A 72,089-nucleotide genomic window follows, 5' to 3' on the forward strand; every position below is an offset into this window, starting at 1 on the left:
AAGCAGATTTAATGTTGAGAATTGATGTATAGATTTTTTTATTAGTTTTCAAATTTTGAAGTATATAATGTTCATAACAGATGATAAGCATATGTGATTCAATTTATTTTTCCTTATTCAACTTTTTTTGTTTTCTGTGTATAAGTATATGTGATGTTATATGAACTTTATGTGCTTCTATAATTTTTACTTGTATAATCACATGTGATTTTTTTCAATAATTTTTTTCTATAATAGATAAGTACTAACTATTAATAAAAGATCTTAATCACATGTTATTTTATAATAACATATATTTTTATATACATAATCACATGTGATTTTCTTATGAGAATAAAATTTTTTGTAATCACATATTATTTTTATAATGTAAACATATTTAATAATATATGATTTTTCTTTTTGTGTATACATATATTACAGATGATAATCACATTACAATAGTTTATTTCATACATATAATCATATGTGATTGAAGTATAAACCATATAGTGATCATATGTGATTTTGGTATGTAAATAAGATTTAATAGATGGTTTATATACATAATCACATATGTTTGATACACTTTTCATAACATGTGCAAATTCATATGTTTATTCTAGCATATATGATTTCTCAATTTGAACATATTTGAATCATATGTGATTTGTTTTTTAATGTGATCAGATTTAAATCAAATATTATTTTGTTTTAATATTGTAATCACATGTGATTGTTGAAATCATATGTTATTTCTAGCATAAATGATTATGAATATAATCACACATGATTTTCCAAATCATGTTTTATTTGTTTTTTAATGTGAACAAATTCAAATGATATGTGATTTTGTTTCATATGTTAATTCTAGCATAAATAATTATGAATTTAATCACATATGATTTTCAAAATCATATATGATTATACCCACATATCATAAAAATATACATTTGTTTTGTAAAGTAATAAAAGACCCACATATCTGTTGGATATAGAGTCTAAGTCCATAACTATATTTGGTATGTACTTGACCCGACCCGGCATGGTCCATTTGGGTTGCCCTTCACCCGAACAATTTATGGATAATCTTTTGAGAATAGTATAAGTTATAATTTATTAATATATTATAATTACTAATATATTAATATAAGATCATGTTATTTAATTAGTATTGATCTATAATTAATCTAGGATTAATTTAGAGATAAAAAGTATTACTAATTAAATATGGGTTCTTATATTTATATTGTGTGGGCTAATGCTTATTTGGAATGGGCTAGGCTTGCATGGAAAGTCCATGGATACTCCATGGAGCTTTAACCCATGGATCTCATGGAAATGAAGAGACATGGGTATTAGGGTTTACATGGATGTAACCCTAATCCACCACACTATATAAAGGAGGCTTTGGTTCTTGAAATCACACTAGTTGAGGTGAGTAAAGCAAGAGGGCCAATTTCAAGATAGTTGTGACTATTCTCTAAAAGTTCCAAGTTTGTGGTGATTTGTGATTTCCATTTGAGGCATCCACACTATTGTTGCTAGGCTCTAAAACTCCAAGCAATCAACTACAACTACAAGGTAAGTAATTCTACTAGCTTTATTTGATTCAAGTTCCCCATGCTATGCTAGAAAGGATATGAACCTTGGAAAAATAATTATTTCATATATCTTAGACAAACATAGATCAATCCAAGGTTTCTTAGGGTTGCATGTACACTTAGGAAGTGTTAGAATGCTCAAAACCCATCAGTGGTATTAGAGCCTACGCTTGTTTGTTTGATACTTGATGCAAAATATTGGAAAAAAGTCAAAATCTTGTTGTCTGCCTGATGAACTCGTCGAGTCCATGGGGAGACTCGTCGAGTTCATGTGTATCTTCATCCTACTCGTTGAGTAGGTTCGTGCACTCGACGAGTAGGAGCCTCAGAATGCAGATTTTCGACTTTTGCTGCTGGAAATGGACTAGAAACATTACCCTAAACTGTTTTGGTGTCATAAAACTTGTTTTAGATGGTGTAATGTTTATGCTAATCCATTTACAATGGCTAATATCAATTTTTCATGATTATATGTGTTCATATGGTCTTGAAACTTGGATATGGATATTCATGTTCTTGATCTTATGAATTTAGATGATCATAGGAATTACTTGTAACCTACTTGGTAGTTTAATTATTGATCATAAAGTGTTTTAATGGAGTCCATAACTTGTCCTCAAGTTATGGAAAACCAAGAGTCACACTTGAATTAAAACCATTAAAAGAACACAAGAGTTAGAAAAATGAAAAGTCTTCATTTTAATACTCAATTAACTTCATAAGTTATAAGAAATGAAAAGTTTTGAGAGTTTACAAAACTTGCCCTCAAGTTTTGGAACAAGTAAAGTCATATTAAAAACTTTAGTTCCAACCCTTATAATTTTAAAAGTTAAAATTCAACCCTTATACTTATAATATTATAAGTTAATAATATATATATATATATATATATATATATATATATATATATATATATATATATATGTATGTATGTATAAGATCAAAGTCGTCTTACCACTAGTACGCCTCATTCACGAAGCTAGTCTATAAGGTGGGTATAAGGTTGTTGCCTATAAAATGGCAACTTAATGGGTGTCCACTCTCACCCACCGCTTGCTTGACTGGTGGAAGGTCGTTAGTCGAATAGGTAGGACAAGGACTTATAAATTCTCATTAAAAGTATAATGATAATACTAAAGTAACTAAACTTTATTGAATTCCCAATCTTAATTATTTTAGGAAAATGTGAATAAGGTACTAATCCATGAAATTACACTTTACACTTTGTTTAAGTCGTTAGTGGAGCGTGTGTGGTTAACCAGCACACTAACTTGAACTTAACAAGGTAGGTAAAGGGTGACTTAATGTTTATCATAGTATCGATGGAGCGTGTGTGGTTAACCGACACATCGATTGAGGGGTAATACATTAAGGGTACCAAGTAATTTGCATGGTTACTTCACACCTTGTTTTGTGATCCTCGGCATCCCAGTCACAAAACTTGAAGGGCACACTCGAGATTGAAACATGCCATTGAAGAAAGTTCAATGAATCTCAAAGAATCTAGGAGTTTCTAAACCAATTAAAACCTAATTAAAATTTCGTTTTTCATGGTGGAAATTGGTGAATCGTCATTCACCTACCTTCAAATATCTTATAGCTTAGATTATGACATCCCTCTTCTAAGTTATAAAATATTGTGTTAGGTCCTAGCCTTAATACTACATTTGGGTGTTTTATTAAGGACTATCTCTAAATCTAATCTAATCTATTCCCTCTTCCTTTCAGATGTCTTCCAATAACAATGCTTCTGGCTCTAACCCTGCTAGCTCTTTCTCTCTCATGAATCTTTGTGGGAGAGTCGTCTTCGATGGATCCAACTTTATTGATTGGATCAGGAACATCAGGATGGTCACTCGGTATGAGAACAAAGAATATGTTCTCGACAAGGAGCTAAAGGTACCCGAGCCAACTGCTACTCCTGAAGAGCTTGCTGAATATGAGGTACATGAAAGGGATGCTACAAAAGTAGCATGCATCATGATGGCCACTATGACAGCCGAGCTCCAAAAGTCCTATGAGGACTATTATCCTTTTGAGATGCACCAGGATTTGATGGACCGTTACCATCAAAGTGCTCTTCAAGAGCAATATGAAATAATCTCCTCCATGATAACAACCCGAATGAAGGATGGTGAACCCATCACGGGCCACATGTAGAAAATGCAAAGGTATGCGGACCGGTTACTGAAGCTGAATGTGAACTTCCCCGAGGAGTTAGCAATAGACATCATTTTGCACTCCTTACCATCGTGTTATGATCAATTCTGTATGAAATATCACATGAACAAGGAAGAAGTCACCCTCAGTAAACTTCAGGGACTCTTGAAGACCGCGGAAAGTGGTCTAAAGGGTAAGTCAATTGTTACTACTCCTACTCTTACTCCAACTGCGGCCAATGTCTTGGCAATTGGGCATGGCAAAGGGAAGAAGAGAAAGAACCTTTCTAAGGGTACCAAGGGTAAGACCCTTGAAGGCTCCTCTTCAAGCAAAACCAAGAAAGGTTTTGTCACTCCTTCTGCTAACCCTAATGAGGCTGAATGCTTCTATTGTCATGAAAAGTCGCACTAGAAGCGAAACTGACCAAAGTACTAGCAAGATGTGAAGGATGGGAAAGTAAAACCCAACCATGTAGGTATATACACTATATTGTCTAAAAACTCACCTCATTCTAAGTCTTGGGTCCTTGACACAGGTTGTGGTATTCACATATGTTGTGATTTGCAGGGACTAAGAGGAAGTGAGAATGTGTAGCAGGGAAAGATAAACTTGATCATGGGAAAAAGGAATGCTTCATCTGTCACCAAGATATGAGTTTATTCCTTAGTGCTAAATAGTGGGTTTACAATAGATTCGAATAAGTGTTATTACTCTCCAGAAATGGCAAGAAATGTTATTTCCTTTCATGCATTGTATAAACAAGGTTTTACCTTTTATTTTGATAATAATAATGGTAGTATGGATGCTTTCTTTAATAATGTTCATTATTTTAAAGCATTACCTTGTGATGGCGTGTATGAAACTGTATCTGTTGTAGATAATCTAGGAAATAATGTATTGTATATTGACTCTTCCACTAACTTAGATAAAGAATCTTTATGGCATCGTCATCTTGGACATGTAAGTAAGAAACGCATAGGCCAACTCCAAAAGGATGGAGTCTTGGAGTCATTTGACCTAAAATGAAATGATATTTGTGAATCTTGTTTGCTTGGTAAAATGACAAAGTCACCTTTTACTGGCACTTGTGCTAGGGGTGAAGGTTTGTTGGACCTCATACACACGAATGTGTGTGGACCCTTTAGAACCGCCACAAGAGATGCTAATAAGTTCTAGGTGACTTTCACTGATGATTTTAGTAGATATGGATATGTCTACTTAATCAAGCATAAGTCAGAAACCTTTGAGAAATTCAAAGAGTTTAAGCAAGAAGTGGAGAATCAGTTGGGCAGGAACATTAAGATGCTTCGATCCGATCGTGGTGGTGAATATCTTAGTACTGAGTTCCTTGACTATCTTAAGGAATGTGGGATTATCTCACAATTGACACCTCCTAGGACACCACAGTTGAATGATGTAGCTGAGAGGCGCAATCGGACCTTGTTGGACATGGTTCGTTCCATGATGAGTTGAGCTTCGCTACCAATCTCATTTTGGGGGTATGCCTGTCACACCCCAAAACCAAGAACGGCGGAAACGTTCTGGGGCGGAGGACGTCATGTAAAGTATCACAACACATTAAAAGTAAATAAGCAACCAACATCATCCATTGCATTAAATATATAATTTTAATACAAGCGTGTTCAATACAGTTATAGACACCAAAAGTATAACGTAAATCAAAATAATAAGATGAGACTTGGATGCGCTCCATCTTCTCAAAAGCTGGCCTCGGTACCTGTCTACTGATGACCTGAGAATACAAGTTATTTTGAAAGAGTTTATCAGCATTAAGCTGGTGAGTTCATAAGTATTTTAGTGTCGATGTTTGTTATCAAAAACGTTTGAACATGTCTCAAGTGTAAGTTTGTAAAATGTATGTAAATGTTTGTAAGTGTTTGTAAAAGTTTGAATCTCTCAGAAAAACCTATATTTTCTATTAAAGTAGCCTTCTACCAAGGCTTAACTGTTTTGTATGCTCGTTTGTTGTAAAAGTGTGTAATTTCCCAAGTGTAACTATCATTTAACAAAATATAGTTTGTACATTAATGTTTAAGTGAAATAATCACTAAATATATGTAATGGGTAAATTATTGTAGTACTGTAGTGTTGTATTATAGGAACTACTGCTGTACTAACTACCTTAAACCGGATTTATATTAAGGTATCATGTGACTAATTGCACCATACTATCGACTGGTAACAACGACATACGAATGGTCGTAATAACATAATGACGTTTGGCACCCGCAGACCTGCAGGTCCGGCTGTAGCTAGCTGCAAGGTGTAGGATAGTCAATCCAGTATAAATCTATGTTATTAAGCATATAACAAGTATTATAAAACAACTAGAGAAGTGTACTCACGATTTGGGATGAAAACCCGAAGATCCGTCAGAGAGAAAATGGCTTTTCTCTAGTTGGAAATGTGAATAATGAATGAATTTGGTTCAGAAATCTATTTATAGTCCTAAGATATTTTGGACAGAAAATATTTTTATTCCTAAAATGATTTCTAATATAACAGAGTGTTGGAATAATAGTGTTGCACAAAACCATAGTGCATCCACTCTCCTGATATTTATTGAAGTGTAAACCCTGGATTACTCCAACTTATACGAAAAGTCTAAAAATTGACTATGACTGTTATAACTTCTATTGAAGTGATATTGTTTGTACAGAATGGAAATTTTGGGTTGTCACATCATCCCCCCGTTAGAAGGAATTTCGTCCCAAAATTAGAATTTAAGCAATTAAGGAGTTACAAATAACTAAGCAAAAAGATGAGGGTATTTCAGCTTCATCTGATCTTCGTGTTCCCAAGTGAATTCCGGTCCTCGCTTGGCGTTCCAGCGGACCTTCATGATCGGGATACGGCTTTGCTTCGTCTGCTTGACCTCACGGTCCATGATCTCTACTGGTTCTTCCACGAAGTTGAGGCTCTCGTTGATCTCGATCTCGTCGAGTGGGATTACAAGAGTCTCGTCGGACAGACACTTTTTCAAGTTAGATACGTGGAATGTAGAATGTACGTTACGAAGTGCGTCGGGTAGGTCGAGTTTGTAAGCTACGGGGCCGACTCTTGCAAGAATCTCGAAAGGCTCTATGTACCTCGGATTAAGCTTCCCACGCTTTCCGAAGCGTATCAAGCCCTTCCAGGGTGAGACTTTGAGAAGGACTCAGTCTCCCACCTGAAATTCCAAAGGTTTTCTTCGCTTATCAGCGTAGCTCTTCTGTCGGTCTCTAGAGGCTTTCAATCGTTCACGAATCTGAACGATTTTCTCTGTCGTTTCCCGAATGATCTCTGGATCGGTGAGAGTACTATCGGAAGCTTGCCCCTGGCTAATTGGGTATCACCCACCTCAGCCCAGCACAGAGGGGATCTGCACTTTCGGCCGTAGAGGGCTTCAAATGGAGCAACCTTGATGCTCGTGTGATAACTGTTATTATAGGAAAACTCGACAAGGGGTAAATGAGTATCCCATGCCTTTCCAAAGTCAATCACACAGGCTCTCAACATATCTTCCAGTGTTTGGATGGTCCTCTCACTTTGTCCGTCGGTCTGTGGATGGTAGGCTGTGCTCATGTCCAGCCTTGTTCCTAGGGAATGTTGTAGTGATTACCAGAATCTTGAGGTGAACCTACTATCTCTATCAGAGATAATGGACATAGGTACACCATGTAGCCGTACGATTTCCCTAATGTATGTCCTCGTAAGCTTCTCCATCTTGTTAGTTTCTTTGATAGGTAGGAAGTGTGCAGACTTGGTCAATCTATCGACGATGACCCATATGGTATCAAGTCCACCCGTTGTCTTGGGCAACTTGGTTATGAAATCCATAGTGATCCGCTCCCACTTCCATTCTGGGATCTCTGGTTGTTGTAGTAGACCGGAGGGCTTCTGGTACTCGACCTTAACCTTTGCGCAAGTAAGGCATTTACTTACGAAGGTAGCAATATCTGCTTTCATATTAGGCCACCAGTAAAGCTTTTTAAGATCCAGATACATCTTATCTGAACCTGGGTGGACGGAATACTGAGTGTTGTGCGCCTCGGTCATGACCAAGTCCCGGAAACCACTGTGTTTTGGTGTCCAGATCCGGTTCATGAAATATAAGGCTCCGCCACCCTTGACTTCTAGGTTTTTATCCATTCCTCTAAGGGATTCACTCGTCACATTTTCAGGTTTCATGGCTTCAAGTTGGGCCGCCTGAATTTGTTTAGACAAGTGTGAATGGATGGTTATTGACAATGACTTGACACTGCGACCAGAATATTCCTTCCGACTTAGGGCGTCTGCTACTACGTTGGCTTTACTCGGATGATAACGAATATCGCATTCGTAGTCACTGAGTAGCTCGACCCACCGTCGTTGTCTCATGTTGAGCTCCTTCTGATCGAAAATGTGTTGTAAACTCTTGTGGTCGGTAAAGATAGTGCTTTTCGTTCCGTACAAGTAATGTCTCCAGATCTTTAGGGAAAACACAACTGCTCCTAGTTCAAGATCGTGGGTCGTGTAGTTAACTTCGTGAGTTTTCAGTTGTCTCGAGGCGTAGGCGATGACCTTACCTCGCTGCATCAGAACACATCCGAGCCCTTGATTCGATGCATCGCAATAGACTACGAAGTCTTCTATTCCTTCGGGGAGGGATAGTATTGGTGCGGTGCACAAGGCTCGCTTGAGCGTTTGGAACGCTCTCTCCTGTCTCTCTTCCCAGTCAAAGGTCACGCCTTTCTGGGTCAGTGTTGTCAGAGGTTTCGCTATTCGGGAGAAGTTCTGTATGAACGTGCGGTAGTAGCCAGCGAGGCCTTTCAATTGACGGATTTCTGTCGGCGTCTTCGGTGCTGACCAGTTCTCAGTGGCTTTAATTTTGGATGGGTCCATGTGGATTCCCTCTTCGCTTACCACGTGCCCTAAGAATTCGACTCTTCGGATCCAAAATTCACATTTCGAGAACTTCGCATAGAGTTTTTCCATTCGTTAAGTCCCTAGAACTTGTCACAGGTGATCGCCATGCTCTTCCTTACTTTGAGAGTAGATCAGGATGTCGTCAATGAAAACGATAACGAACTGATCTAAGTAAGGTTGGCATACTCTATTCATCAGGTCCATGAAGACTGCGGGCGCATTGGTCAATCTTAATGGCATCACCACGAACTCGTAGTGTCCGTAACGAGTTCGGAAGGCTGTCTTCGGCACATCCTCTTCTAGTACTCGTAACTGGTGATATCCGGATCTCAGATCAATTTTGGAAAAATAGTTCGCCCCTTGCAGTTGGTCAAATAGATCGTCTATGCGAGGCAGAGGGTAACGATTCTTGACCGTCAGTTTGTTGAGTTCTCTGTAGTCGATACACATACGGAATGATCCGTCTTTCTTCTTAACGAACAAGACCGGTGCTCCCCAAGGTGAGAAACTTGGTCTTATAAAGCCCATGCTGAGCAGTTCGTTAAGTTGACCAGAGAGTTCCTGCATCTCAGCTGGTGCCAAACGGTAGGGCGAATTGGCTACTGGAGTAGCTCCTGGGACTAAGTCGATTATGAACTCGACCTGTCGTTGCGGAGGTAATCCAGGTAGCTCTTCTGGGAAAATGTCGGGGAAGTCGCTCACTACTGGGATGTTCTTTAGTTCTTTCGTTTCGAGGCTCGTATCGACGACGTGAGCAAGGAATGCATGGTATTCTTTACGTAGATACTTTTGTGCTTAAATACTTGATATTATACGAAGACTCGCACTAGGTTTGTCGCCATAGACGATAAGAGTTTCGTTAGACGGAAGGTTTAGACGGACTGCTTTCTCGTAGCACATGATGTCGGCGCGATGAAGACTTAACCAATCCATGCCAATGATAACGTCGAAGCTTTTTATTGAGACCGGCATAAGGTCGATTGGGAATGAATGGTTATCTAGAGTTAGGGTACAGCCTAAGTATATGCTATTCGTACTTTCTGTTTTTCCATTAGCCATTTCTACTGTGAATTGTTCTTTGAGTGCGTGTGGTGGTTGTTTAAGCATGCGAGCAAATTTATGGTTTACGAAGCTTCGCTCCGCTCCACTATTGAACATAATGCATGCATAGGAGTTATCCCCCCCATAAAGTATTTACAACATTTAAAAGTATTTCAAAGGTTAATTAAAGGGGTATGAACTCACTTGTGGTGAGTGGATTGGATTGAAGTGTCGGATACCGTGCTAGGTGGCAAACGGAGACTTATTCACACGCACGAGCCTAGTTATCATATAATGAGCATATATATAACTAATTAGCCAAATAATAACTAATGAAATTTAGTTGGGACACTCAGGAACATGTAAACACTTTGTATAAGTGTTATAGGTCCTAATGGTTGCATCTAAGTTGTTGTGGGACAAGGCTAAAGGGGTTTAATGTACCAAAGGGCCTTGTATAAGTGTTTACTCCTCAATAAACCCCACACAAGGAGTTTACGGTCATAAACCCTTGAGTTTACGGCCGTGAACTCCAATCTTGGTGGTATTTGATGTTTTGAAGTGCTATTTGATTTCTAGAATAAGCCTTGCTTGGTTGTTTAATCCTTTGGGTAGTTTAGGGCATAGAAATACTCCTTTGAGGAGTTTACGGCCCCAAGGCCAAATCCCTTAGAGTTTACGGCCGTAAACTCTCATGGGATGGGTGTTTTTATTCTTTCAAGTCCCAAGCACAAGTAGGATAACTTCTAGGCATTTGTTTAAGGCTAATGAGGACCCTAGGCACACTTTGGTGCCCTTGTTTGGAGTTTACGGCCTATGAGTATTCCTTGGCCATAAACTCACTTTCAGAGGTGTTCTTGATGTTTTAAAGTCCACAAATTAGCTAGAAGTAAATGAGGGTTAATGTCTAAAGCCTTAGCAGTGATTAGGGCACATTTGGCCCTTAAATTCGGAGTTCACGGTCCAAGAAGTTCTTGGGCCGTGAACACCCTAAGCTAGGTGTTTTTGATTGTTTTCTAGTCTCAAATATACATACATATAATCCTTAGCTAGTTACTTAACAAGGAAATGGGACTAGATAGCCTTTAAGCTTCATTTTGGAGTTTACTCCCCAAGAACGTTCTTGGGCGGTAAACTCCCGAATCTCACTTATTCGACATGTAATCTATGTTATTAAGCATATAACAAGTATTATAAAACAACTAGAGAAGTGTACTCACGATTTGGGATGAAAACCCGAAGATCCGTCAGAGAGAAAATGGCTTTTCTCTAGTTGGAAATGTGAATAATGAATGAATTTGGTTCAGAAATCTATTTATAGTCCTGAGATATTTTGGACAGAAAATATTTTTATTCCTGAAATGATTTCTAATATAACAGAGTGTTGGAATAATAGTGTTGCACAAAACCATAGTGCATCCACTCTCCTGATATTTACTGAAGTGTAAACCTTGGATTACTCCAACTTATACGAAAAGTTTGAAAATTGACTATGACTGTTATAACTTCTATTGAAGTGATATAGTTTGTACATAATGGAAATTTCGGGTTGTCACAATGCCTTAGAGACTGCCGCCCATATCCTTAATCTAGTCCCTACAAAGAAGGTTGCCAAAACACCTCACGAGATGTGGACTGGAAAAGTTCCCAATCTATACCACATCAAGATTTGGGGTTGTGAGGCTTTCGTGAGACGCGAGACTCACGATAAGCTCGAACTTCGGAGCGAAAGGTGTATTTTCATCGGCTATCCACAAAAATCCTTTGGCAACATCTTCTATAGACCTAGTGATAATGTGGTCTTTGTAGCAAGAAGAGGATTCTTTCAAGAGAGAGAATTCATGAGTCAAGGAGACAGTGGGAGGCAAATTGACCTTGAGGAACTTCAAGAGTCAAGTGATGAAGGAACCTCAAACCCTAGCCCTCAACCTGAGGAAGAAACTCCTGTTGAGCCGACTGAAGAATCTGTACCTCTGAGGCGTTCCACCAGAGTTAGGAATGCACCTGAGCATTATTATGGTTTCCATATTACTACAGAACGTGAGACACTTATCAGTGATAACACACTGGTAAATCTAGATGAGCCTAACAGCTACACGGAAGCCATGGCAGGCCCTGAGGCTGCTAAATGGAAAGAGGCTATGGATAGCGAGATACAGTCCATGTATGACAATCAAGTTTGGAACTTGGTTGACAATGTACCTGATCGTAAGATAGTCGGGCGCAAATGGATCTTCAAGATGAAGACCGACATGGATGGTAATGTACACACTTATAAGGCACGACTGGTTGGAAAGGGTTATTCTCAAACTCCGGGAGTTGATTATGATGAGACCTTTTCACCAGTGGCCAAGATTAAATCTATTAGGGTTCTGTTAGCCATTGTTGCATTTCATAACTATGAAATATTGCAAATGGATGTCAAAACCGCTTTCCTAAATGGAAAGTTGGCTGAAGATGTTTACATGGTTCAGCAAGAGGGTTTTGTAAGTACAGAGTACCCCAATAGAGTGTGTAAGCTCGAGAAATCCATTTATGGATTGAAACAGGCACCTTACAGATGGAATCTTTGCTTTGATGAGAAATTCAAAGAATTTGGCTTTTCAAGGAGTGAAGATGAATCTTGTGTCTATATCAAGGCTAGTGGGAGCATAGTCAGTTTCTTGGTACTGTATGTGGATGACATACTACTCATAGGAAATGACATCCCAATCCTACATGAAGTAAAGTCCTGGCTTGGGAAGTGTTTCGCTATGAAGGACCTTGGTGAAGCTGCCTATATCCTAGGGATAAGGATTTTGAGAAACAGGAGTAAAAGACTAATTGGACTTAGTCAAAGCACCTATGTGAACAAAGTGTTGAAAAGATTCAACATGCATAACTCCAAGAAAGGTGAGTTACCCATCCAGAGTAACGCCAGATTGAGTAAGACACAAAGCCCTAGTACAGAGGCTGAGATAGCATAAATGAGTTGACTACCTTATGCTTCAGCTGTAGGATCAATCATGTATGCTATGACGTGTACTCGACCTGATGTAGCATTTGCTTTGAGCATGGTTAGCAGGTATCAGGGGAACCCTGGCAAGGCACACTGGACTGCGGTAAAGAATATCCTCAAGTACCTGCGAAGGACTAAGGACTGGGTCCTTACCCTTGGTGGGAGTGATGACTTGAGAGTTGTAGGGTACAGTGATGCTAGCTTTCAGACTGACAGGGATAATTTCCGCTCTTAGTCGGGCTGGGTCTTTACCCTAAACGGAGGGGCAATTACTTGGAAAAGTTCCAAGCAGGAGACAGTGGTTGATTCCACTTGTGAATCAGAGTATATAGCAGCAAGCGAGGCTGCAAAGGAGGCTATATGGCTAAAGAACTTCATCGGAGACCTTGGATTTGTACCAGCTATAAAGGAGTCAATGGAGATTTTTTGTGACAGCAATAGTGCGGTTGCCTTAGCCAAGGAACCAAGAGATCATGGGAGATCCAGACACATTAACAGAAAATATCACTTCATTAGACATCGAATAGAAGAAGGAATCCTCGTGGCAAAGAGGGTATCATCAGATGAGAACCCAGCAGATCCCCTCACAAAGGGATTGACTCGGGCTAAGCATCTCCAGCATGCTCGGAGCATAGGGTTGAAGGATGATATTAGTTTTAGTAGTTAGATAATCTCGAAATTTGTAAAATGTAATTGACATTTGATGATAAATAAAAGTTGTTATTTATGAGTAAAGTGTTGCTATCACTTGTGAATCGTTTACTATATTTCTTTTGCATGTTTTGAATTCCAGAATAATTATGTTTGGTATATCATATTATTCGAATCTCCACAGTTGGTCATACGTCGGAAGTAGGTATGAATCAAGACTGTCATGATTGGTTGCAGAGGTCTAAGGTGTTGGACATGGATACAACAATCACGAGTGCTCATAAGTTCTGAGCATTGGACTCAACCCACGCTCACTAGAATCACTTCATGGAATTTATCTCGAGTGATCGTGAGACGGTAATATCATATAAGCCTTCAAACCTAGAGATATGATTTGTTACTTATGAGTTAGTTATGCATTGATTGTACGAAAACGCATTGGTAACTCGATGTTATAAAACGTGCTTTTGTGTATAATTCAATGAGTGGTAGAACAAACATATGAGTCAAAGTTTATCTGTTCCTTCTTGGATTACAAGCGATATTTGGGCCCCTCGATGATTTTTTTTAACCTATGTACCAGGCCCGGTCAGAACTAAATTGATGTGTTCAGTTAAGTTCTATGTCAAACAAATCGGAAATCGGGAAACAACTGCTGGACAATAAGTAAGACCACATTCCATGTATTTGTCCGCCTGATATCTAGAACAGAGGATTATATGATCACTTATCTAAAATGGCGCGTTCTAGTTCAACAGAGTTTAAAGAGCTACGATTGTTGATCGGTTCCTGAAGTCATACTTGCAACTATAGTTATTAGACTTATCCAAGTGGGAGACTGTTGGATATAGTGTCTAAGTCCATAACTATATTTGGTATGTACTTGACCTGACCCGGCATGGTCCATTTGGGTTACACTTCACCCGAACAATTTATGGATAATCTTTTGAGAATAGTATAAGTTATGATTTATTAATATATTATAAGTTCTAATATATTAATATAAGATCATGTTATTTAATTAGTATTGATCTATAACTAATCTAGGATTAATTTAGAGATCAAAAGTATTACTAATTAAATATGGGCTCTTATATTTATATAGTGTGGGCTAATGCTTATTTGGAATGGGCTAGGCTTGCATGGAAAGTCCATGGATACTCCATGGAGCTTTAACCCATGGATCTCATGGAAATGAAAAGACATGGGTATTAGGGTTTACATGGATGTAACCCTAATCCACCACACTATATAAAGGAGGCTTTGGTTCTTGAAATCACACTAGTTGAGGTGAGTAAAGCAAGAGGGCCGATTTCAAGATAGTTGTGACTATTCTCTCAAAGGTCCAAGTTTGTGGTGATTTGTGATTTCCATTTGAGGCATCCACACTATTGGTGCTAGGCTCTAAAACTCCAAGAAATCAACTACAACTACAAGGTAAGTAATTCTACTAGATTTATTTGATTCAAGTTCCCCATGCCATGCTAGATAGGATATGAACCTTGGAAAAATAATTATTTGCATGTATCTTAGACAAACATAGATCCAAGGTTTACTAGGGTTGCATGTACACTTAGGAAGTGTTAGAATGCTCAAAACCCATCAATATCCACCATATCATATATATTTTCAAAGATTCACATCCATCATCTCCACATATCCACATATCTAATTAAAAACTGAACATTGTCGTACTAAAACAACAAACATTGATGTACTTAAAAACTAAACATTGTCTTAATCAAGCAAAAAACAAATTATCCATATCAACATCATATCATCAAAGTAACATTCACCACTTCCTTTTCATTCTTGTATTCACATCCACCATTTCAGCTTCAATCCTCAACATCTATCTTCCTTTCTTCATACACACCTTCAATTATCAACATTCATCTTCAAGTTAGCAACCTCAATCTTTCATGGATTTGTGGACAATCATCTTTTGAATCATTTTTTATTTTATCTTCGCCTTGTTTGTTATATGCATGTACTAACACTATGATATCATGCTTCATGAGGTTAATTTCAGAAAGCATGATTATATAATCATATCTTGTTCTTATCAAATCTAACATTGCATCTTGTGATCCTTCTTTCATAAAACCAATTTTATAAGACCTATCCATTTGACCCATGTATGTTTCCATATATCTCAATACAAACACCCCACAATCTATTTTGTTAATTTTTGTTTTGCATGTGAGATCCAACAAATTTGGCTTTGGATTTGGGTCTTCCAACGCATGTGATCTTGGTTGTTATATTTCTTGTAAATAATTTGATTTTGAATAACTTACCAGATCAACATCTTTCAAAAAATAATTTCATCTCCATTGAACCAGTCTACAAAGTAGTTTTTTAAATAGATTGTATCTATTCTCATCTTTCTCCTTTCTTTCTCATTTGCCTCCTTTGCCTCCTTTTCCATTTGTTCTTTTAGTTTTTTGTCAATCTTTTTCTTTTTGTCATCTTTTTTGGTTTAGGATTTGGCTCATCCTCAATATACTTTTTCTAAATGTTAAATCAAGTGTGATTTTAGTGTATAATCATATATGAATTTAAATAGATAATATTAATTTAGTGTTATAATCATATATGTTTTACTTACGATTATTTGGACAGACAGGAATACTCTGTATGGAGAATTTTTAATGTCTCGATCCTTCTCGTTGTAGTTCAGTAATTCAGACCACGAGTCTATGACATCTAGAAATAAATATTCTCTGAGAAACAAACTTTCAAATACATATCGGAAAACCACTCTGTTGTTTATTGTGAATAACACATGATCACTGTAAATATAAAAACAATTTTGTTATTTCATATTATTATATACAAAAGTATAATCACATGTGATTTGATAAATGTTGAACAAGTACATTTTACATAACTTTTTAATCATGTGTATTTTGTTTTGTAATCACATGTGATTAATCAATGTTTAGCATCTATGTTAATGTCATTATTATATTCATATCTTTAATCACATGTGATTAACCACTTTTTAAACAAGTATGTTAATGTTTATTTTTGTAAATGCTAATCAAATATTAATAACTTACTATACACTTCCTTGCAAATTTAACAACCATTCACCAAACATTTCTTCTTCTGTTGTTAATTTTGTTTTCAAGCAAATGGCTCTGTTTTTATATGGAGACCTCCTTACTTTGGTTGGCTTCTTCTTTCTTTATTGTCGAGGTTATTGAGTTACATTTTGCTTTTCTATAACCTCAGGAAAAGGCTCTTTATTTTTTTTTAAATCACAATTTTTATCTTCGGCTGGCTCTCTCTTTTTGGATCTGGCACATCTTTCACCACAACTTCTTTTTAACCTTTATCTTTTTCTTCTTCACCAGTAATCTGCAATTGATATATGATTATAACTGTTAGAAAAATATTAGAATCATAATTTTAAAAGACTTATAATTACTGTTAATCACATATGATTGTAAGTTTAAGTTTTAATCATATGTTATTGTATGTTTAAGAAATAATAAAATCATATGTGATTACCTTCATAAAGATATGATATTGTACAAATAGAAATAACCAAAGGGCTTCTAGCCCAACGGTATCCGGTGTTGTCCTCCCTCCTTGATGTTGAGGGTTCAAGTCCCGTCGTGGACATAGGTGGATTTACGATGCAGTTTAGGAGTATGTTAGATTTGTCGTTTAAAAAAAACAAATAGATAATATATATATATATATATATATATATATATATATATATATATATATATATATATATATATATATATATATATATATACCTCTGTGAAGTATATGGGTGTCAATTGGCTTATGTTGAGATTATAGTTATACATGTTTTAAGTTTTTAACAAATTCTATTAATCATATATGATTTTATAATCATATGTGATTTAAGAATCTGACATTTAAATCACATGTGATTATAGCTACTCATGTTAGAACATATGTTATAAATAAATAAAAATCATATGTGATTTTAAAGATATTTAAATAGAATAAAAGATATTAAACGTACCACCAAATAAGCACATGGTCCATTAAAATTGTTTGTTGGATTGGATGGATCAAAAGACTGTTTGTTTTTAACCAAAAAGTCTATCAAATAAGAACACCAGTCATCTTCATCTTTAATATCCCCCCAAAACCTCTGTCATCTTCATCTTTAATATCCCCCCAAAACCTATCTGTCTCATACAATCTTTTTGTACTTCATTGAAGCCTTGTATAGTTGATAGTAAAGCTCCAGGTGTACATCTATCATCAAATATATCAATCAATGAATTTAATTCATATGCTATAATAAGAATTAATGAAGTTATGATACATGTTTGATAATTTAATCACATTGTGTTAACTAAAAAAGACATTGAATATGTTTTGAATAATCACAAATGATTGGTTTTTGAATCATATATGATTTAATAAATTTTTGTATACTCACATGTGATTGATTTTTTCGTATATAAAAGATATTAATCACATGGTGATTGATTTTTGAATCATATACGATTTAATAAATTATCTTTTTTGTATAATCACATGTGATTGATTTTTTCATATATAAAAGATATTAATCACATGTGATTTAATAAAGTTATTATGAAATCACATATGATTTAATAAAATTAATTTTTGGTATAAAGTTGTTAATCACAAAGTTATACTTGTTTATATTGTATTAAAATGCTTCTTTACTATCTTCTTCTTTCTTCTCTTTATCTCGTTTGTTTAAGAATTCGAATCTTCTTCATTTTCATCAACTAGTTGATCTTTTGTTTTTGAATCTATGACTTTTCTCTTCCTTGACTCGTTTTTTTTTTCAGGTAGTACGACAACTGTTATGCAAATAATAATAATATATTAATACATTTATAATTTACCAACAAGTTTTAATAATGAAGTAATAATTAATAATTAATAATTATGTAATTTTAAATACATATTATAATCATATGTGATTGAATTATACATTTTGTTGTGTTTTAACTTAGACCTTCGTTCTGTTGTGTCTTCTTCATTTGCTTTTTTCCTTTTCCTTTAGAGAGACAAATGATAAAAAAAAGAATAAATTATTATGAATATATATTTAATCATATGTGATTGAACATATTGTTATTAATATATGTAAATCACATGTGATTGAATTATACCTCTCTCATTCTTTTCCTCGGTCTTCCTCTGTTTTTCTGATGCTGCACTCTCCTTTTTTCCCCCTTTTTTATCTTTTTGTATAGGATTTTTTGAGATAGAAAAATACATATATAATCAAAAAATCACAAAGTCAATTTTAATCACATGTGATTAAATATCTTTTGTGTACATATAATGTTCATAACAGATAATAATCACATGTGATTGAACATGTGTTGTTACATAAGAGGTACTAATCACATGTGATTAATAACAAAGTGTTGTTTTTTTTGTTTTATAATCATTTGTGATTGAAATATAGATTTTTCAACTTTCTTTCGTGGTGATTTTCTTGTCGTTTTTGTTTCGGTAGGTTGTTTCTGTGAAGGATTTTCTTTGTCTTTTACTAAAAAATATAAATACATATATAATTAGAAAATTATATTTGATTATACACATAAAATATATGAATCAAAACAAATTATTTAATTATTGAAGTATTGAAGTATTACTTACTATTTTTAGTTGATCATCTAGTTGTTGCTTTGGTAAACTTTTTAGTTGAAGTTTCTTTGTGCATTGACTCTTTTTTATTGGTTTCTAAGATGTACGAATACATGTATTATAAGAAAATCACATATGATTAATCCAAGTCATGAGAAATAATAATAAATTTCTTATATACATTGTAATCATATTTGATTCAATCATTGTTGTATGTATAAAATATGTTAATCACATATCGTTCAATCCTTTTGGAGATTATAACATCAACAAATCATATATGATTGAACAAATTCATTATAAGTTCAAATTCATCAACAAATCATATATGATTTAATACAGTCATTGCCATGTAAGATTGTTCATAACAGATTGTAATCATATGCGATTTAATATGTTTTAATATATATGTAAGATGATAATCACATGTGATTAAACCATAATATGCTTTTTTATGACAATAATAACATGTGATTAATGAATAAAACTTGTTTTTCTAATCATATGTGATTTTAATCATATATTATTAAAATTATTATGAGTATAAAAGGTGTAAATGACATATGAATTCAATCAAATGAATTCGAGATTGAACACAGTCATTATAAATAAAAATTCATAGTTCATAATTGAATATAAATCACATATGATTTCTATCATATGTTACTAATACAGATATTATCAGAAAAACATATATGAGTAAACATCAAAAAATCATATATGATTAAAGACTGTCAAATATATTAATATAACAAAATATTAATCATATGAGATTTAGAATATAATATTACTTGGCTCTTTAAAAAAAAGAATATAATATTACTTGTATCGAGTGTTTTTTATCACTTTTTTTTTCTTTTGTATGTTTTTTCATATGTTTTTAGTTTTTCTGCATGTATAAAGCGAGATTATTATCGTCGTAATAAATAAATAAACAATATAAACAGTTATTAATAAAAAACAGAGCATAACAATAAAAAAAACCTAGATAACAAATAAAATCCACTATTATTCAACTTTATTAGGTCAATAGTTAGTAGATAATCACAAATGATCAATCGATATCGCCATAATCAATAGATAACACTCGTAAATAAAAGATAGAGTATAAAATTCAAAAAAAAACCTACATAAAACACTCGATAACATTTAAAATCAAGTGTTATTAACTAAAATCTTTTAGTAACTTATTATATTTTGAAAACAGATAACGAAATTTCAATACTAGTGTAAAGTTCATTTTCCGATTGTTGTAATTTCAAAACAAAATTAAGGAATGTGTCGATTTTTACCTTGATCTAAAGCATTTCTTCTCGAGAAATCAGTCGTTGACGACATTTTTTATTTTATCAAGCTTTTGTTGTTCGATTTTGATGATCATTGGCGAAGATTTAGGGTTTTCTTTCCAGAAAAGTAGTTATACGACGAAGGATTCAGTTTCGTTTTGCATTTACAATATTGTCCCCGTGTTTTTAAAATTTTATTTGCTTTGCATCTAGTTTTTGAATTAATTACAAAATTGCCACACTGTTAAATTAAAAGGTAATTTTGTTCTCGAATGTTCTTGATTGAACGTTCCCTTATATATATATATATATATATATATATATATATATATATATATATATATATATATATATATATATATATATATATATATATATATATATATATATATATATATCAGAAAATACATAAAATCCACACCTCGCTAGTAATTTGAAAACTTGCGATTCTGATCTTGATTTACGGATGGATGTTTTATAAACCCTATGGTAGCCACATTCACGATATCATTGACGTATGCATATGTTACCAAAAAAACATGATATCTTACAAAATGATCTAAAATGCTATTACGAACACTTACCATACCTAGAAGAAATGATCTAAAATGCTATTATCAACACTTACCATACCTAGAAGGAGTAAGGATTACTTAATTGCATTAATGTCATTTATGGGCGAGTCGCAAAAAACTATGAGTATGTTGGTGCGAAAGTGAGACTTCAAACGATTTACGCGGGAAAGCATGGATTAATGTCGAAGAGGACCGTTTGTCTCCGATCACGAGTTGTGAGGTATGGTTCAAATGCTGAAAATCAAGAAACTAGCAAAGATATATGCTCGGATGGACCCTCTTCTCATAATGCCCAAAAAATTGAAATTCCATACTACCAACATGATCATTGATCATTTTATAATAAAAGATTGATCGTGAGATGCATAGGGTTTAAAAAAAGAGTTTTTTAGTGAGCAAGTCATTGTTGTATACGGAATATCAACCGAGTACCAAAATGGCATAAAAATGCCATAAATGAGCTTAATATGGATTTGTTTTGTTGCATTTCCCCTCCTTCAGCAGTGCTGATTTGTACGGTACAAACTAATCATGCGTAATAGAAACATATGCCAACCGCTGGCTTGCTCTTTATCTGTAACCAGAATCTTGATCGGAGTGATCTGACCAAAACTTCTTCCTTCTCTTCTACGCCAAATAATAACTTCGATCGCCATCGCCATCGCCGTCGCCGTCCAACTGTTATCATCACCACCCAACCTGCTAATTTCTTCCTCTTACGCTACCAATCAAACCCTCTTTTTCTCTCTCTCGGTTGAAATTTATTAGAACCCTTTCTTAGTCGTTTCTATCACATTTCCCCCACCCTGTTTATATACTCATCTGGTGCGAATCAGTAACATCGGATTTAAGGTACTCATATGTTAGTATTCGCGCGTGTATGTATGTGTGTGTATTGAACTAGTTCTTATCCCCACCCCCCTTCTTCCCCCATTGATGTTTTTTAGTTATTATACCAAGTGTATATGTTTTGCCCAAACTATAGTACTGCCAGTTGACCGACTATAATGAGGACATTGTTTTCCTAAGGGTTAAAAGGTGATTGGATTTATATTTTTGAGCTTTGTGGATTAAGGATCTTCGGCTTAATCTATATATTGTGGCGCTACAACTTTTTAGTTTTTATTCCTGGTTTTTTTGTAGTCGATTTCGTAGTCATCTGTTAATTTCATATCTGTTTCTTGTTAGCATTTGACATTAACCTTTTGATCTGAGTAAGAAATTTGGAAGAAGGTGCAGTTGGTTGTGTTATGATGTTCGTCGGCATAGTTATTCAATAACGGCATCTGTGAACCAGATCGCACGATGAGATGCTTATTTCCGTTTGTTGCATTGACGTTTCTCACTATTTAAATCCCATCGACGAAATCATTTAAAGATTCAAGTCATCTTCTTTAGGGTATGCAGGATCATACCCTAGCCCCAAGGGCGTAGCACAGTTGGTTCCATTGTAGGAAGGATTACAAGAGAGCTTAATTGAAATATAGAATCTTCATATGATCTTCCAAGCATTAAGATTTGTAGAATGCGCCTCTTGTCCTTAGTCCTTAGTTATGACTTAATGGTTCCTTTATTAAGTTGTTCATTCTGCATTAAGTCAAAAAGAAACACCCAATATAGCTAGCTTACTGGATTAACTCATGTCCCCATTAAGTCAAAAAGAAACAACATCTTAGTTGAGGTATTACATGGATTTGGGCAATTCGATAAAAAATTTGGATTTTGTTTTTGTTAATGTAATCATTTTATTTCAAAGTAAAACACATATCATATGAAATCATCATGTTCAGGAGGTGTAGTGTGTGATGGAGACAAGATCTATCTTGTAACTAAAGAAAAGTGGGTCAAGTGAAGATGGCAGTTTCTAAGAAGACAGCTTTGGCATTCAAGTCCTACCAGAACCATGCTCAGGTCTTGGTTAAAACCTACCTTTTAGCAGATGCATTTATGCCCTACACCTCTGTCCTAGGTGGCATATTTGCTACTAAAATGGTACGTTTAATCTCTCCCTTTTTTCACATTTCTTTTTGCGACTTAACATGGAAAAGAAGACAATAAATGTTTAATCTTTCCCTTTTTTCCTTTGTTTGTTCATTATAGCAACTTACTTTTGTTTCCTTTTTTGTGTAATTTCAATCTTTTTCTTATCAAGACATTCTACTTTGAAAAATCATCTTGGCAGAATTGGTTTCTATAATTCGGTTGATTTTTCAAAGTAGAATGTTGTAATATTAGGAAGAATTGCTGTAATAAGCACAGATCAAGTTTGCTATATCTTGCATTTAACCGAAATAATTACTATATGTTTATTTTTCCTTCAAGTTATGGGTTGTTGTCTAAGCCTTGAGAAGATTATTATGTACAGGTTTATGATCTTACACAGTTGATAAGCACTTTTTACTTCAGAACCTATGCCGGCCTTACAAAAATTCAGCGGATTGAATGGAACAACAGGTAAAATGCAAATGACGTGAATGCCCTTTTTGTTCCCTTCTTTTGATTCTTATGTCTTTTGGTTGATAATTATTTGTTCCACTTCCAGGGGTATGTCGTCTGTTCATGCCATCTTCATTACAGCAATGTCTTTGTACTTTGTGTTCTGGTCAGATCTTTACTCTGATCAGTATACTGTGGGTCCTGTTACTTTCAGGAGCTCACCACTCTCCACATTTGCATTAGGGGTAAGTCTTAATAATTTCAATAGTTGTATAGAAATATCTTTTTGTTGATTGTAAATTTATATAATTAAATATTATGTTGAGGGTATTGGTATTTCAATGAAAATAGGATAATGGAATTGAATTCTTTGTAGATTTTTTTATAGAGCAAGATCCAGTAAAAGGGGTATATCTTTAGTTACATATTCAAACAAATTTTAAAATTAAAAATTCAAGGGCATGAATATTTCAATTATGATTTTTTTTTTCACAGGTTTCAGTCGGCTACTTCCTATCAGACCTTGGAATGATCATTTGGCTATATCCTTCTTTGGGTGGATTAGAATATGTAAGTTGATGATGAAGGATGAATAAAACATTATATGTTATTTCCTTTTCTGTTTGCATCAAATCTGTGATCTTTCTTCTCCAAATGGAAACAAAAACCACCTCCAATTCGAACAAATATCTCTATCATTTACCAAAAGCTTTCAGTCTAGATTCCTTTTATGTTATTGATTCTAAATTTTAATGGTGGAATGAATTTAGGTTGTTCATCACACACTTTCAGCAATTGCAGTAGGATATGCCATGTTTACAGGAGAAGGGCAGCTTTACACATTCATGGTCCTTATATCTGAGTTAACAACACCGGAGATCAACTTGAGATGGTATGTATATATGGTTCTTTTTACGTATATACCCCTCATGCTAATTTAATCTTTTAATGGTGTTAGGTACCTAGATACAGCTGGTTTAAAGAAGTCGAATGCATATCTGATTAATGGTGTCGTCATATTCTTTGCCTGGATGGTGAGCAAAGCTTTTCGCATTAAAATGCCTTTTTTGAAACTAAAATTACTTATTTTCCAAATTGTGTTTTGGCCTCAAGATTCACTTTTTTTTTGGTGACTTTTGAAAGGGCATTTCAACCATATATGACTAACAGTCAATTATTGATGCAGGTGGCGAGAATTTTGCTGTTTGTCTATATGTTTTACCATGTGTATTTGCACTACCATCAGGTAAATTTGTAGCATCCTACTTTTTATTATTCAACCACGTGAAAGTTGCACATCCTTTTGGATGTGTAGTAGTAGTAGTATTTAATGATGGCATGTAATTGCTAATTTTGATGTAAATGATAGGATTAAATGCAAGAAATAGCAACTTATACTACCATATATTTGTTTATTCTAGCAAGATCATCCAAAATACAAGGCAATTTTCACTTGGATAGACTCGAAAAAAGTGGATATACATATACAATACTGTAATAGAAAAGATAACAGAGTTTCCCATAACAAAAGTATAGCTTTTTAACTGAAACCATATCCTTTTTTTTTCTGAATTGTGAAAAGATTGAGAAAGGATCTAGATGCATCAAATAGGGTTTCTTTTGAAGGGTTAAACACAAGAAATAGCAACGTTATATAACATCTTAATTTTGTCTCTTCCTGTTATGTGACTGTATCTGGGTAGATTTTTCAAAGTACAGGGTCAAAATAAGGAAAATGTTGAAAGTACAGTGTTATATAATCTGATAGATTTTTCCAAGTACAATTGAAAGTACACTGCGGTGATGGAAAAAAGAAAGTAGAATCCTATAACAACAAAATAAAAGTAGCAAAAAGTTTTCTTGAAACTATATATATTTTTTTTATGAAGGGATCTTAAGGTAACCAATTGGGTTTCTTTAAAGGGTTAATTGCATCTTGAGTAAATTACTGAAATCGTCCCTATGGTTTGGTCAAAATTGCACGTTTGGTCCCTAACTTTTTTTTTGCACTCGGATCGTCGTCCCTATGGTTTGGTCAAAATTGCACGTTTGGTCCCTAACTTTATGTATGTAAGGGACAAAAAACGCAACAAAATCAAACCACAAGGACGATCCGAGTGCAAAAAAAAAGTTAGGGACCAAACGTGCAATTTTGACCAAACCATAGGGACGACGATCCGAGTGCAAAAAAAAAGTTAGGGACCAAACGTGCAATTTTGACCAAACCATAGGGACGATTTCAGTAATTTACTTTGCATCTTACTTTGAAAAACCAATCCAATGGTAACAATGTCATCCAACTGTCACTACTAAACTATTACTGTGTAGGTTTTTCAAAATATAATGTCCTGATAAGAAAAAAGTTGAGAGTAGATTTATTTTTTTTCAAAATACCACTTGCCTTGATAAGAAAAAAAAAACACAAATAAGTGAACTTGATGTGAGTGATGATGATTGATGAGTATGGTGGCAGGTGATTGAGATGCATCCAATCGGGTTTCTTTTGGTGTTTACGGTTCCATCGGTGCTTGGAGCCATGAACTTGATGTGGTTCGGGAAGATTATAAAGGGGATGATGAAGACTTTGGCAAAGAGGCAGTAATTTTCAAATTATCATGTCAACTTGATTGCTGTATAAAAAAAATGCTAGAAGGAGAGAGAGTGAGAGAAATAGCAAGGTAGTGTGTTGTAAATCATCTGGTTAAAAATGTTGCTGCGTTTCTTTCAAGTTTTTGGTAACGAACACAAATTGCAAAAGGAGGAGGAGGAGGAGGAGGAGGGTGTGTGGATATCTTAATCTGTTTCGATATACTTTTGATATTTTGATTTAACATACATTATATTTATCATAGGGCTAAATGCAACAAACAACAACCTACTCTTACTCTTACTCTTATTTATTTATTGTTTATTACAACATTTTGCAGTATTGTATCTTCATTTTTTTTTTGTTATATTTTGAAGAATTTCATGTTATTAGTCATATAAAAATGTTTTATTTTATTTTTATGAAATCATGGTTTGATGAGTTGAGTTTGAGAACCTCCAACAGATCAATATACGCAGGACAAATGTCTTCCAACGGACGTCTATTTCTTATTATGCTAAGGGGAGTGGTAACACTCTTAGCATTTCGCCACATAGCTTTTGAGTGTCATTTCATTTTTTTCCATTTAATATCTAATCTTAACATTTGGTAGGGAGTGGTAACACTCATAGCATTCTTTTGCATTGCGTATACGAAAGCCAGGATTATTGGTGGCACTATGTGCCACCATATAGAACTCTCCATGTGTAGTGTTTGCCAAACACAATACAATTATGGCCTATTTATTTGTAGTAATTATGCTATATCTATTTTGTCAAATAAGTAATGGTATGAATGTGTTGTGTGTATGACACATAGGTCAATGATGCATAGTAGCATCAAATGTGTTTTAAAGGTATGTGTCTTTTGTAATAATGCAGTAATATATATATATATATATATATATATATATATATATATATATATATATATATATATATATATATATATATATATATAAGGATTGTTGATCCCTTGAAATAAAAGAGAACGAAAATCTTTGAAATTAGTTTTACTCTTAAATGTCTGTTGAAGTTCCTAACTTGTGAATAGCAGATCACATGCTCTAAAATTTTTATCCAAATAATACCATCCAAGAATTCGACAAGTAGACAAATATCATATAATTCGAAGATCACGATTTGGTACCCTCTTATGTATCATATAATCCGAAGATCGCGATTCGGTACCCTCTTATTTATCATTTTTAATACTTTATAATTTTTATTTTTTATTATTATTTTGAAACTACATTATTATTTTGAAAAGTTATTGTATTTTGAATGCCATTATGGGACACCATATAGAATCGCCCTGTAGTGTTGTAGTGGTTGTTAGGTGAGGAAATGCAACAATTGGTATGCCAGTGGATCTTTTAAACCCCAATTCCAGTTTTAGGGGAATTGTAAATGACTAATCGATCCATAAAAAACCGAAACAAACAGAAAGTGAGAATCATTAAGAAGACATGGGTTATCGACATGTGGGTTATCCTCCGGATTTCAAATAATTGTATATCAAAAATATAATTATTTTTTAATAATAATAATAATAATAATAATAATAATAATAATAAACTACTACAATAATAAAAAAAATGTTTTTATATGTATGAATAACTTAGGGCCATTTTACCCTTATATTTGTAAGGCATTACTTTTCTTACTTTTATTTTTTTTTATTAATTTTTTATTTAGCTTTTACCAATTAATTTCTTATAATTATCAATCTTATCAATTTCTTTCTTAATTTACTTAACATTTATTTATTATTTATTATTAATAAATCATTGTTTTGAACTAAAACAAAACACGTCGACTTCAAGCCCCACCACCTAAACTGTCTCTGTACTTTTAAATTTTCTCACCTTTAAAATATAGAAACCATAAACCATAAAAATCATATGCCGACTGATGTGACCTGGCTTCCGACCACCTAGAGGTTGTGGGCAGTGATCGTTTGAGAGAAACCTATGAAGTCACAGAGAGAGAAAATCGCCAGCCACTCTCCGGGAGGAGGTCCCGAAAAAACGCTCCAACAGTTAAGTTAATAAGGTGTTTGAGAGTAAGGATTGATAATCGGGAGAGATAGCTTACCCATCAAGGCAGGGCGATAGTCCTTTTATATTGAGGATCTTCTTCAATCCGTACGAGGGACAAGAACTACGATCCCGACAAGATCCGTCGTCCTTATTGGTGAATCGTGTTCCTTGTTGTGTCAGGCCTAATGATTGGTCCAGGCAATAATGCTTTGGATGTGTTCCTTGTTGCCTGGAGCCGTTATCCTTGGAGTGTAGTGGAGGCCGACATTTGGCGAGGGTGAGCCTTCTGCGCGGTCGTCCTGCTAGAGCACCCGACAGCTGGGAGTGTCTTACGGTTGGGACGGTCGATTCGGACCTGGCTGGGCCCTACAGAGGACTCCTTGCCGAAGGCTTCCTTATTTCTGCCCCGCTCTAAGGGGCGTGTCATCAAGTCCCCCAGTCCAGTAGTCATAGCGTATGCTAGCTAGCTATTTTGTTATGGACTTAACTGCTGGTACACATGTCGCGCCTTTATGTGGTCGTCGCTTCATTTTCGACGATGTGACTGTTCGACATGCGTGGTGGTTACGTCAGCTATGTCAGGGATCTTCCTAAATCCCGATTTTCCCTCTATAACTTGCAGGGAAGACTTCCTTGATTTTTCTATCTTTTTCTTTCGTTTCTTTTTTCTTCTTCTCTTCTTTTCCAGCATCTCCTTTATGGTTTCTTCCATGAGTATGATCCCCAGTTCTTCTGAGTTCGCCACTCTTTAGGTGGCTTACGGGCTTACTCCGGCCGACGGTGTAGAGTTTCCGGTCGCTGGATTTGTGATCATTTCACCGCCTCTCGGGAAGGTAGGCGTTTACCTGAAGACTTTTGATGCCGGACTCCGACTTCCTTTAACCGATTTCCAAGAAGAAATGCTTCATCACAACGGTTGCAACGTTCAGATGCCGACTCCTGGTGTTGTTCATAAAATGGTGGCTTTTGAGATGATATGTCGGACTAACAGGATCATCACCGATTTCTTCGTTTTCGAGTTCTTTTTCCGATTTGCAGCCACCAATGATAAGTACACTTTTTTTGCTCGTCGTGGGGATCACAACCTTGTCCTAGACAGCAACCATCGAAGAATTGGCAAGATAGATAGGTATGGGTCAACAGGGAACTGCTTGGCTGGGAGTACCATCAGGAAAATGCTTTTTCCAATGTTACCCCTAAGCTGTTTCCCCATAACCAGGCGACCGTCGATCTCTTGCGCACTCGTCAAGTTGACATTGATGTGTTGTCGGAGGTGTTGCTCGTCGAAGTCAGAATGAGTCCTAGCCCGGGGGAAATGCCGGTCTTCTACACCGTCTCTAATGGTGAGTTATTCTTATTTCCCCTTTTCCTCCTTCCTTCCCCCCCCCCCCCCTTTTTGGAGAAGGAAAAAACGTCTCATGTTTGTTTATTTGTTTTGCAGGTACCGAATGCTCTGTTTCCATGGACTCTGTCTTGTGAAATCGGTACCAGGGGAAGTTAGAGCACCGGGTAGTACCTCTCCATGAGGTTCTACCTCCTCCTGGTTGCTTGGGTGTCCCTGTTGTGATGCCCCTGCACCAGTGGGGAATTCTACTACGACGGGTAGCCAGCCGGCGCCGGATGTTGTCTTGTCTCCTACCCCAGTACCTCACCCGTCGAGCGAGCCTTCAACAGATGATGTGGTAGACAGTAAGGATGTAGTCATTACCAGCATCCGCCGTGTTGCTGAGAAGCAGAAAGCTGCTCAAGCGATGAGTGAGTCGGTGTCCAAGGGTAGTTCTGGCCAGATTAGCAGGCATGTGGTGCAACGCCGTGGACTTATGCGTCTACTATCTTCCGCGCCACCTCATCATGGAGATGTGTTGATAATACTCGATGATGACGTTCAACAGTCTGAGGGTATTGAAGGGACGCCTCAGCAACCCATTGTTCCTGTTCCAATTGCTTTGAGTCCTTGTGTTAGTCCTCAATCTTCAAGAGATAGTGTTGAGTGGTTGCATCATGAGTCTTTTTATGCAAAGGCTTTCCATGGTGCTTTTTTCTTTGTTCCTGGCTGGAAGCTTCGAGCAGATGCTCGTTTGTCCGTTCGCTCCGCTGCTTTGGAGTTTACCCATCATGCCCTTCCTCTTGCCACTGTTGACGATATGGATGCAATGAACAATGCTACCCTTGCCCACAATCTGGCTTATGCTACCACGTAGGCCATGTCACAACTAGGAATTTTGATGCCTTGTAAACATTGAACAATGATAACAAATGTGAACCAACAATGTGAAAGCATGTAGGATGCTTATTCAGTAACAACAAAATTTCAATCAAACACTTCATGCAAGCACTGCAAATAGTCAACAAAGAATTGGAAACCCTAGAAATCCCGGTTTAAGTCCATTCTGGACTAGGATTTCCTTATTGGGCCCAATGGGCCAATAAGCTTCCAATTTGACTATCTTGTGCTTAGAACTCTTAAATGGGCTCTATTTGGACCCACTTCCATATATTTTAAATATTTTGGGCCATATTGGGCCTAGAATAAAATAAAATACCTAAATGGACCTTATTGGGCCATAACTAACCTAATTTAGCCCTAATAGGTCATAAAAATCATATTCTTATTTATTTGGGCCAAAAATCACCTAACTTAACCACAAATGGGCTAAATCATTAAAAGCCCAAAAATCTTCTCTTTCCCTCTCTAATTTTGGCCCAAGCCCACAAAGAAAGAAAGACTTGACTTTGTGGTGCCAACTCACTTTTATTTAGTGGATTTCCATGCATGCTCTCATACTTCCATGAAACAATCCCATCACCCTTCTCTCTTCTTCTCCCTTTCTTCCTCTCGGTCGAACCCAAAACAAACACACACACTTCACTCAAAATTCTCTCAAGAAACTCTCTCCATTTCTCTCCAAATTTTCGAGATCTAAGAGGCTTTCAAAGAGATTCTTCCACAAAAATATCATCCAAGGTAAGTTGATGTTTGATCCATGCTTTAACTCACTTCTTTTCATCAAAAATCATCTCTTAATCCATTCAAATTCATGATCTTGCATCTTAAAGCACACTAAGTTCGAGATCCATCCAAGAAACTTGCTAGGACCGAAAATAGCACCAAACTTCTCCCAATCTTCTTCAAAACCGAAACCACAACTCAAGGTGAGCTTCATACCCCTTTCTTTTTGGTTTTTATGAGTTTTATGGGGGAGAATACAAGAAAATGTGTAGATCTATGTGTATGTGTATGCTACGTGTGATTTGATGCATGTATGTGTGTGATTTCATGTGTTTTGTGATGAATATGTTACCAAAAAGGGTGTAAACCCGAGATCTATGACATGAGAAAGGAACAAACATAATCTAAGCTATTTTACACTAAACAAGTCAAGAATAATAGCTTATAAGGTCATGATGAACATATTCTAACATAAAACCCATTTTTAGGCTTAAATTGTCAAAAATACAAAACTTGGGATACAAACCGACAAGTCACGGTTTCTTGAAGATCAAAAGGGTCAAAATAGTTTGTACAATCATTTTTCTGAATATTAGAATTTTCAAGGGACTTAAAATGTAAATTTTTAGCTTAATGGGCTAATTTTGGGCTTTTCGGCCCAATAGCCTCAAAATGCGAAAAATGATAAATTTTAGGGGCTGAAATGAAACTTTCTGTAAAACAGGGGTAATTAGCATGACAAAATCATTTTATGAGTTAAAAATGCTTTTCACTATCAAAAAGGACCAAAAATGTAAAGTTTTTTGATTTTGGGCCAAAACTGTAAAAGTTGTGAAAAATGGGGCACTAACCGAGAAACACTATTTTGGAAGGGCTGAAGCTGTCAAAAAATTAAATTTTGGGTTAAAATTGTGTTTTCATCAAATAAAAATTTCAACAGTATCAAGAAAAGGTTTTAAGGACTAAAAATGAAATTCTTTTATATAAAAGGACCAAAAGTGTTATTTTTATAAAAGAAGGGTAGTGAAAAGGTCAAATTCCACTTTTAAACAAATTAATTCATTAATACAAAATACAAGATCCACGACTACTGACGAAATGGAAAACAAATACACTCTCAACAACAAATATCGTTACAAACGAAGTGATTCGGTCTTGAATCAATACAAAACAACAAGCGTTAAACCAAACCATCTAAATAAATACGCGATAACTACGATGAGCAAACTTACAAACTTTGGGCTTGGAAGTTTCAAATCATGCTTGTTGGGCCTTGCTAGCCCATTAACATGATCTTTGGATCAAAGGGAATATGTTTATGTGCTATTGGGCCTCTTATGACCCGATTTCATGTAAAAGGACTTTCAATGGCTCTAATGTGCTATTGGGCCCTAGTGGCCCATTAGTATTGCTATTGAGGTCAAGAAATCAAATGCGAGTTGGGCCAACGTGCCTTTCGCATTCCCGACAGCCTAAATAACTCACGGAATATAACGGGACTTCGTACTCCACTTTTCCTCGTTTGTTAGGCTTACGAGTAATCAAGGTAAACAGATTCAGGATGTTAATCAAAAGTAATCATGGTTGTTGGATTAAGTGAGTAGTAACAGGCGATGCCTTTAAGGATCGTTCGAAACCTGTAGTTATAAACTAGTCATTTCAAATGCATGATTATAACGACTCACAAACCCTAATTAATCCAAAGCCACCCGAGTAATCAAAAATCATTCGTCGTGACAGTATAACAAATTGAGAATTCACTGTGTTTTATGTAATGGGAAAACATCGGGCTTTCCTGAGAAGTTCAACATTTTCACTTGCACGATCATTACAAAAGTTCAACAATTATACATGTTTTGAAAATCAACAAGCATATATTTACAGAAGTTCACACTTTTTTTAGCATTGATCTTTTCAGAAAATATCGGATTTTCTGGGTTCTACAAACTACACCAAATCATTTTATCACAACATTGCTTATGAACTCACCAACATTTCATATGTTGACGTTTTTCAAAATTAACTTGTATTCTCAGGTAACAGGTAAACCGAAGAATAAGTACCAAGTAATGTCTGGATGTTTTGCTTATGATATCTATCAGATAGTTTATGTTATGAAATTGTAATGTTTAAAAACAATGTACTGGATGTAAACAATATCAGTTGTATTATTTCAATGCATGGTGATGATTTATGTTATGATTCATGTATATTCATTGTGATGGTATTCAATTTAAGTCACAAGAGCCCTCGGACGTTTCCGCCGTCTGGTTCGGGGGTGTGACAGGTTGGTATCAAAGCTCTGTTTATAATGAACTAGCATATCTAACCACACATTGATATGCAACTATAAACCAAAAAGAGGGGCTAACGCAACTCTGAACAAAACAAGCAAAACATAACAATAAAACATCCTTGCTTGTGTAAATTAGGAAAAAGAACATAGTACCGAACCAAACAAGAAAATGCTAGCATCTCGGTTAAGCCAGGACTGTTCATAGTCGTATCAAGGAGTGGATATAGCCTGATCAACTACATTTCCTCCAAGGTACAACCATCACATGTCCCGAGGAAATCGTGATGGCTATGGAACCTAAAAACATACCCCTTTATCACCAAGAAGAGAACATCAGCTCGATCTATACAATAATTGTAGCGTCCTAGGAGTAATGATAGTTTATTCGTATACCTCCTCTAAGTCGCTATGGAAGGGGAGCAGCAGGGCATTCAGTTTCATCAAGTCCTAGTAGCCCACGGGAGGGTCAAGGATGAGCCTGAGGTAGATCAAGGAAGGGCACACAACATATATAGACATAAAAGTTCCTCCAGTCAGTTCAGTACCTTTGAGTAGCAAAGGCATACTTTCGCTTATACATGTACACCATTAGTAACTATTATAGGTATAGTTAGGAGATATTACTTACCGTTCCAAGTTCAAGGAATCACACAAGAGTCAGTTCATTCATGAGTACATTTAAATAAATACGCTTACATGAGTACGTTTACATAGATACACTTACATGAGTATGTTTACATGAATACTTCTACATGGATACTTTTACGTAGATACTATATGATGAGTTACTATTACATATTATATGTGTAGATACTATTATATAATTCTCCTTCTTATCTTTATTTTTGTAACACTCTAAAAATTCCAACCAATTTAAACTTTTCAAAAAAACCCAGTTTCATTAAGTTATTACAGAAAGGTTTTCAATACAATTATTATCAGAGTTTTCCCAGAACCATATCATAAAAACATAATCATGAGGAGCGGTACGATCACGCCTTCGCCTTGCCACTGTCTCCTAAAGTACCTAAAACATTTAAACCACAACTGTAAGCCCGAAAGCTTAGTGAGATACCCCCAAAATACCAACCACATATACCATACACATAACATGTCATATCATAACAGAACACATAACAACCATGCACTTCAGGTCTACTGTGTGACTGGTCCGCCGTACCGGGCCTTCAGTCCACCTGGTCCACCCTCCGAGTCTAGCCATATACATCGAGTCTACAGTGTGATTGGTCTGCCCGCACCGGGCCTTCAATCCACCTAGTCCACTCTCTGAGTCTACAGTATGAATGGTCCGCCCGCACTGGGCCTTCAGTCGGCCTGGTCCAATCTCCGAGCCTCAGCACGTCTGGTCCGCCCTCTTGGGGCCTATAGCCTATCCGGACCGCTCGCTGGGCCTTCGGGATAACCGGTCTGCCCTAGGTATGTTGGCCTACAGCACAAAGCAGGACCCGCCTCAACCCTACTCCAGTCAAACAACCATGTGCACATAAACATCCAGTCATATAACAATTCATATCCAATCAAACCGATCTAGCAGATCACATAACATCATCCTAACCAGGACACCGACCTAACCGGTCACTAGCATAGCATCATCCTATACACCAGGATACCGACCTTAACCAGGTCTCTAACATATACCATCCTAACTACCAGGATGCAAACATAGCAAAGCAATAAAATAACAACGATACCTGGATTACAATCCGATAAAGGGCCCGCCTTGGTGCCGTAGACCCTGTCAATATAGTGAGGATAACTCACCTCGCAACTACCGACTGAACAGATAAGACCGAGCTGCTCCGACCACTGACACGAACTCCGCCACTGATAATACCAAAAGACTGAACTCAATAACCACCAATAATTACCAAATTACCCCTGAAAGGTCAACGGGTCAACTCTTGGTCAAAGTCAAAGTCAACTCTCATGCCTGACTCTACTCGCCGAGTCACCCCACTGACTCGTCGAGTTCCCTTGCTCTGAAAACCCCCAAATCACGACTCAACTCGCCGAGTCACCCCAAGACTCGCCGAGTTCCACAACTCTGAGTCCCCTCGTACTCAACTCACCTAGTCATCCCTTGACTCACCGATTCACGACTCAACTAGAAGAGGTTAGGACCTCACGACCAGACTCGCCGAGTCCGAGAACAGACTCGCCGAGTCCAAGGCCATCTTCAACCAACTCGCCGAGTTCCTGCCCATCTTCATTCAACTCGCCGAGTACACCCTTGTGACTCGCCGAGTAACCCTAGGTCTTAATCCATACAGAGGCTTTCCAGGCCATGAAGATGATCCAAACAATAGATCTACCCTTCTACAAACCATCCATCACGTCAAGTGGCAAAGTTTACGTGAATCCAACAAGATCTAAGCATATAACACTCTAGGGTTAGGGTTTGGGACAAGATGGCTTCACCAATCACTCAAGAACAAGGACTTTTATGCACTCTAGATTTTCTCCATTCCAGATCTGAGGTAGCAACCTCAGATCCAACCTCCAAACTCAAGATATCACAAGATATGCTTTCCAAAAACTCCAAAATGATGAATCTAGATGAATAACAGCCCAAGCAACGAAATAATACCTCAAAAGAAAGCTCCAACAGAAGAGTAATCCAAATCCTTGCAAAGCCCCTTGCTCCAAGCCTCTTAGCCTTCAAAGATCTCTTCCACAAACACTCCTTCAAGGCCCCAATGCTCTCTAATTCACTCACAAACCAATGTTAGGGTTTCTAGACTTCAAGGAAGAGTAAAGAGGCCGGGGAGAGGGCATTATGTCCTTTATATAGGGCTCATCCCCCGGAATTAGGGGTTTCTCCACACAGCACCAACTCGCCGAGTCCAGCCACCGACTCGCCGAGTTGGCCACTTGACACGCGACCAGAATCGCGACCCTACTCGCCGAGTCCAACCATGGACTCGCCGAGTTGACCATTCACAATTTCACTTTGAACCCTGAACTTGCACTCCTGAACTCGGGATGTTACAATTTTGTGATTCATTCACATAATCGATGAGATAGATTGGACTTAATATCCTAGTACCAAAGGATACTTTGCGGGACTAACCATTCCTAAAACCTTGTTAGCTACATAGGTAAATGCACATCTACGAATGTCTACGGTTGATACCATTATAGGTATACTTTAAGGGACTAACTATTCCTACACCCAGCTGTTAGCTACAAAGGTAAATGTACATCTACGGATGTCTACAGTTAACACTGTTAGTTATCCTAGTACAAAAGGATAATACTTAAGTTATTTATATTATTACCTTTATCTTGTGAGTCATTCACATAACCGATGAGGTGAATTATATTTGTGTATCCTAGATTCCAAAGGATACAATTTCTTATATTAATAATAATAGCCGTACAGTTAGGTCTCGGTAGAAGGCTACTTCCAAAACAGTCGGGTCTTGGTAGAAGACTACTTTCAAAACAGTCGGGTCTTGGTAGAAGGCTACTTTCAAAACAATCGGGTCCTGGTAGAAGGCTACTTTCAAAACAGTTAGGTCTTGGTAGAAGGCTACTTTCAAAACAGTCGGGTCTTGGTAGAAGGCTACTTTCAAAACAATTAGGTCTCGGTAGAAGGCTACTTTCAAAACAGTTAGGTCTTGGTAGAAGGCTACTTCCAAAACAGTCGGGTCTTGGTAGAAGGCTACTTTCAAAACAGTCGAGTCTTGGTAGAAGGCTACTTTCAAAATAGTTAGGTCTTGGTAGAAGATTTCATCTATACAAATAGGAATCATAGGGATTTCTAGGGTTTTCAAACGCTTTCAATTACTTACAAACATCTTCATACTTATACGAACTTTCTTTCAAAACGATTTCAAGTCTTTCATTACAAATTTTACAAATCAAAGACATATTAATACTTATGAATTCACCAGCTTTTTGGCTGATACTCGCTTTCAAAATAACTTGTATTCTCAGGTCGCAAATAGACAGGTACGACGATCAGGTTTTGTGAAGACGGAGAAATCAAGACTCCTCTTTTATTTTGATTGTTCATTATGTTGTCTTATACTATGAAAGAACACTCTTGTAATTAAAATTATACTATTAATGCAATGGATGATGTTGTTGCTTGTTTACTACTTTACATTATTGTGATACATTACATGACGTCCTCCGCCCCAGAACGTTTCCGCCGTTCTCGGTTTTGGGGTGTGACAGATTGGTATCAGAGCATTGTTTATAGTGAAGTAAGTATATCTAACCATAAAGGATATACAAACTATAAATGCTATGGTGTCACAGATTGGTATCAGAGCATTGTTTATAGTAAAGTAAGTATATCTAACCATAAAGGATATACAAACTATAAATGCTATGGTGTCACACCCCCAAATCGAGAACGGTGGAAACGTTCTGGGGCGGAGGACGTCATGTACAGTATCATAACAGTTGCATAATAGTAAAACAAGCAACAACATCCATTGTATTTTAAATATAGTTAATACATGTGTGTTCTGTGTATTGTTTATAAGACACCAAAAATGTATAGCAAAATAAAAGAAGAGTCTTGAATAAGCTCCGTCTTCTCAAAAACCTGGGCAAGTGTACCTGTCTATTGGTTCCCTGAGAATACAAGTTATTTTGAAAAGAGAGTACCAACATTTAAGTTGGTGAGTGCATAAACATTTAGTATTTGATGTTTGTATTTGTTCCATGAAAATGATAGTATGTTCCCCAGAAAATCCCATATTTTCTCTATTTAAATGAAAAGCAGTCTTAGGCCTTAAGACCAAAATGTTTGTATGTTATTGTACTCTGAAATAGTGTTAGTGTGTGTTTTCCATAAATGTATGTTTTCTTTGATAGAAAATAGTGTAATACACTTGTATGAACTCCATAGTGTAATAGTTTTGGAAAATAATGATAGGTAGCCTTATTACTTAAAATGAAACCACTGAAGTAATGTTTGTTTTGTAAACTGAATTGTTTAGTTAATGCTTAATGTGAATGAGATTATAACCATGCTTAATTGACTAGTATTCTACACGACGTTCTTCAGGCATCGAAAAATTATGACATTTGTCACCCGTAGACTTGTCGGTCCCAACTATAGCTAACAGCCAAGGAGCGAGATTGTCAGTCCCGTATAGATCTATACACAAATTCACGCTCTTCCTCCAGAAGACTCTAGTTATAAAACATGACTTAGCAAGGATCGTACTAAGTACCATGAAGTAGTATCTCACATTCTAGTATTAACTCGTTTACGTATAGTATGTATATGTCTTCTTGTTCTTGTAAATGAATAGTGTACTTGCAATGAAAAGTAATTTGTACTTATGTAATTGATACATGTAATGTATTATTGAGTTATATAATAGTGTGAATGGATCTCAAAAGTATACCTATTATAGTTTACAAATGTTATGTTTGTACTGAAATGATTGACCATGTTATTGAAATAAGTTTAATACTCATATATATATATATATATATATATATATATATATATATATACACACACACACACACACACACACTTGGCATGTATAATTAAGGTTTAACTGACAGTTGGGATGGTGATCCTACCCTAAGCCCACAACCAAACAAGGAACATGAGTCAAGGTAAAAGCAATAGTCCTAAGTCTCTTAAATTCTAATTATACATAAAGATATATATATATATATATATATATATATATATATATATATATATATATGAATATGAATATGGTTTGATAAAAACAACAATTTAAGAGTTTGAAAACAGTTTAATTAATTTCTTAAAATTTGGTTTGTAATCGCATGTGAGTGTTAACACAATTACAATGTGTTCTACTTGTATTCTCCCCCTAAAAGCATTTAAAAATGGTAAAAACATAGGGGTATGGACTCACCTTATATGAGTGTTCGAGTGAAGATACAGTGAAATAGAGTAAATTTCACAAGTTAAATCCTGTAACAAAACCGTGTCCTATAGCATTTCACGCAATATATATGTATATAATTAGCGAATATAGTGATAAACATGTTATGTAATAGCCTAAGATGTAAGAATCACTTACAAAATGGAAGGATAGAGGTGAACCGTGAAGCTGTTAGGAGTTTTCGGCCACCCAAGGGTTTTCGGTCACTTGATGATCAAGTGGTGTTCTTTGTGTTCTTGGTGAAACCAAGAGGATCAAGGTGTTTTAAGTTGGTTTTAAGGAGACAGAATGATGATTGTTTGATGGTATGCACTTGAAGAACTCGGTATGATCCTATGAAGATTCAAGTGATCTTTAGATGATAGTTGAGAGAGAATGGTAGGTTTTCGGTTGTGTTCTTGAGAGAAAAAGAGTGAGTTTTCGGCTAGATGGTGTGATAATGAGGTATTGATTTCGATCCCCATGTATATATGGCCGAAAACATGATGGGACACCTTCGTTGGAAATGACAAAACACTTAGGATCTCGTGCTAATGGATAAAATTTAGGGGTTCTTGGTCAGGAACTCTACCCGAGAAGTAGTTTTCAGCCGAGAATAGTTTGTTGTCCGAAGAGTTTACGGCAGAAAGTGGTTTGTGGTCCGAGATAGTGATCATGCGAGGGTTTTCGGCCGAAAAGAGTTTTCGGTCCGAAGGTCTTATGTTGTGAGGTTCTCGGTTGGAGTGATTTTACTTATAAATTTTTCAACACTTTAATATAAAGGTTTATGCAAATTAAGATTATTAATTTAACTTAAATAAATTAACAAAACAACAAGTTTGACTTTTATTAGATATGTTTGACCTCTGTTGACTTTGGTTGACTTTTACAAGATTGAAAAATAACGGGTTGTCACAAAAGATAGCTTACCCATCAAGGCAGGGAGATAGTCATTTTATACTGAGGATCTTCTTCGATCCGTGCGAGGGATAGGGACTGCGATCCCGACAAGATCCGTCGTCCTTATTGGTGAAACGTGTTCGTCATTGTGTCAGGCCCAACGATTGGTCTAGGTGATAATGCTCTAGATATGCTCCTTGTCGCCTGGAGCCGTTATCCTTGGACTGTAGTGGAGGATGACATTTGGTGAGCCTTCTGCGCGGTCGTCCTGCTGGAGTGCCCGACAGATGGGAGCGTCTAGCAGTTGGGGGGGGGGGGGTCGAGTCGGACCTGGATGGGCCCTGCAGAGGACTCCTTACTGAAGGCTTCCTTATTTCTGGCCCGCTTTAAGGGCCGTGTCATCACCGACAATATACATCGTCGGTCTTCATATCCTCTGTTTTCTACCCCTACTTCCGTCATGATATATTTTGCATCTTATATTATGCTTTTGAAATTATGTCATAGGATATATCCATTACACTATCATACAAAAAATGGTATCACCTCAACGATACATCATCACAATTTCCCCACTACTTATATGGTAGGTACTCACCACTCTACTCTACTATGAGAGAGAGAGAGAGAGAGAGAGAGATTTTTTGCATGATAAGTCATGGGTGAGGCTACGCTTGACCACGTCACATCACCGCTATATCATCTGTATATCTTGTATACCTCACATCTGAAATATCTGTTACAACAACTTTGAAATCAAACTCAAATCTTCATTGCTGAGCGCGAACATAAAGGTCCAATGATCTATCCAACTGATTTCAGCAGCTGGTTTTACAACCCTATAATGAACAAATTATAGTTTATTTGACTAGAACTACAAGAAAAAAAAATTGAATAATTTATGTAATCTGAGCCATAGTTAAGGACTAGTTTTGTAACATTTTCCTGTTTAACTCGGCTATAACTTTCTGAATCTTATCCCTTTCCTCTCTAAAGTGCAGAAATGACCACCACAGTCCCCTTCTCTCTTCTGTCTCCTACACCCATCAAATGCTCCTCCTCCGTGTCCTCCTCCCCACCACCACCACCATCCCACCACCACCACCGCACCATCAATATAGCATCTTCATCCTTTTCCAAATCCAGTAACCATCACCTGTTGAAACACAAAGAACAACTCAACTTAAGCAGAAGAGAAGCCATTGGGTTTGGGCTATGTCTCAAGTTTCTGGATGCCGTTGTATCGCCTCAACCGGCCTCCGCTGCACCAGAATCGACCACTGCTACACCATGCGAGTTCACGGTGGCTGATTCCGGCCTTGCCTTTTGCGATAAACTTGTGGGATATGGCCCTCAGCCTGAAAAAGGTCAACTCATCAAGGTCGAATCAACTCCTTTCCCCAATCTATCGATCCTGTAAAACCAAATCAAGCTAATTGATACCACCACTGCTACTGAAACAGGCACATTATGTAGGCAAACTTGAAAACGGAAAGGTGTTCGACAGCAGCTACAATCGAGGGAAACCTCTTACGTTTCGTATCGGCGTTGGTGAGGTAACAAAACCCACAACTTATATGCTTTAATTTGGTTCCGAGATCCTCAAAAACTCTAGATTTGAAAATTGAAATAGGTGATTAAGGGATGGGATCAAGGAATTCTAGGCGGCGATGGAGTTCCTCCTATGCTTGCTGGTATGAAAATCACTTAAATTCATAAAATCTCATACAATTGATCGATTGAATGAATGAATGTTGATTGATCAAATATTCAAAATAGGAGGAAAACGGACGTTGAAGCTTCCCTCACAACTTGGATATGGCATGCGAGGAGCTGGTTGTAAAGGAGGTAAACACACTTACCCACACACACACACCAACAAAATGATAATCAAAAGGGGGCTATACTCTCATTTTATTTATTTGTGTAATTTTGTTTCCTACATATATACTTATTTTTTAATCTCTTATGTTATTTAAAAACTTTTTGCAATTTAAAAATCTAGCAAATTGTAGCACATAGACTTATTATACTTTGAATATTCTAATTTTGTTTTGTATTATAACATTGTATTTTTAAACTTTTTTTTTTTATAAAGACATTATACTTTGAAATTACTAAATTTTTATATTGGACTGTCAACTCTTTTTCTTGTTAGCTATTGGAGAAATCTAATTGTTTTGTATTCGAATGATATTATACTATAAATGAACATAGTTTTTAAAATACAATGATGCAATAATAGAAGAAATGAAAAGAAGATGTTATAATAAACAAATAAATGAAAGTAGGTTGTTATTTCTTCCATATAATTCTAACCAAAGCAGTGAAACTTAGCATGTTCCAAATGGTGCATTTGCAGGTTCTTGCATCATTCCACCGGATTCAGTTCTCTTGTTTGACGTCGAGTTTATTGGCAAGGCATAATTTTTAGTTTTTTGCCAGTTTCATGTAACACTTTATATTTTTGCCATTATAGCCCATAAAGATCACAATATTGTTATCATTTATCAATGTAGCCATTTTCAGCTGCAAGAGTCAAGTTTTCTTCTCTCTTACTATGTTACTATGTCTGTAAAGATTAAGATGTAAATCAAGTACACAAGAAGTTATTGTATGTATGTATGTATGGATGGATATAAATATAATTTGTTCATATAATACGAAAAATCAGTTAATACAAAGTACCAACGTTTTGAAGGTTCAATCCTACGAGATGTCTCTCTGGATCACACTGAAAATCTCAACTCTACTAACAAAATGCATCCTATAACACATACTAAAAAAACCGAATCACAGCACAATCTATAAACTTTAACAATTGGAAATGGAAATTGTGGGTTTTATATTTAAGTTTTGACTTGTCACAACAGTCGGCTGAGTGATTTGATGACCAATTTCAAGTTTTTCCTGGTAGCTTCATCACCCGTGAATCCCAAAATGTCGGAGCTTATACTCTGAAAATGCCAAAATGTTATCAAGAATTACAAGTCAAGAAACTTGTAACCAAAAGAAAAAAAAAAATTTAAATACATACCTCAATGTTCTTCAAAGTAAATACAAGGGTATATATGGACTTTTGAATCAACTCTGTGTTCTCTGGAGTCATAATTGCCGAATGCGCTCTTCTGCAAAATCAAAAAAGGAAAATCTCAATGTTAACTGAAAAAAAAATTATTCTTTCAGCAACACCTCAGAGCATAATGTGAGATGTATATATATATATATATATATATATATATATATATATATATATATATATATATATATATATATATATATATATATATATATATATATATATATATGATGAAGTAAGTGCAGTGCCTCAAATCCTGTGATGCTTGAGTGAGACTTTTGGTTAAACTTTCGACTTCCTGCAGCAAACCACTTTCACGAACCTCCGCCAGCATAGGTTGAACATCCTCTGCCATGGCCTGGATCTGTGGTGCAAACATTACAATACAAAAACAAACATTATAACCAAACTTTTTGAAAAAATTAACCACCATTTGCTCATTAAAATGTTCAAGATTTCAAAGTTGATATAACTAAGTAGCCTACTCGATCAAGATTTCACATCTAAAGGGCTTAAATATCTTTTATACTTTTTACTGATCTAACCAATTTTCTTTCCAAGGGGAAAAATAGTTTTTAAAATCTTATAACTGCATCTTTAAAGTGGAACGCATTTGCAGCAACTTGAAGAACCAAAATCAGATAATCTAGTTGTTTCGACACTAAATAAATAATCATAAACATTTTTTTGCCAAACACTTGAAACAGGATCACTTTCGATGCAAATCCAAACACACAACCTGACATGACACATGTGGGCCCTAAACAAGATGTTTGCCAATTAGATTTAGTGATAGGATCTAATACTCCCCCTCCAGTGTTCTTGACTTGGCACAAACTTCAAACAAGATGTTTGCCTACTGAATATTGATTAAAAGGATTTTGTGAATTTCAATGCAGTTCATATCATTACTCATTTGAAACCAAAAAAAAAAAAATGGATTTGAATTCCAGTTCCCACAAAATTCAGCAAACCAACGCCAAAATGAGCAAACACTTAAATCAAACTTAAGATCATCTTTAGAATCAGGAGGAATTGGAATGTGAGATTCCATTTCATAAGGCATTTGGCTGGCAAATGAATTTCCATTCCCTTTTCATCAGGATCAAAAAGACCAAAGTCTCCTTACAAACTACAATGCCAACCAAACCCCTTACAGATTTTTCAATTCCTTCAAATTCCAATTTCCATTCTTTTATAAGTATTCAATCAGAAAATGGGAACAAGGTTACCAAATGAAATCAAACCTTCAAAAGCAATGGTCTTGCTTCTTCGATAACAGCAGCAGCTCTTTCAGCCAATGCATAAGTGTTAGCAACACCGATTTGTTCTACTTCCCTTCCAAGACGTGTAAAAATCCCAACTAATGCATCCAAGCTTACACCTTGGTCTCCTTTTAACTTTTGTCTGTCACACAAGATCAAGCCTTCTTTAGCACAATCTGGGTCCAGAGGCCCAAAAGAAGGTGTCGGAATTGGATCTCGAGGAGTAATATCAATCATGGTTTCCATCAAAAGCCCCGACTGATTCACCTCAATCAACGAATTTCTAGGTATAATTGTTTTATCATCCTCAACCTATAATTACACAATCAACAATCAATCAATAAACCTCAAAATCTTTCACTAGAAGATCAAGGGACAATGCAACTAACCTCTACGACGGCTTCGATACTTTTCAAAGAAGGATTAACACGGATAACGTTACCAACAGTAACCCCTCTGATCCGAACTTGAGTACCAGTTGAAATCCCACAAGCCTGAGAAAATTCGAATACAGCTAGATACTTTTTGAACCTGGACTTCAACTGGAAAGCTCTTAACCAAATTAAACTAAGTGCAAGTAACACAGTGCCGGACACCAAGAACAACCCAACTCCGCCTTCCCAAATGCTTCGCCTACCGAACCCAAAATCGCTGAGAGGGCGCAACGTTTGTTTCCAGATGTTCCGAGGAACGTCTAGGACAACTGCAAGTGGGTTCTTCTTATTGCTTTCTAAAGACGATGACGATGAGGGTTGTTGGCTGTTTTCTGTATCGTGAGATGCGGCTTTTACAGTAAGTAAACGCCGTTTTGGGGGTGTTGAAGGGAATGTATTTAGGGCAATTAAACGGGATTTGGGGGAGACCCATTGTGCAGCTAGCATCGTAGTAGGGCAAATTGGAATGTTTGCTATAGAATTGCCGACCATCTTTTTGTAATGATCAATGAAACGGGGGAGAATGGATGTAGAAAAAAGGGAGTAGGAGGAGATAGAAGAGGAAGTACTAAGCAAATGGTATTTCGGGATACTCTTTTCTTTTGCTCTTCCCCATCATGTCGCTACTAACATCTCAACAAACAATATTTCAATTATACCACGCCTACTTATCACAAAAGGCAATACTTCCCATTTACTTGATAAAAAGTGTTATTTAAACTCCTATTGTAAAAGAGACTTGTCTTCGAGGCTACAAATCACGAAATGTGTTGGGTGCCTCATATCAATAAGAGTAGTTTGTCGATCGACTAACACTGATGGTATCTTTCTTTCTAATAATAGGATCGTATTTGGTTAAATTAGGAGTTGGTCATGTTAAGCCAAAGATGGAAATCTTTGAACAAGATGTTGGCTAATGTTAACTTGTTCATTTTAGTACAAAAACATGGAAAACGATGTGGACTTTTGCCCCTTTTGATAACTTGAGCATCAAGGCTATTTGCCCCACTTTTGCAACATCTCCTCAAGAGTAGGTATATGATTATACGGTAATGGTTGCAACATTTTGTCAATAGATCCTCAAAGTAGCTATGTGATTATATGGTTCTGAGTTTGACAAATAATAACTTTTCAAACTAATTAGTTTTGAAAAGAGTTGAATTTTAGGATCACGACAATCCAGACATTGACATTATGTGTCTTTCGTTGACGTTTGTTTTCTAATATTGTATGCTTGCAACCTTAGAGGCTCTCGAGGATATAGAATATCACTCGTGATAAAATTATCAAGGATGTAGAATATCACTCATAGTAAATTTTCCACACTAATATGTGTAGAAAGAGGTTGTATACAAATATTTCCAAATTTAAATATAATTCTTATTAATAAACTTTTTACGATAAATATATGTATGATGGTTGCAAAACAAACCTAGGGTCTGAAAGGACAACTCAAAGGTCAAGAACATGCCATATTCAAGATCTAACATTTTGGGACCCAAAAGCTCCATAAAACAACCAACACTACATTTATGAGATGGAGGGATAAAGTTGCAAGCTTTTTATCTTTGAAAGGTTGCCAATGAAGAATAAGTCCCAAATCTAAAGTGCTTTACTCTTCCAAGATGAGCTTGGCTTCCTTCATTCTTCTTCTAGGCACACAAACACACACTTTTAGGCTAGAAATGGCTTCTCATGGTGAACTAGGGTTACAAACACTAATGAGAGGGTGGACGTTGATGAGGTGAAGGGAAATGAGTCCATAAGGATGCTTAATTACCAGCCAAACCCTAAAAGTTAGGGGTTTCCTTAGTTAGCAAGTACGTTGAGCGTATAATGATGTACGCTCGGTGTACACCATGTACGCATGGCGTATTCCGAAGCCTCAATTTACAATAATGCCATTAAGGCCCTTTTTGCATGCTTCTTGAACTTAAGGACCAAAAGCACAATACATCATAATATAAGGACCAACAATGGAAGTACTTCAAAACCAGATATTACAATACATTTTAATAATTACTCGTATTAAATTATGTTAATGAAAGTAACTATGCGCTCACGTGATATAGGTGGAAGACTCGCGGGATTGTCAGATCCTTGACCGACGCTTTAGATTTTCCTTTTAAAACGACCTAAATATAAATATTATTAAGCCTTAGCGTTCCTTTGTATTTATAAGGATTAATCGTTATAAAGTTTCAATCAGATTTATCAATAATCCCAAATGAAACACTGGTGTATAGTTGATAAGAAACAGCTAAATAAGATTGTATCGGAGGTAGGATCTGTTTGACATATAAAGATATATTGTTTGGAAAATCCACTTTAAAGACCTCACTGATCTTACCTTGTCATCATTTTCGTAATTAGATTGGTCAATATAACAACTAATATTAGTAATAGATCTTATTTATAAGTTTATAATAACGATTATAAACATAAATATAAGTTATATTTAAAGTAGGAGAAACATAACCCAACTTACAGGTTGTTTGACGAAAAACCATACATTACGTGCACAGATCTTCGAAACCGAAAGCTCAATTTCTCGAGGTACTCTGATAAGATGCTAGTCCTCTTCTTGTAATAATAATACTCTTAAGGCTTTAAGAACAAAAACAAAGATTTTGCTCTAAAGGAAAGTTCAAGTAAAGTATCAACTTCTTCCTACTTGATCTTAACACTGTAGCACCTGGTTCTTGGTACGCTCTTCTTTTATTTTTATCTATGTATTTTGCATTTTTGGCCTTGGTCTCAGCGAGTTGAAGGACCAACTCACCGAGTAGAAGCGGGATGGGACGCGGATTTTAAGTCGTGGACTCGACGAGTTGGGTCCCAGACTCGACGAATAAGTGTTGTCTGGACAAAAAACCTAATCCAAGGGTTTTCACCCTATTTAAACAATGTTATGTCGTCCAAAACGTCCCATATGCTCCCAAAACACCTCTCATTGAAACCCTACTCGTTATTGAATCAATCTAAGCCTTGTTGGTGGATTTTGGTGCTTGTGGTCTTACACTACTAGAAAAACAGCCTTTTACGACGCTCATTGCGCGTCGTAAAAGGCTCAGACGACGCGCAAATGCGCATCAAGGAAGGCCCTGTCATAAAGAGAGACGACGCAAAAGCGACGCGCTTTTGCGCGTCGTCTATAGTTGACGCGCATTTACGACGCTCATTTACGATGCGCAATTACGACGCGCGTTTACAACACGCAATGCGTATCAAGGAAGGCCCTGTCATAAAGGAAAACGACACGCATTCGTGTGTCGTAACCTTACGACGCGTGTGTTAATGACACGCAATGCGTATCAAGAAAGCCCCTGTCAAGAAAAGCCATGTCATAAATGAAAATGACACACATTTTTGCGTATCATAATTTTAAATGTTTAAAAAAAATATTATTTATAGATTTACTAATTTTCAAATTAAATAATACATTAAAAATCTCATAATACAAAATAAAATACCATAAATAACAAAGATAATTCATTTCACTAATATGTCAAATACAAATAATTATTCCAAAAGTAAGTAAATGTTATAAAAAATGAACTCATTTACATACAATTGCATCATCTTACTTACTATGTGCCAACAACTCTCTCTGTGTTTACTTTTGCTTGAGTCTCATTTCCTCCAAAGCTTCTAGCCATGCCAAAATATGATATCTTGAGTCTCGTTTCAAGAACTAAAATCACCTTCAATCACCCAATTAAACTCTAATGTTGGTAGACTGAGAGTTCCAAAATCAAGTTTACATCCATCACCTTCAATCACCCAATTAAACTCTAGATCTTCTGTTGTTTGAAAGAAATTGGTGTTTGTAATCTATGAACAAAAAATGCAAAGACCAAGGTTAACATTTGCTATATAGAAAGCACAACTGGACATGAATATATAATACGCAACATAAACATTTTCATGAAAATGATATAGACAAATAAGTAAGAGTGATGATATTGATACCTTAATTACGTCATTGATGAACGAAATTTTAATTGGTTGATAGCAATACTTGACCTCTGAAAACAAATAAACAAAGGATCGCATCATAATTAGCTCAATGAAGTAATTCTTATACATTGTCTCTACCAAAAGATTCATCATGGAAACATTTTTGTTGGAAATAACTAAACAAAAACCTAAATACTAAGAAAAAAAATTATAGTAATCACCATTTAGAGCAGGATGAGGAGTCCGATCAGGCCATATGAGACCATTTAAGCAGAAATTTAAGTCATTTGGTGTATCTCCACTAATCAATATTGTGAAATTTGTTATTTGGAATGCGAGGGTAAAATGGTCATTTACCTGAGAACCATGTTGATCACACACCACCAATCGTGGGACAGGAAACCTCTCACGTATTATCAGTTATGCATCATCGTGTGGAGCTTGTAACAACTGAGCAAATGCCTACAAAATATAAAAAAAATATTAATCTGATGTTTTTTTTAAATTATAAAAAGGAAAAGTGAAATGAGGAAAAAGTACTTGATGTTCATGCTGATGTTGGTAGCCATTGTTTCTCCATTGAGCAATTGTCATGCCATGAAAAGCAACTACACTAAAATAAGAATCCAACAACAAAATTCTATCAGCTAAAATTGATGCCACATCAAGCAATGTTGGAGAAGGAAGAGAGTTAAATGAATACGAAATTAATGAAGGCTGAATCATCACAATTGCATTTGTTATGCTTTCTCTGTTTAACATCATTCGAAAATAAGCAGTTTCATCTGGACTATCATTAAACAACCTGCCAACATTTCATAAAATTAAGAACATATAACAAAAAGGGCAATTCGGTAAATTAACAACTTTTTACCTGAACAAATTGTGATATTCGAAGATTAAACATGAATTGAGGGAACAATGAGAAACTAGGGTTTAAAGAAAATGAAGAAGGGTCATCTTTTCTATAGTCCCCAAATTTGGAACATAGACGAATTAGGTTTCTATCTATCCACCTTGTTGCATCAAATGATTCCTGAAAAGGGTAACTTTGTAAATAAAATTTATATATTTGATTTGTGCAAAAAGTACTAGAAAGGAAAGTGCAAATTCACCTCCATTTCCATTTTATAAGAAGTTAGTCTAGCTACTACTACAGCAACAGTCTCTTGATCAAAACCTTGCATTAATTCCTGTTAAAGAAAAGGGTAATTAAGTCTTTTTCCCAAATAAAGAAAAGGGTTTTACTATTTTTTACCTCTGAAAGAATAGCACTCTCGACCATGGCAGCAAGGGCATAAGAAGAAAGCTTAGTTTTCTTAAATGGAGCTGCTAGCTTACTAGGGAATCTCTCTGCTACTGCTTTTCCAGATGTTGTTGCCAGCAAGAAATCTATATATTTGATCATTGCACGATATGAAATATTACCTATTGGAAGTTCAAAGCCCCATTCCTGCATTAATAAGTATTAATCAAAAAAATATAGTTTCCTCCTGAGGCAAGAAGAGACCCGGACCATATGAGAAAGCAAGCAATCATATAAAGACAGCATGCACCAACAGTCAGCAGTGTCCCCACTCTTGTATTAAAGAAGTTGCTTTCGGCTCATTAGTTGCCCATCACTTACACCATCCCTGCAAATAAAAAACAGAGTGAAGATTTAGTTTTTTTTTCTTTAATTGTACCACTTAAAATTATATTTATATATACCTATAGAATATGATCCCCAGTGGTTTTTCCCTATTGCCTTCTCAAAAGATAGTAAAAGCAACAGCAGATTGGACAAACCTGAACACATAAACATTGATAATTAGTAGAAGCTAGGATACATGTTGATAAGAGAGTTAACCACCTTTTGTGAGAATTAATTAAGAAGCTAGCCATTTGGCCTTGATTTGTCCCTGTAAAACAAATAGTTAGTTCACATCAAAGACTCGAGCTCTCATCCAAGAAAACCAATCTTGATTTCTACTTTTATTTATCTGAATATTTAAGATACAATTTCTTGAAATTTAAAAAGAAAAGGGTAATAACAAAGATAGAAACTTGCCTTCAATAAAGTGTCTAGCTTGTTAAAAATATTGACCATTTTTTGAACTTCCTCGGTGGCATTAAGACAAGGATTTTTTGATGCAGTTGCTTCAAATCCATTGAGGGCCCTTTCGTAATTTTCCAGATATGTATTCACAGTAGCAGAATTGAAATATAAGTTTGGGTTTGACTTCATGCTTTCATCTTTCTCCTGTTACATCATGAAAGAAACAATATCAGATAAAATTTGACTTTTTCAAGTCAAATCTACAAAGTAGATTTCTAACATACAACATTTTGGTATGCTTTTAAAGACTGATGTAATTTGTTGTGATCCCATTCCCCCGTGACAAAGAAACATGTCAAACAAACATTCCCCAAGTTGTCTGTTGGAAGAACAGAAAGGGTAAAATCATCAATACACATAAATTCTTATGTATTGATGATAAATTATGCAATAAACTTACACCATGAATTCCCATCCTTGACATCTAAAGCAATAACTTCCTTTGCGTGTTTTATGCTTTCAACGACAGTTTCCTCTTGATTATTAGCACCTAAAGATTTATAAAAAAATGTTTAGATTCAAAAAACACTATATATATATATATATATATATATATATATATATATATATATATATATATATATATATATATATATAACATAAACAACAACCACACTGGAAAAAACAAGAACTGTTTCTTGCCTTGAGCCATTCGTCTTTCAAGCATTGATAATTAGCTAAGTATCCTTTTGTTTGGACCCTGTATTACCATTAAAATGAAAAATATTGGATGTTTATTAAGTGAATACTAGTAAGAATTTATAAGAATATATACAAGTGAAGTGATAATCAACCTTGCTTAGAGAAAGGGTAAAACAGTTTCTAGCTTGTAGCAGGTAAAAATGGAAAAAAGACTTTAAATTTTTAAACCTTAATCCCTCAATCATCAGATGATTCAAAGTAAATCCATTTTTGGCATGGATCACATGTGTTACACGGGCCCACGAAAAGCCAGTATCGATTATACCTACGATCAATGAGATAATTGCTGATGAATCAACTTGCATATCTTGCATTTCATCTTTCTCACTATGAATCAACTGGTTGAACTCGTTCTCAAGTTGCTTTGATTTTGATCTCTTTATTTTTGCTCCATAACCAATATGATAAACATTGGGAGGAACATACTGAGCACCCAATGATGATGATGATGATACAGGTTCTTGAAAGATTATGTGAATTATGGTACAGTAAATTTGCCAAATACTAGAAAGAAATTATATTATTTAATTTACCTCTGTTCTTATACTGGAACCCGCTTTTTATAGATCAATTAGAGCCAAAAGAGCATTCAATTTCTCTTCAATATTTAAATCTGAATATTCACCTTCCATCAGTCCAGATAACCACATTTCTCTAGGATGAATCATTGGGATTATCATCAACGCTACCACAGTCTTCAAGGTCAGATTGGTCATCTTCAGTATCCTTAACAATGGAGTAGGCTTGGAGCACATTTGGCCGGTACTAATATAATTGTGTGTCGATTGGGGTAGCAACTTAATGAACGAACTTGCCATATCATAAGAAGAAAACACATTTTGGATGAAAATCAAGAAAGCACCAGATAACATTCTCAAAGTTCTTATGTGGACTGCTATTAAATTGAGAGAAGAAATAGGAGATAGACAATCCATGTTGAATAACTTACCTGAAGTGGATTCCGAGACTCTCTCCATGCCAACTTTTGAGATTACGTCTGACTTTTGCTACTGATTATTCGAACTGATCCCTAGGCTTTTTTTTTCGCCTGAAGGTGAAGTCTTTTGATACGAAATCGGAGCCTACCTCCACCTTCGTATCGTGGTTGGCTGAATCTTGGAAGAACCTGAAAATCGATTCACGATCGACTGTGAGAACGTGGGGGAGGAGTTGAAAACCGATTCCAATTCCTTCAGAATGCCAAATTGAATTCATAGAAATTTTCCAAAATCAGAAAGCAATTCTTAATTCGTAATTTCTCAAAATATTGAAAAATCGATTGGAAGAAGATTAGCGAAAGAAATCAACAGACCTAAAGAAAAGAGGCGATTTTGAAGGCGATATCGATTGGAACCCAGTTCTGAATGGTTCGATTGTTCAAATGAAATTAGGTTGGATCCATTGAACGAGAATGTAGCCAATCACAATCCAGCAAACTTCCTTCTCTCCTCTCGCCAAGCAATTAACGATTTTGATTTAGCAACCCCCCTAGCGAGTGCTAGGGGACAGTGTTTCAAGCTCGCTAGCGAGCCTAGCGAGGTTGGTGGCGAGCTCCACTCCGATTAGCCTCAAGTCGATCAAACCTCGGTGGTCTGGAATATTACGTGATGCACATCAGCGAGGATGTGAGCTGAAGCGGGCCCTCAATTCTCAACTCCACGTCGGAGTACTTGATCTGAGATACGAGCTTGGTTGCGTTATTCCTTTAGGATAAACAAAAGGGATTCAGTAGTGGTGGAGGCGGATTAGGGTTTACAGAGAAGAGGAGAAGGAGAGAGTAAAGATTGCCGGCTGGTGGAGAGGATGAATTTGTTATTCCTTCCCGAACAGCAACAACTTGATCAGAGAACGAAACCTGCAAATGAGGTCTAGGGTTTACATGGAAACCCTAAAAGATGGATGAAACGCGGGATTTTTAATTTTTTAAGGATTTCATTTCCCCCTGCTATTAAAGAATGGAACGCACGTTCCATTAAATTTTATAAAGCGACGGCCTTAAACGACACACATTTTATTATAGGTGCCCTCCGTGTTTTTTTAGACGCTAATTTAAGGGCACACAATAATGCGTGACATAAATCTTTAAAGTTTTTGAAGAGACGACACTTTTTTAATGTCACTCTCTTTTGCGTAACATCAATCAATGAGTGTCGTGGTTTGCGCGTCGTAAAAGGGTCTTTTCTTGTAGTGTTAAGAAGGAAGGAGAAAAACTTGAGGAAGCAAGTAGAGACCAAGGGAACCCGAGTTTGTGCACCTTCTACAACTCATTGAAGGTAGAAAGCTGTAACCTTTCTCATTCATTTGTTAGATCCCTCTTTGAGGAGATTTAGGGCTTTTATAAGCCATTTTTGGTGGCCAACCATGTTTGCAAACATGGTTGGGGGTTAAAGCTTCTGAATCAGATCATAAGGGGTCACTTGTGACAACCCGAAATTTCCATTCGGTCAAACCCTAAAAGTCAATCACTTCTTATTATAAGTTAATGTCACTATTTCTTATTTTTTTAGCAAATTTAAAGTTTGTTTGATTATTTTAATATTATTCTTTAAACGAATGGGTGAAAGAAAGTGTCGTCTCGGGTTTTGAAATTTCAAAACCGCAAACACCTCGTGTCTTAGAAGTTCATGGCCAAAATTTTATATTTGGGTCGAAAAATCATCCAAAAACCGTGAACTCATGCATAAGCACGAGTTTACTCCTCAAATTAGTCACTTTTCATTTTCACCCTAAAAGAGTAAACTCAAAAACCCTCTCAAGTATCATCCAATGTTTAATTCAAGACCTTCAAACTTGTAAGTGTTCTAGCCATTTCAAGTTGGTATAACACTTAATCTAGTGATTGTGCATCTTTTCATCCATCCATTTTTGTGTTTTGATTAGATTTCCAAAAACACCAAGAACACCAAGAACACACACTAAGTGTTCTTGGACTTTTAGCTCATTTCAAGCTTCCTTATAGTAAGTACTTCCATCCTTGAGTCTTATTAAGCTTGTATTACATGTTAGCATCAAGAAAATATGCCAAGAACACAAGGATTAAGGTGTTCACGGTCCAAGAATGTTCTTGGGCCGTAAACACCAAGTAAGGAACCAAAGTGTGCCTAAGTCCTTTACCTACCCTTAGTTTGATGTCTAAACCTTCCCTTGATGTGTTTAAACCTTCCCTTAATGTGTTTAAGCCTTGAAAAACACCAAATCCCACCATTTTTATGTGTTTACGGTTTGGGGATCTCCCAAAACCGTAAACACCCTAAAGTGTGTTTATTTGGGCCATATTCCTTCCTAAGGCCTAAAAACTAACCTAGACAATTACCTTGATGAGTTAAGGACTTGAAAACATAGCAATACCATTTTCCATATGGGTTTATGGTAGTAAACCCAAAGGGAAATGACCATGAGGCCGTAAACTCCTCAAAGGAGTGTTTTGTTGCCCTAGTCCCTTCCAAAGGCCTAACCACCAAGTAGAAATGCTTCAAAGGACTTGTAAAACCTCAAAACAACATATGGTCGTAAGGTGTAGAGTTTACGACCGTAAACACTTGAGTTTACTGCCATAAACTCCTTGGGTAATGGTCATTAAAACTGTAAACTCCAAAAGAGTTTACCCTTGAACTCCAAACACTCTAGCTTTGCCCTACAAACACTTGGATGCAACCCTTGTGATCTTTAACACTTGAAACAAAGTGTTTTCATGTTCTAGAGTGTCCCAACTTAATTTATTAGTTATAAATTGGCTAATTAGTTATATATATGTTCATTATCTGATAACTAGGCTCGTGCGTGTGTACAAGTCTCCGTTTGTCACCTAGCACCGCATCCGACACTTCAATCCAATCCACTCACAGCAAGTGAGTTCATACCCCTTTAACTAACCTTTGAAATACTTTTAAATGTTTTAAATGCTTTTATGGGGGAGGGATACAAGTTGAATGCTTATAGTTATTACATCAATCTCATGTGATTAATAACTACAAAACCAATGATTTTCTTACTGTTCAAACTGTTTATCAAACTGTTTTGCTTCAAACCGTTTTACAAATTCTTATACTTACCAAATACATTTACTTAAGCTCTGTTATACTTTTATAAATTGCATGTTTATGTATGTATAGTTATGTAAGCAATGTTTAAAAGGCTTAGGAAGGCCTACCCGCCCTATTTCCTTTTCGTCGTTGAGATGTGGTCTGGTGGGGTATCGGGTATCCGTCTGAAGGTCGTTTAAATATTAGTTATATATCATGTGTACATATATAGTCATAAAATTTCTTCCATGTTCATACGTAATAGTTACATCATTAGTAAGTTACCATAGGGGTAGCACAGGATAATACTTATACTATTGCTAGAACAATGAGATATTCAATGAGTTAGTTCATTCATGAGTCAGTACTTATTACTATGAGAACATATACAACTATACTAGAAGAAGAACATATACATTACATTACTATGAGAACATATACAACTATACTAGAAGAAGAACATATACAACTATACTAGAAGAAGAACATATACAACTATACTATAAGAAGGACATATACAACTATACTAGAAAGAGAACATATACAACGATACTAGAACGAGTAACAATACATTACATATACATGAATACATTAACATAATTGTGATCCACTGTATCGGAGCATGCCTTCAATGTCATGGCCCGAGTTATAGCCAGAGTCTCTTGGAGGGAGAGCGTGAGTTTGCGTATAGATCTATATTGGATTGACTATCCTACACCTTGCTGCTAGCTACAGCCGGACCTACAGGTCTGCGGGTGCCAAACGTCATACCTTTTTACGACTTACATTGTCGTGTTTCATAGTCGATAGTATGGTACAATTAATCACATAATACCTTGATATAAATCCGGTTTAAGGTAGTTAGTACAACAGTAGTTCCTATAATACAACACTACAGTACTACATTAATTTACCCTTTACATATATTTAGTGATCATTTCACTTAAACATTAATGTACAAACTATATTTTGATAATGATAGTTACCAAAGGGAAAATTACACACTTTTATAATAAACGAACATACAAAACAGTTATGCCTTGGTAGAAGGCTACTTTTAGTAGAAAATATAGGATTTTCTAGGAGGTTCAAACTTTTACAAACACTTACAAACATTCATATACTTTTATTACAAATGTTTACAAACTCGTACTTCAAAATCACGTTCAAACATTTTGATACAAACACCGACACTAAATACTTATGAACTCACCAGCTTTAATGTTGATAAACTCTTTCAAAAAACTTGTATTCTCAGGTCATCAGTAGACAGGTACCGAGGCCAGCTTTTGAGAAGATGGAGTGCATTCAAGACTCATCTTATTATTTTGATTTACATTTTTGGTGTCTATAACTGTACAGAACACGCTTGTATTAAAATTATATATTTAATGCAATGGATGATGTTGTTTGCTTGTTTACTATTATACTGTGTTGTGATACTTTACATGACGTCCTCCGCCCCAGACCATTTCCGCCGTTCTCGGTTTTGGGGTGTGACAGATTGGTATCAGAGCATTGTTTATAGTGAATTGAGTATATCAACCCATAAAAGATATACTAACTATAAACCCATTTGGGATTAAAACACTCTGACCAAGAGTCTATACTTTAAATACTTAAATATTTAATTAAGTATACAAGTTTTCATTCATACTAAAATCAGTGTCACAATGACAAGAACAAAAGTATTACGATTGTTAAATATCACAAGTGAGCTCGGGGATGTATGGTCAGTCGTGGGAATGGCATAGCCTGATCAACTATGCTGGTCTGAGGAGTGATTAGCATATGCCCTAGAATGGTTGTGATATGTTAACAAGTCTAAAAACTTACCAACAGTACCACAAGGAGAACAATAGAACCTGAACTTAAAATACTATAGTAGTATTTTGTGCTACTACAAGCTAATTATATACTAGATTCTTATACCTCTCTTCTCGCGTAGATTTAAATGGCTGGATTCCATCATGGCGACCCGTACTTCCCAAATGAAGGTAACGCTGGATGGCTTGAAGAAGAGCCCGAAGATGAGCATCCAATCCCTTTAGATGATCACCTCGCAGAAGGCTTTTCGGATGGATCTGACTCTGAGCCTGAAGTCAACAACCTACCGCCAGTAGGTCAAGCCCCAAACAACAATCCCCGACCAGCTTTCCCAGGTCCTACACCCTTGTGGGCAACCAACTTGAATCGTTGGAGCGACGAACAAGGTCAACCCTTACCTTACTTTGGGGACCAAAGCTTTTACAATCTCAACGAAGGTGGCTCTGCGGATCGAGCTCTGCCCGTCATTGTCCACAGAATAGCTCGTAATGTTGAACAAGGTCGAGCAGCCATCAACCGGGTCATGGAGATTGATGCCAACTCTGGTGTCAACACAGTCTGCATCCGCCGTCTTGAAGAAGAAATGGAAAGGACCAGGAGAACCAATGAGACCCTGCAGCAACAGCTGGCTGCCTCCCGAGCCGAAGTCATAGAACTTTTAGTTCGCCAGAGGGCTCATGAGCGACACCTTCATGAGGTGGTTCGTCAAGTGGCAGACCGCATGGTTCGCCCGAGGAATTCCCATCGCTGTTAGAAGATGTGTAGCACATCTTTGTCTTTTGTTTAAGGAATAGCCTTTAGTATCTGTGCTCTAAGTAGCACTTATCTGTAAAATATTCCTAACTTTCAGTACTCTAACTAGGAATCTAGGAACTGTCAAACTTTTCCGTATGGTATGATGTAAGACCTACTGTTAGGTCGATTTTCTCTGAACTTGTTACATCAATAATACCAGTATTATTGACAACTACCTAATCTGTGGGAAAAATCTATACACTTGTGCTTTCCTACTAATCTTCTATGTTGTGATCTCAAACACTCATTCAACTGTTGGGCTATGGCTATTTAGTCCATGTGTCTCTCTCACCCCGCTTACAATTGATTCTTACCATTTTATTCACCTTTATAAACTTTCAGCAGAAAGATGCCTCCTCGCAAATCTCCCAGGAATAACCCTGCACCACCTCCTCCTCCTCCTCCGGTCATCGATACTGCAGCCCTGAATGCTGCAGTAGCTGCGGCAGTGGCAACTGTCATGGCTCAGTATCACTCCACTGATGCCAACAGAGGTGGAACCCCTATTGACTCTATTCCTGCTGAAATCCCTGTGCGCTCGAGAGAGTTCTCCTACAAGGATTTCACCAACTGCAAGCAGAAGTCCTTCAAGGGAACCGGCGGAGTCATTGCCCTCTAGCAATGGTTCGAGAAGACTGAATCAGTCTTCAAAATTTGTTCGTGCCCTGCTGCGATCAAAGTCAAATATGCCGCGTGCACCTTTGAAGAAAAAGCCCTGACGTGGTGGAACGGCCAGGTTAAAGCACTAACTCTTGTAGTGGCCAATAACATGGGTTGGGAAACCATGAAAGACCTCATGATTGAGGAATACTGCCCGAGGGTCGAGATCCAGAAATTGGAGCAGGAGCTGTGGAGCCTAACCATGAAGGGCTCCAACATAGTCGCATATACCGCCAGATTCAGTGAACTGGTGGCCCTCTGCCCCAATATGGTTCCCAATGAAGGGAAAAAGATCGAGAGGTACATATGGGGGCTAGTGCCTCCGTATCAGAGAAATGTCCTATTATCAAACCCTGCTACCTTCGACAGTGCCAAGCGACAGGCACAACGAATCATTGACCATGGAGTCAAATCCCCATCAGCAACAACAACCCTAGCCATCTCAGAACCCTCCAAACCCGCTGATACTAAGCAGAAGTTCTGGGATGACAAGAAGAAACAGCGAGCTGCCAAAAAGCAGCAAATTGTGGTTGTGCATGCCGTAATAACCCCTGCTGCTGCTACTGCTCTGGTGAGGCAGTATGCTGGAATTTTGCCTAAGTGCAACAAATGCAACTTCCACCACAACGGCCCCTGCCATGAAATGCAGTGCTCTAACTGCAACAAGAAAGGACACACTGTCCATTTCTGTAAATCTCCGGCGAGGCCGATCACCCAAGTCCCTCGCACTGGCGTGAGCCAGACTTGCTATGGATGTGGCGAGGCGGGCCACTATAAGAGGGACTGCCCCAAAGCAAAGAATGCTGGCGGAGCGGGGAGAGTACTAGCGATAGGCCATGGGGAAGCAGTTGCTGAACCGACGGTGGTGACTAGTACGTTCCTCCTCGATAACTCCTATGCATGCATTATGTTCGATAGTGGAGCAGAGCGAAGCTTCGTGAACCATAAATTTGCTCGCATACTTAAACAACAACCGCACACACTTAAAGAACAATTCACAGTAGAAATGGCTAATGGAAAAACTGAAAGCACGAATAGCATATACTTAGGATGTACCTTAACTCTAGATAACCATTCATTTCCAATCGACCTTATGCCGGTCTCGATTAAAAGCTTCAACATCATCATCGGCATGGATTGGTTGAGTCTTCATCGCGGCGACATCATGTGCTACGAGAAAGTAGTCCGTCTAAACCTCCCGTCTAACCAAACTCTTGTCGTCTATGGCGACAAACCCGGTGTGAGTCTTCGTATTATATCAAGTATTCAAGCACAGAAGTATCTACGTAAAGAATACCATGCATTCCTTGCTCACGTTGTCGATACGAGCCTCGAAATGAAAGAACTAAAGAACATTCCCGTAGTGAGCGACTTTCCCAACATCTTCCCAGAAGAGCTACCAGGATTACCTCTGCAAGGACAGGTCGAGTTCAGAATCGACTTAGTCCCAGGAACTACCCCAGTAGCCAAGTCACCCTATCGATTAGCACCAGCAGAGATGCAGGAACTATCTGGTCAACTTAACGAACTGCTCAGCAAGGGCTTTATAAGACCAAGTTTCTCGCCTTGGGGAGCACCAGTCTTGTTCGTTAAGAAGAAAGAAGGATCGTTCTGTATGTGCATTGACTACAGAGAACTCAACAAACTGACGGTCAAGAATCGTTACCCTCTGCCTCGCATAGACGATCTATTTGACCAACTACAAGGGGCGAACTACTTTTCCAAAATTGATCTAAGATCCGGATATCACCAGTTACGAGTGCTAGAGGAGGATGTTCCAAAGACAGCCTTCCGAACTCATTACGGACACTATGAGTTAGTGGTGATGCCATTCAGATTGACCAACGCGCCCGCAGTTTTCATGGATCTGTTGAATAGAGTATGCCGACCTTACTTGGATCAGTTCGTCATTGTCTTCATTGATGAAATCCTGATCTACTCCCAAAGTAAGGAAGAGCATGGCGATCACCTGCGACAAGTTCTAGGAACTTTACGAACGGAGAAGCTCTATGCGAAGTTCTCTAAATGTGAATTTTGGATCCGAAGAGTCAAATTCTTAGGACACGTGGTAAGCAAAGAAGGAATCCACGTGGACTCATCCAAAATTAAGGTCATTGAGAACTGGTCAGCACCGAAGACGCCTACAAAAATTCGTCAATTTCTAGGTCTCGCTGGCTACTACCGCAGGTTCATACAGAATTTCTCCCGAATTGCGAAACCTCTTATAACACTGACCCAGAAAGGCGTGGCCTTTGACTGGGAAGATAAACAGGAGAGAGCGTTCCAAACGCTCAAGCGAGCCTTGTGCACCGCACCAATACTATCCCTCCCTGAAGGGATAGAAGACTTCGTTGTCTATTGTGACGCGTCAAATCAAGGGCTTGGTTGTGTTCTGATGCAACGGGGGTAAGGTCATCGCCTATGCCTCGAGACAGCTGAAGACACACGAAGTTAACTACACCACACACGATCTTGAGCTGGGGGCAGTTGTGTTTGCCCTGAAGATCTGGAGACATTACCTGTATGGCACAAAAATCACAATTTTTACTGACTACAAGAGTTTACAACACATATTCGATCAGAAGGAGCTCAACATGCGACAACGACGGTGGGTCAAACTACTCAATGACTGTGAATGCGATATTCGTTATCATCCGGGTAAAGCCAACGTAGTAGCAGACGCCCTAAGTCGAAAGGAATATTCTGGTCGAAGAGTCAAATCATTGACGATGACTATCCATTCACACTTGTCTAAGGAAATTTAGGAGGTTCAGCTTGAAGCCATGAAACCTGAAAACGTGACAAGTGAATCCCTTAGAGGAATGGATAAGAATCTTGAAGCCAAGGGTGTCGGAGCCTTATATTTCATGAACCAGATCTAGACACCGAAGCATGGCGGTTTCCGAGACTTGGTCATGACCGAGGCGCACAACACTCGGTATTCCGTCCACCCAGGTTTAGATAAGATGTATCTGGATCTTAAAAAGTTATACTGGTGGCCTAATATGAAAGCAGAGATTGCTACCTTCGTAAGTAAATGCCTTACTTGCGCAAGGGTTAAGGTCGAGTACCAGAAGCCCTCCGGTTTACTACAACAACCAGAGATTCCAGAATGGAAGTGGGAGCGGATCACTATGGATTTCATAACCAAGTTGCCCAAGATAACGGGTGGACTTGATGCCATATGGGTCATCGTCGATAGATTGACCAAGTCTGCACACTTCCTGCCTATCAAAGAAACTGACAAGATGGAGAAGCTTACGAGAACATACCTTAGGGAAATAATACGACTGCATGGTGTACCTATATCCATTATCTCCGATAGAGATAGTAGGTTCACCTCAAGATTCTGGCAATCACTACAACATTCCCTGGGAACAAGGCTAGACATGAGCACAGCCTACCATCCTTAGACCGACAGACAAAGTGAGAGGACTATCCAAACACTTGAAGATATGTTGAGAGCTTGTGTGATTGACTTTGGAAAGGCATGGGATACTCATTTACCCCTTATCGAATTTTCCTACAATAACAGTTATCAAACGAGCATCAAGGTTGCTCCATTTGAAGCCCTCTATGGCCGAAAGTGCAGATCCCCTCTATGCTGGGTTGAAGTGGGTGATACCCAGTTAGCTAGGGGGCAAGTTTCTGACAGTACTCTCAGAGGCCTGGAAATCATTCGGGAAATGATAGAGAAGATCGTTCAGATCCGTGAACGATTGAAAGCCTCTAAAGATCGACAGAAAAGCTACGCTGACAAACGAAGGAAACCTTTGGAATTCTAGGTGGGAGACCGAGTCCTTCTTAAAGTCTCACCCTGGAAGGGCTTGATACGCTTCGGTAAGCGTGGGAAGCTCAATCCGAGATACATAGGGCCTTTCGAGATTCTCGCAAGAATCGGCCCTGTAACTTACAAACTCAATCTACCCGATGAACTTAGTAACGTACATTCTACATTCCATGTCTCTAACTTGAAAAAGTGTCTTTCCGACGAGACTCTTGTAATCCCACTCGACGAGATCGAGATCAACGAGAGCCTCAACTTCGTGGAAGAACCGGTAGAGATCATGGACCGTGAGGTCAAGCAGACGAAGCAAATCCGCAACCCGATTGTGAAGGTTCGCTGGAATGCCAAGCGAGGACCGGAATTCATGTAGGAGCGCGAGGATCAAATGAAACTGAAATATCCTCATCTTTTTGCTTAGTTATTTGTAACTACTTTATTTGTTTAGACTTTAATTTCGGGATGAAATTCCCTTTAACAGGGGGATGACGTGACAACCCGAAATTTCCATTCGGTCAAACCCTAAAAGTCAATCACTTCTTATTATAAGTTAATGTCATTATTTCTTATTTTTTTTTTTAGCAAATTTAAAGTTCGTTTGATTATTTTAATATTATTCTTTAAACGAACGAGTGAAAGAAAGTGCCGTCTCGGGTTTTGAAACTTAAAAACCGCAAACACCTCGTGTCTTAGAAGTTCACAGCCAAAGTTTTATGTTTGGGTCGAAAAATCATCCAAAAACCGTGAACTCATGCATAAGCATGAGTTTAATCCTCAAATTAGTCACTTTTCATTTTCACCCTAAAAGAGTAAACTCAAAAACCCTCTCAAGTATCATCCAATATTTAATTCAAGACCTTCAAACTTGTAAGTGTTCTAGCCATTTCAAGTTGGTATAACACTTAATCTAGTGATTGTGCATCTTTTCATCCATCCATTTTGTGTTTTGGTTAGATTTCCAAAAACACCAAGAACACACACTAAGTGTTCTTAGACTTTTAGCTCATTTCAAGCTTCCTTATAGTAAGTACTTACATCCTTGAGTCTTATTAAGCTTGTATTACATGTTAGCATCAAGAAAATATGCCAAGAACACAAGGATTAAGGTGTTCACGGTCCAAGAATGTTCTTGGGCCGTAAACACCAAGTAAGGCACCAAAGTGTGCCTAAGTCCTTTACCTAGCCTTAGTTTGATGTCTAAGCCTTCCCTTGATGTGTTTAAACCTTCCCTTAATGTGTTTAAGCCTTGAAAACCACCAAATCCCACCATTTTTATGTGTTTACGGTTTGGGGATCTCCCAAAACCGTAAACACCCTAAAGTCTGTTTATTTGGGCCATATTCCTTCCTTAGGCCTAAAAACTAACCTAGACAATTACCTTGATGAGTTAAGGACTTGAAAACATAGCAATACCATTTTCCATATGGGTTTATGGTAGTAAACCCAAAGGGAAATGACCATGAGGCCATAAACTCCTCAAAGGAGTGTTTTGTTGCCCTAGTCCCTTCCAAAGGCCTAACCACCAAGTAGAAATGCTTCAAAGGACTTGTAAAACCTCAAAACAACATATGGTCATAAGGTGTAGAGTTTACGACCATAAACCCTTGAGTTTACTGCTGTGAAATCCTTGGGTAACAATCATTAAAACTGTAAACTCCAAAGGAGTTTACCCTTGAACTCCAAACACTCTAGCTTTGCCCTACAAACACTTGGATGCAACCCTTGTGATCTTTAACACTTGAAACAAAGTATTTTCATGCTCTAGAGTGTCCCAACTTAATTTATTAGTTATAAATTGGCTAATTAGTTATATATATGTTCATTATTCGATAACTAGGCTCGTGCGTGTGTACAAGTCTCCGTTTTACACCTAGCACCGCATCCGACACTTCAATCCAATCCACTCACAGCAAGTGAGTTCATACCCCTTTAACTAACCTTTGAAATACTTTTAAATGTTTTAAATGCTTTTATGGAGGGATACAAGTTGAATACTTATAGTTATTACATCAATCTCATGTGATTAATAACTACAAAACCAATGATTTTCTTACTGTTCAAACTGTTTTGCTTCAAACCATTTTACAAATTATTATACTTACCAAATACATTTACTTAAGCTATGTTATACTTTTATAAATTGCATGTATGTGTATGTATAGTTATGTAAGCAATGTTTAAAAGGCTTAGGAAGGCCTGCCCGCCCTATTTCCTTTTCGTCGTTGAGATGTGGTCTTTTCGTCGTTGAGATGTGGTCTGGTGGGGTATCGAGTATCCGTCCGAAGGTCGTTTAAATATTAGTTATATATCATGTGTACATATATAGTCATAAAAGTTCTCCCATTTTCATACGTACCAGTTACATAATTAGTAAGTTACCATAGGGGTAGCACAGGATAATACTTATACTATTGCTAGAACAATGAGATATTCAATGAGTTAGTTCATTCATGAGTCATTACTTATTACTATGAGAACATATACAACTATACTAGAAGAAGAACATATACATTACATTACTATGAGAACATATACAACTATACTAGAAGAAGAACATATACAACTATACTAGAAGAAGAACATATACAACTATACTAGAAGAAGAACATATACAACTATACTAGAAGAAGGACATATACAACTATACTAGAAAGAGAACATATACAACGATACTAGAACGAGTAACAATATATTACATATACATGAATACATTAACATAATTGTGATCTACTGTATCGGTGCATGGCTTCAATGTCATGGCCCGAGTTGTAGCCAGAGTCTCTTGGAGGGAGAGCGTGAGTTTGCGTATAGATCTATACTGGATTGACTATCCTACACCTTGCTGCTAGCTACAGCCGGACCTGCAGGTCTGCGGGTGCCAAACGTCATACCTTTTTACGACTTACATTGTCGTGTTTCATAGTCGATAGTATGGTACAATTAATCACATAATACCTTGATATAAATCCGGTTTAAGGTAGTTAGTACAACAGTAGTTCCTATAATACAACACTACATTACTACATTAATTTACCCTTTACATATATTTAGTGATCATTTCATTTAAACATTAATGTACAAACTATATTTTGATAATGATAGTTACCAAAGGGAAAATTACACACTTTTACAATAAACGAACATACAAAACAGTTATGCCTTGGTAGAAGGCTACTTTTAGTAGAAAATATAGGATTTTCTAGGAGGTTCAAACTTTTACAAACACTTACAAACATTCATATACTTTTATTACAAATGTTTACAAACTCATACTTTAAAATCACGTTCAAACATTTTGATACAAACACCGACACTAAATACTTATGAACTCACCAGCTTTAATGCTGATAAACTCTTTCAAAATAACTTGTATTCTCAGGTCATCAGTAGACAGGTACCGAGGCCAGCTTTTGAGAAGATGGAGTGCATTCAAGACTCATCTTATTATTTTGATTTACATTTTTGGTGTCTATAACTGTACAGAACACGCTTGTGTTAAAATTATATATTTAATGCAATGGATGATGTTGTTTGCGTGTTTACTATTATATTGTGTTGTGATACTTTACATGACGTCCTCCGCCCCAGAACGTTTCCGCCGTTCTCGGTTTTGGGGTGTGATATCACTAGGCAGATTTGAGTGGCTTTTGTACCCATCAAAGGCCCCATGCATCTTAAGAGCTTGTTTTGTGCCTTTTTGAGCTCAAAGTCCCATGCAAGAACGTAAAGTTTTTAACTTTACATGCTAGATCGATTATAGAAGCTTGGATCTAGCTTTTGATCAAAAGTTGTACATCAGAAATCAAGGATTTAGAGTGTGGACATGACTGACTCGGCGAGTCCGAGGCTTTGAGCCCAATATATGTTGAGGGTCAAAGAAACCTAATGAGCGTTAGAAGGGTTGTAATCGGATAGAAAGAGTTACCCAATGTATTAGACGTGATTTTAAACCTGGAGTTCGTGGGACTCGACGAGTGCTAGAACAGACTCGGCGAGTCCAAGACAATCTTCATATGGATGAAGATGAACTCGACGAGTTGTTCATCAACTCGGCGAGTCAAGGACAGAACTAGTTCTTCATATGAAGATGAACTCGACGAGTTGTTCATCAACTCGGCGAGTCGGATGAGTTTCATGCGATTTTCATATGAGAGAGAAACTCGTCGAGTTGACGACCCAACTCGATGAGTCAGGTCATGGATGAGGACGAGTGAAGGGTGAGGGACTCAGCGAGTCGGGTCAACTTGAAGTTGACTTTGACTAGACTTGGACTGACCCTGTCTAGGGTTGTACTTGCTGTGTGTTGACTTGAAGGTCGTCATGTAGGGATCGAGGAGTTGAAGTGAGTCGACTTGTGCGCCGAGGATAATTCAAACACTGCATAACATTGAGGTGAGTTACCTTCCAGTAGGAGTGGGTCTAAGGCCACAATGACGGCCCACCAAAAAGGGGTATTTAGAAGATAATGGTCTTCGTGATAATTATCTTGGTTTGCTTATGTGTTGGTTATGAGATGTATCTGGATGATATGTTATGTGTATAGTAGGGATTAGTTTCCCTAACAGTGGTCCGTAGGACCCAAGGGTAGGTCAGTACCCGGATATGCCTGACTGCATGTTTATATTTGTAGATTGTATGCTAGTGGTAGGGGGTGAAATAGTCCCTAGTTACAGGTTAAAAGATACCGATGTCGGATACCGGTTGAAAGATACCGATGTTGATTACCGGTTGAAAGATACCGATGATGGTTATCGGTTGAAAGATACTAATGTTTGTTACCGGTTGAAAGATACCGATGTGGGTTACCGGTTGAAAGATACCGATGTAGATTACTGGTTGAAAGATACCGACGATATTGTATGTTATGTGGTATGATGGGGGAACTCACTAAGCTTTGTACTTACAGTTTTGGTTTTGGTTTCAGGTACCTCTTCGTCGAAGGGGAAGGAGCCGGCGGTGTAGCAGCGCATCACACACACACACATGGTTTTCCGCAAGGAGTTTTTGGGATTGTACTCTAATTTTTATTACTTTGACATTATGGTTTGGGACACAACAATATGATTTTGTGACGTGTTGTTTATTCGACAATATTTGGTAAAAATGTTTATGGAATTGTTGATTTAAAAATGAAAATTTCGACTTGAAATTTGGGTCATTACAAGTTTGTATCAGAGCCCTGGTTTGATGGATTCGGACGCACCCTCGGGGGTGTCTGGACTCAAACCGAGGGACTAAAAGATTTTTACAAGGAAAATGGTTTTCTAAAATCCAAATTGAGAAATTTAAAAGACAAAGTGTGTGATGCGTGCGACTGGCCAGGCTCAAGTAAGTTTTCCCCAAGATACCCATACTTATTATGTTATGTTATATGGTCTGATTCATAGAACTGCATGCTAGAATAGGACTAAGGATCTAGGAAGATGGCTTGTGTGCCTGATATATGATTCTGAGAATTGCATGCTAGTTAGGACTAAGGATCTAGGAAGGGTGCCTTATATGCCTGTTGTATGATCCGTATGCTAGGACTGATTAGTCAGCAGTAGGATGGCCTGTATAGGTTATGCCTGGTTTGGTTACTGAATGCACGAATGCTGCTTGCTTTGTGCTATGGGGGTTCTGACCAACTTCAACTAACTAAGGAACGAATATGTAACAGTATCCGCAAGCTAGTTAGGGGGAAGTGGTGGGGACTCCTAGAGCAGCTGATGACGGAGAGTAGGTCGGAGAGTGCCATAGGGAAGCCTAGGATGAGATCAGTTAAAAGGGTATCGGAAAAAGGGACTTGGCAAAGTCGAAGAAATCCCTGAGGAAAGTACGGGTAGATGAGGAAGGTAGTATGGGCCCGTACTACTGAAAGCAAAGGACCTGTACTTGAATCAAGGAGGGCCTAGATGGAACCTGGAAACTTGGAAAGTGTGTGAGACCTCTAAAAGGTATATGTGACCCTGACATTCATATGTTTATTTTCAGAATGGTGGTCACGCGACATGCAGCAGGAGGTTCAGGATCCGGGTCAGGATCGGGCTCGGGTGCAAGATTCGAGCATGTGGATGATGGGTTACACGAGTTCATTGCATCAGAGATCACGAGGGGTATCCTTGATGCGATGCCGGTTATCTTCGGGTCGATCAAGGAAGGGATCATTGAGCTGATGGATGAACGCCTCAGGGTGTTCAGGAGTGACATGGCGACCAGCCAGTCAGGGGACGCACACTGTCCTTTAAGGACTTCAGAGGGAGTGGTGCGCCAGATTTGCATGGGGTGAATGACCCCATTATTGCTAGGAGATGGCTTGCAGACATCGAGTCTGCACAGCTGACGAGCTTCTGCCCAGAAGGGTCGAAGGTCCGTTTCGCTGCAAGATGTTTGAGAGACAGGGCCAGAGATTAGTGGGAGTCGGTTGGTGACTCTTTGGGAGCCTTGGCTGTTGAGGCTATGACCTGGGCAGACTTTGTGGCCAGATTCAGGGCGAAGTTTGTGCCAACTGTGGAGATTCAGCAGCTGGCCACAGAGTTTTTGGATATGAGACAGACTACAGAGACTGTGGCGGAGATCACCGCCAAGTTCCGGGAGAGGGCATTGCTGGTGCCCCAGTATGCGGGTGATGAGGACATGAAGAGGACCCGCTACCCTGACCTGCTACGAGCTGACATCCTGGAGCATGTCAGTTTCTTAGGCTGCCCTACCCTGGATTCCATGATTGCCAGGGCTAGGGAAAGGGAGATTGATCTGGAGCACATCCAGAAGAGGAAGGCAGTGGAGGGGCTGACGATGGGGGCTTCGGGGAAGAAGCCCAAGGGGTCCGATGGTAGGCCGAAAGGCCAGTCAGGGCGAGACCGCTGTGGGAAATGCGGTCGGGCACACGAGGGAGCTTGTCGCACTGGGCCGCGTTCAGGCTACTATAAGTGCGGCAAGGTTGGACATTTTGGCAGAGATTGTACTGCCTCTACTCCTGCGATTCAGATATCTGACCTGATTTGCTTTCATTGCAATCAGAAGGGCCATAAAAAGGCCAATTGCCTTAGATTGACAGCAGCAGCAGCAGCATCGGCGGTGGCGCCGACTTCAGCGACAACACGGGTTATGGATGGCCAGAAGGCCAAGGTAGAGGCTCCTGTGGTTCGGAGCCGAGCATTTCAGCTGACCGCCGAGGAGGCACACGTTGTACCCGATGTGGTGACGGGTATGATTTCTTATTTTATGCTTTTATGTTATGTCGCCGTGATTTTGATATATTATGTGCCTTGCTTAGGATCGTTCCATGTGAACGGTATCCCAGTTCAGGTGTTGTTTGATTCGGGTGCCACTCGATCATTTGTTTCTCTTGCGCTTAGCAAGAAGTTTCTGGAGTCTTCAGGCATGTTGGATTGCCCTCTAGAGGTCGAGATTGCGGACGACCGGTCGGTACGAGCGTCGGAGGTCTACCGGGATTGTGTTTTGAGGCTGTTCGAGGAACGTTATTTGGTGGACTTGGTTCCCATACCTTTGCGGGGGAACAAGGTCATTATTGGTATGGACTGGCTCAGCCCCAATGGGGCAGTGATCGACTACGCGTAACATTCAATGTGGATCAGGACCTCTAGTGGGGGAGAGCTGGTGGTTCAGGGCGAAAGGCCACAGCAAGGACCAGCCTTATGTTCGGCAGCGAGGGCTAGGCGCTACCTCCAGCAGGGTTGGGTAGGTTATGTCGCCTATGTTATGGATACCCGGGAAACGGGAAGGGTGACGGTGGGCGATGTGCCCGTGGTGCTAGAGTTTACGAACGTATTCCACGAAGAGTTGCCTGGGATACCTCCGGAGAGACAGGTAGAGTTCTGGATCGACCTAGTCCCTGGTGCGGCTCCGATAACCAAGGCACCATATCGGTTGGCTCCTCCTGAGATGCAGGAGCTGTCTACACAGCTGCAGGAGCTGTTAGACAAGGGGTTTATTAAACCGAGCAGTTCATCCTGGGGAGCCCTGATTCTGTTTGTGAAGAAGAAGGACGGGTCGCATCGGATGTGTATAGATTATCGGGAGCTGAATAAGGTGATAGTGAAAAACCATTACCCACTCCTGAGGATTGATGATCTCTTTGACCAGCTTCAGGGAGCATCTTGGTTCTCCAAGATTGATTTGCGTTCAGGATACCATCAGATGAGGGTCAGAGAGGAGGATGTACAGAAGACTGCGTTTCGGATGTGCTACGGCCATTACAAGTTTGTGATGATGCCCTTCGGGCTCACCAATGCCCCTGCCGCGTTCATGGACCTCATGAACCGCGTGTGTAGACCGATGTTAGACCGGTCGGTGATAGTGTTTATTGATGATATCTTGGTTTATTCCAAGATGCAGAGGGAGAACGAGGAGCATCTGCGAGAGGTTATGGAGACCTTGAGGAGGGAGAACTTGTATGCTAAGTTCTCCAAGTGTGAATTTTGGTTGTGCGAGGTGCAGTTTCTTGGGCACCTTGTCAACCAGAACGGGATTTCAGTAGATCCGGCCAAGGTGGAGGACATGATGAGGTGGGAGGTTCCGAAGTCTCCATCTGAGATTCGGAGTTTCCTAGGATTAGTTGGCTACTATCGAAGATTCATCTGGGATTTCTCCAAGATAGCCGTGCCACTGACCAGACTGACAAGGAAGTCCGTGGTTTTTCGTTAAGTGCCTGAGCAGTAGGCTGCATTTGAGACTTTGAGGCAGCGATTGTGCGAGGCACCAATCTTAGCCCTGCCAAAGGGCATGGAGGATTTTGTTGTGTACTGCGATGCGTCCATCTCTGGTTTGGGCGCAATATTGATGCAAAGAGGGCATGTCATTGCTTACGCTTCGAGGCAGCTGAAGCCTCACGAGGCGAACTACCCGACACATGATTTGGAGCTGGGGGCTATTGTGTTCGCCCTCAAGATTTGGCGTCATTACCTCTATGGGGTTCGTTGTACGATTTACACGGACCACAAGAGCCTGAGGTATCTCATGGACCAGCCAAATCTGAATATGAGGCAGCGTTGGTGGCTTGATGTGGTAAAGGATTATGATTGCAAGATCCTTTACCATCCAGGAAAGGCCAATGTGGTGGCCGACGCGCTTAGCCGCAAGGCAGCGCCGATCAGGGATATCTGTTTGAGGATGACAGTGGTGACTCCACTTTTAGAGCGGATTCGGGAGGCCCAGAAGGAGGCCATGAAGGAGGAACATCGGAAGAGCGAGCGGATTGTGGGGCAGGTTTCCTCCTTCGACTATGACAGCCGAGGGTTATTGACACTACACCGTAGGTTGTGGGTGCCGTACCTCGGGGGTGTGCGACAGGTTCTGATGGAGAAGGCGCACAAATCTTGATTCTCCATTCATCCCGGGGCAACGAAGATGTATAGAGATCTTCACATGGACTATTGGTGGCCCTGTATGAAACGGAATGTAGCATGGTACGTGGAGTGGTGCTTGACCTACAGGAAGGTCAAGGCTGAGCACCAGAGGCCACATGGAAAGATGCAGTTGTTGGACATTCCGCTGTGGAAATAGGAGGACATTACGATGGATTTTATCA

General features: G+C 37.8%; 3 protein-coding genes and 1 long non-coding RNA gene across 4 annotated transcripts; 2 read left to right on the plus strand and 2 right to left on the minus strand.

Annotated features, from left to right (window-relative positions):
- The first annotated feature begins 21,329 nt into the window (after positions 1-21,329).
- On the plus strand, positions 21,330-26,195 carry LOC145093603 (uncharacterized). Its single transcript, XM_079031793.1, has 9 exons — positions 21,330-21,685; positions 22,624-22,825; positions 23,199-23,287; positions 23,376-23,514; positions 23,765-23,839; positions 24,040-24,161; positions 24,228-24,303; positions 24,456-24,515; positions 25,743-26,195. Exons 2-9 carry the CDS (start codon positions 22,688-22,690, stop codon positions 25,869-25,871), a joined length of 828 nt encoding a protein of 275 aa, XP_078887919.1. The 5' UTR covers positions 21,330-21,685; positions 22,624-22,687; the 3' UTR covers positions 25,872-26,195.
- A 14,709-nt stretch (positions 26,196-40,904) lies between these two features.
- Positions 40,905-42,551, plus strand: LOC145093605 (peptidyl-prolyl cis-trans isomerase FKBP13, chloroplastic-like). Its single transcript, XM_079031795.1, has 5 exons — positions 40,905-41,315; positions 41,398-41,490; positions 41,568-41,628; positions 41,714-41,782; positions 42,297-42,551. The coding sequence occupies exons 1-5, from the start codon at positions 40,938-40,940 to the stop codon at positions 42,359-42,361; spliced, it is 666 nt and encodes a 221-aa protein (XP_078887921.1). The 5' UTR covers positions 40,905-40,937; the 3' UTR covers positions 42,362-42,551.
- A 16-nt stretch (positions 42,552-42,567) lies between these two features.
- Positions 42,568-45,348, minus strand: ABCI15 (trigalactosyldiacylglycerol2). Its single transcript, XM_079031794.1, has 5 exons — positions 44,668-45,348; positions 44,261-44,590; positions 43,262-43,377; positions 42,972-43,062; positions 42,568-42,891 (listed from the first exon to the last, which is right to left on the minus strand). The coding sequence occupies exons 1-5, from the start codon at positions 45,202-45,204 to the stop codon at positions 42,799-42,801; spliced, it is 1,167 nt and encodes a 388-aa protein (XP_078887920.1). The 5' UTR covers positions 45,205-45,348; the 3' UTR covers positions 42,568-42,798.
- Positions 45,349-48,436: 3,088 nt separating this feature from the next.
- Positions 48,437-48,974, minus strand: LOC145094803 (uncharacterized). Its single transcript, XR_013703571.1, has 3 exons — positions 48,894-48,974; positions 48,685-48,740; positions 48,437-48,546 (listed from the first exon to the last, which is right to left on the minus strand). It is a non-coding gene; the product is annotated as an uncharacterized LOC145094803 (long non-coding RNA).
- Positions 48,975-72,089: the final 23,115 nt, after the last annotated feature.

The sequence above is a fragment of the Lactuca serriola genome, chromosome 3 (assembly GCF_051521515.1).
Source record: "Lactuca serriola cultivar US96UC23 chromosome 3, Lser_US96UC23_V15, whole genome shotgun sequence".
NCBI lineage: Eukaryota > Viridiplantae > Streptophyta > Magnoliopsida > Asterales > Asteraceae > Lactuca > Lactuca serriola.

Excerpts from the sequence above, each read along its gene's own strand:
- LOC145093603 (XM_079031793.1), top strand. The coding sequence starts at position 22,688 with ATGGCAGTTTCTAAGAAGACAGCTTTGGCATTCAAGTCCTACCAGAAC. Across the intron at positions 22,826-23,198 it reads GCATATTTGCTACTAAAATG|GTTTATGATCTTACACAGTT; the intron begins GTACGTTTAATC and ends TATTATGTACAG. Across the intron at positions 23,515-23,764 it reads TCTCCACATTTGCATTAGGG|GTTTCAGTCGGCTACTTCCT; the intron begins GTAAGTCTTAAT and ends TTTTTTTCACAG.
- LOC145093605 (XM_079031795.1), top strand. The coding sequence starts at position 40,938 with ATGACCACCACAGTCCCCTTCTCTCTTCTGTCTCCTACACCCATCAAA. Across the intron at positions 41,316-41,397 it reads AAAAAGGTCAACTCATCAAG|GCACATTATGTAGGCAAACT; the intron begins GTCGAATCAACT and ends CTACTGAAACAG. Across the intron at positions 41,629-41,713 it reads AGTTCCTCCTATGCTTGCTG|GAGGAAAACGGACGTTGAAG; the intron begins GTATGAAAATCA and ends TATTCAAAATAG.
- ABCI15 (XM_079031794.1), bottom strand. The coding sequence starts at position 45,204 with ATGGTCGGCAATTCTATAGCAAACATTCCAATTTGCCCTACTACGATG. Across the intron at positions 43,063-43,261 it reads CAAGCATCACAGGATTTGAG|AAGAGCGCATTCGGCAATTA; the intron begins GCACTGCACTTA and ends TTGATTTTGCAG. Across the intron at positions 42,892-42,971 it reads TTACTTTGAAGAACATTGAG|AGTATAAGCTCCGACATTTT; the intron begins GTATGTATTTAA and ends TGGCATTTTCAG.